At 37.9% G+C, this 72,089-nt stretch overlaps 3 protein-coding genes and 1 pseudogene across 3 annotated transcripts; 2 read left to right on the forward strand and 2 right to left on the reverse strand.

Moving 5' to 3' along the window:
* The first annotated feature begins 4,085 nt into the window (after positions 1-4,085).
* LOC143577397 (uncharacterized) lies at positions 4,086-6,518 on the forward strand. The gene is made up of 5 exons (XM_077061239.1): positions 4,086-4,333; positions 5,074-5,212; positions 5,368-5,399; positions 5,483-5,569; positions 6,227-6,518. Exons 1-5 carry the CDS (start codon positions 4,100-4,102, stop codon positions 6,356-6,358), a joined length of 624 nt encoding a protein of 207 aa, XP_076917354.1. The 5' UTR covers positions 4,086-4,099; the 3' UTR covers positions 6,359-6,518.
* A 262-nt stretch (positions 6,519-6,780) lies between these two features.
* On the reverse strand, positions 6,781-9,981 carry LOC143577398 (BTB/POZ domain-containing protein At4g08455-like). The gene is made up of 2 exons (XM_077061240.1): positions 9,626-9,981; positions 6,781-7,430 (listed from the first exon to the last, which is right to left on the reverse strand). Exons 1-2 carry the CDS (start codon positions 9,911-9,913, stop codon positions 6,906-6,908), a joined length of 813 nt encoding a protein of 270 aa, XP_076917355.1. The 5' UTR covers positions 9,914-9,981; the 3' UTR covers positions 6,781-6,905.
* Positions 9,982-11,735: 1,754 nt separating this feature from the next.
* Positions 11,736-27,419, forward strand: LOC143577405 (cytochrome P450 81Q32-like; annotated as a pseudogene).
* A 39,724-nt stretch (positions 27,420-67,143) lies between these two features.
* On the reverse strand, positions 67,144-70,873 carry LOC143577406 (PLASTID TRANSCRIPTIONALLY ACTIVE protein 6, chloroplastic-like). The gene is made up of 6 exons (XM_077061243.1): positions 70,318-70,873; positions 69,034-69,102; positions 68,819-68,923; positions 68,331-68,450; positions 67,418-67,507; positions 67,144-67,336 (listed from the first exon to the last, which is right to left on the reverse strand). Exons 1-6 carry the CDS (start codon positions 70,807-70,809, stop codon positions 67,220-67,222), a joined length of 993 nt encoding a protein of 330 aa, XP_076917358.1. The 5' UTR covers positions 70,810-70,873; the 3' UTR covers positions 67,144-67,219.
* Between the last annotated feature and the right edge of the window lie 1,216 nt (positions 70,874-72,089).

The following is a 72,089-nucleotide window of genomic DNA, read 5'->3' on the forward strand; positions in this document are numbered from 1 at the left end:
AGCTAATTCGACGCCGTATGATCATACTAATGAGGATGAGGATGAGGATACAAACCAACATAAAGTAAACACATAGTCACAATTGCAAATATCAACTAATCGAGCAATTTTAATTACGCATATAGTGGAATCGTAGTGAAAACAATAATTTAATTGTGAACGCATAACGCCTCCAAAATTGTAAAGCGGTAAAAAGGGGAATGTGAATTTACTTACATTATAGAGTATGATAAACGAGAATGAGATAATAAAAGAAAAAGGCTTGGACGAAACGATCAAGCTCCTCGAGATTCACCGACAAATATTCCTAGTTGTTAAGTGACAACACGAATTAATCATAATGAAATATTAAGATCTAGGACGGGTTGTGAGAGTCGATGCGGTTGTGTGTAACATTAAAATATTGATAGTTACTTTTTTGGTTAATTACAGGGGTTATTATTATAACTATTATTATTATTATTAGTATTTAGATTTGCGTTTGAGTTTGATAAGTAAAATAAATATATTAACGGAAAAGTTTAAACGGAATATTTTGTAATACAATTTGGTTCGTTAACGAGAATCGTAAAATGGGTATATACATCTTATTATTTATGAGTATTTGTATAAGGTATATATATATATATCCTCTATTATAATACTTAAACAACTATATTTACCTAAATATGAAAGGAAAAGAGTTGATTAGGAGTTCGGTTCATTAAAACAATGTTTATTTTGAATTATGTATGTATAATAATTGTAAAAACTTAATAAAATGGAATTATATAAAAATAAACCCAAAAACCGGGCCTCGGGGATTCAAACCCGCGCCTTAGGCCGGTTCAAGCCTTAAGAACAATACAGGTTCGAATCCTGTCCCCGCCTAATTGAGATCTTTTTTTGGGTGGTAAAAGTTGTGTTGCTAGCTAGCTAATGTTCGGCATTTTCGGAGACTAGCCTGCTTTCTATCTTACTATAAGAAATTCCTCATTTACTTGCCGAACCTTGTTATTTGAAATCTAATAACACACTTATCCTATTCTCGCCGATTCGTTTTCCGCCCCCAATGAGATGGGGAATTTATAACTCCCTATTTAGACTTTTGGGCCTTTATCTTTCTGAATCGGTGTTGGCCATCAGGCCAGCGCCTTAACTTGTTACAACAATAGAAGTGATAATATAAATATACAATACACAGTTTATGTTCTTCCCCAATTCAAACCCTATAACTCAAAACCATTTAATTGATTGTTATTGATTCAAATTAGGTTAGGGTTATTGATAATCGGTTAAACACGAACCATATGCATAATCAGGTTACCTTGGATATCAACGAATTGAGGGAGAACGACGAACAGGAGTGTGCGGCCTTTTTTTTGATCTTAAACGGGTATTGGACGGCCTTGTAAACTGTAATTGTCTTAGGGGTTTGTGTCGCAATGTAGAGAGGGTGGTGTGGGCGAGTTTAATTGTAAAATGGTCGAGTATTTATAGTGTTTTAAGGATTTGTTAGCCGCAGTTCGTTTTTTTGGTAAATTGGTTGTCAATAGTTAATCGTTTATCATGATTAAAGTGTCGGTATGACGCGTTTAAGGTAAAGAGTTGATTTGGCGTGATCAATTTCTTTTATTATTCCCGAAAATTGAGGTCCAAGCAATTAGGGGGTGGGTCTTTGGTGTCGGCAATGAGAGGAAGAAGAAGGAAAGAAAAAAATTGAATAACATTTGCTAAAAGGTCCTCGATCTATGGCTTGTGGTTCAAAAATGAATTAAAGTTAGTTAAGGGATAGTATTGTACATGAATTATAGTCGTAATCAATTAAAATAAATAAATAAATAAAGATGTTGAACACCAATGAACTTTATTGATAAAATACCCAAACCCGAACCCAGGTCGGGTAATGGTTACAAAACCGAAAGGGAAACGGAAAACCCGAAATGTTACAATATGTTTATTTAATAAATGACATATGTTATACTTTTATTTTTCTAACCAACATAAATTTCTTCCTCGTTAACTTCCACTACCATTATTTAAAACATTTTATACTACCACAATCTTTAAATTTTACCTGAAAGCATATTTTTCTGAAACTTAATTTTTTCCCCTCACTTAGTTCTTGAAGTGCTTCTTGGTTGATTCATGTCCTCGGATCCCCCTTCCTGACTTTCTGTCGTATCTGCTTCAAACACATTCCATCAAAGCCATATTCCATATTACTAGACTATAAAATATGTTATAATTTAAAGCATTATTCAATCTATATAATACCTGATTCAGACTTGTTTTCCAGCTGCTTATGTCTCTGCACTTTCCATTTTTTTGGTTTAATATCATCTTGATAATCACTACCTTCAGAATTTGTTCATACAAATAAAAATTAAAATTTTTCTCTCTCTATATAATAGATTTAAATTCTTTATAATTTAGTATATCTATAATGATGCCAATGTTTTACATACCTGACTATTTATGAATTCTGATTTTTCCTTTTTTCCTTTCATTTTCTTGTTAAAAGTCTTTTACTTTCCAACATAGCATCTAGCAAATCTTCTTCACTTTCATCTAAATCTGTATTTAATAATAATCAAACCAATATCTTATTCAACATTACTATACTACAACATAATTTTAATCTTATAGCAGTAGACAGTTTAAATTCATACTACCTGCTTCAATATTTTTAAGCTTTGATTTCTTTCAACTTTTTTTTCCTGTCGGTTGATCCAATAAAAATCATATTTTGAATTGTGTTTCTAAACCCCATTTTCAAAAAGCCTACATTATTAAACAAAACAATGATTAACTATGAATTATCAAAACTATAAATTCCAAAAAAGATACTTTCATTTTTGTACCCTTAAAGTTTGGCATACATTTTTTATCCACATCAGCAGTGCCACTTCCTTTCTTTTTTGAGCTTTTCACATAAATTGGATTATTTAATGTGTTTTTAATTTCCTTTTTTTGTTTTCTTCGAAATGCTTCTACTTTTTCGGTCGATTACAAAGTACTTCTTTTTTAATGTGATTTCCTTCATTTTCTACAACTTAGCAAAACAATATTAACGATTATACATAAAAATCAAGAACTTATTTTTTTTAATTAATTCATTCAACACAGTTTATAACAAAAAAAAAAGAGCAAATAAATCCCCAAAAAACAACTGCCTTAGGCTTTTCTAAATATGTTCATTTTTAACGTACAACATATCTTGTTGTTTTTCTGTTTTAAGCATTTTTTTTAACTTTTTTAAGATCCTAATCATGTAACTTTTTTAAGATTCTAATCGACTTTTTTAAAACACAATATATTGTTTTCTTATAATTTTTGAAGACACCTAAATTGTTATTTACCAGACAAATCTATGTGCCCGTTAATCTTCGATTTAGTTAAAAGCCTTCCATTAAAAACTAGCTTTTCTTAAACTTTAAAAAATCCTAAATATTTTTAAACCTAAACTTTAAAATTTTATAACTTTATTTCAATCGATGTCTATTACTGTATTTCTTAGTTTAAGATTTTAGTACTTAAACCTCACAATATATCGTTTCTAATATCGAATCTGTGGTTAACCTTCCATTAAGCTAATCAACCTTTCAAAATCAACTAGGTTTTCTTAATCTTAAAAATAACCCAAATTTTTTAAAACCTAAAAATGAAATCGTTTATTAAATCAACTGCCTGTAAACCCAGAAATAGATTATATAGGAAGCAAACATACCGATTATGTAGATGACGGCTATCGGATGGCCGGATAGTTAAGTTGTTGAACGTATATTGGGGTCTCTCTCTCTAGAACTTGAAGAAGATGAACAGACGCTCTGCTATGGTTGTGAGATTTGTTTCAAAATTTGAACGGTTAATTATCTGATTAGACATAAAGCAAATGTATATAAAATGTCTGTTTTACCCTTTTGTACTTCTATATTGTATTTTTTATTAAAAATCTTGTAGTATTGTGATGGATTAATTTCAACCATCTATTAAAAAAAATCGAAGGTTTAGATAGAGTTTTCGAGTTTTTACAACAGGTTTTTATTTATATTTGGGCCAACCAACAAACCCTCAAAAGAAAAGAAAACTAGTATAACAAAAGTAGTTGCAGTAGTTGATGATGAAACTGGCTTGGAAGAACAAGAACAAGAACAAGAACAATAAGCGTCCAATCGCCACCATCTCTCACCTCCCATTCGATCAAGAAGATGATGAAGAACACACCACCGCCACCGCAAGCATCGCCGATGAAGGACGAGCTGGAGAATCTGGTACCAACAATAAGTCTACAGCCGCTGAGACGATTCAACTTGCCAAATCTTTTGAAGAACAGGGGAACAAGCTTGCAGAGGTAACTAATTAATATTTCACCTTTTTGGTGATTTCTGCTGTTAATTGAGTTATTGTTGGTTCCAATTTTAAACTAATTTTTGGTCAATTTGATCTTGATTTCATGGGATTGGAGTTTTTAAGCATACCCTAATGTTGTTCTTTTCAATTATTGTTTCAAAATTTAAATTTTTTTGTATTTAAGGATTTGAGACATTTAAATTAAAAGTAGTTAATGCCTATTCTGTAAATGAACCGAACGTTTGTTTGGTGGAAAGTTTGTTTGTGTCCGTCTATTTAATAAATGAAAAAAGATGAAACATGTCTCCTTCAATCATTATGTTTGTGAATGTTTGTTTATGTTCGTTTGCATTCCTTTACGCTTGTTTAAGTTGGTTTGTTAATATATTTATTTTAAATTTTTTAAGCCCGTTACAGTTTAGTTCAGTTTTAACAACTTTTTAGACCCAACGCATTGTTTTACACATTTCCTTTTATTTGGTTTTAGCTCGGTGATGTTCGTTTATCTGTTTTCAGTTGCGTCCGCACGTTTACGTTCGTGAACCTAACGAATGCACACGAACGTGATCATTTTCTTAACGAACGGTCACGAACAAGAAAAGCCCTTTCGTTTAGTTGTTCATTTTGAATTGATTGTTTGGTTAAACTTGAACAAGCGAACACGAACATTATCTGTTCGCATTCGTTCGGTTCGTTTATGTTTATATCTTTGGGTATTCAGTTTCTTTTTATTTCTATTAGGCGGGAAAATACCGTGAAGCACTTGGAAAGTGGGAAGCTGCTATTTCTTTAGTTCCCGAGAGAGCAACTTTACACGAACAAAAAGCTCAAGTTTTACTTGAAATTGGGGAAACGTGGAAGTCCCTCACCGCAGCAACTCGTGGGTATCTATTATTAATTTTTTTTTACTTTGATTCAAATAACAAATACTTTTTATTATTATTTATAAAAAGATTGGAACTAAATATGAAATTCTAGAAGAGAAGGCAAAACTGTAAAGGACAAAAATGACCCGCAAATGTTGTTATCATGTAGGTGCAACTCAGTTGGAGCCTTCATGGGCTGAGGTTTGTAGTTTTTTTTATTATAAAAAAAGTAAAACTAGAAATCAATTCAGAAAATAATGATGTGATTGGAAACATTGGTGCAGGCATGGGTTACACTTGGTAGGGCTCAACTTAACTTTGGGGAGCCTGATAGTGCCATAGAGAGCTTTGACACAGCATTAGCTATCATGGTACTTCTTCAATAGTCCAATCAATATTATTGACCAGAAAGAATATATTTTTAAAACTGCATCGGTCTGATGATATTTTGCACTTTTAGAAGTACACTGATAATAAGGAGGTACTAACTTGTGCGTACGTGTTTGTACGTTAATTACGAAAATGGTAACATAAAATTTTTTCATCAAGACGGTCTAGAAGTGGTTCTCATTAAACCCAGTAATGTAGTATGGGTTTTTTTTTTGTTAGGGGACAAGAAATGGGCTGATCAAAACGGGCTAATTTTCTCGGCTACATATGCTTAGAAAATGCCAATCTCGGCCTGTTTTTGGTTGTTTTCATGAAAAATGTAATTGAAAACAAGAAAATTTAAGCTACTTGATACTTTCACCCTAATATGAGAAAATTCCATTTTTTTTAATAATTATTTTCAATTGTTAAAATTGAGTAAATTACACGGACGGTCCGGTGCACTGATTTGGGCCAAAATATAGATTTAGTCCTCAAGCTGTAAATTTTACAGATATTGTCCTCAACTACCTTGTTTGGGTCAAATTTATTTGGTTTAGTTGTTACATATATGTTTGTGATGGATTTTACAGATATTTACAATAAATAACTAGTGTCAGGAAATATGATAAGATAATTTGAAATAACATGTTTTGCAGGCTGATTGTGTAGAGGCAAAAGAGGACAGGCAGACCGCACTACATCTTGTTAAGAAGCGAAAACAGCTTCATACCTCAGGCCTCAGCGTCTCTGAAAACCGCTATGTTGTTGGAGATAAAAACAAAGCGTAATTGAAGAAAGCTTTCACTAACACATCTTTCATTCATCTAATATGTTGTCATCATAGCTTCTTGCTTTTATCTTTTCTCATGTATAAATCAAACGTGCTGCTTACAAATCAATGTCTCTTAGTTATGTTATAAGTGAAGACGCTATATATATCTTCAAAAACTGTTATAATGTCTTGTTAAGTTGGCAGCGATTACCAAGTGCTTCTCTTGTGAGATTGGTTATCTTCTACAATCGGTATAGCTTTCATGTTTTTTGGCGCAAAAATCAAAATCCGTCAAATATAACAAAAAAAAATGTACTTTCTATATGGAAATTAGATCAATTTAATTGTAACATTCATCCTTTACTTCCATTACAAAAACACAAAAAAAAGATATTGTGGTATTCAATAAAGAAAATAAAATACTAGTGAAAGTCAGATATTAATTTAAAAAACCCCTAAATCAACACTAACCCTCTTAAAAAAAACACATCACAAAATAAAAACAAAACATCCACAAAACTAAACCTAAAACAACAAAAAAAACAACCCGAACCGCACCTACGCTATAAATTAAAAGGAATACGAGGACCAGTAGCACCAGCAATATTAACCTTATCATCATGGCTACTAGTAGTAATGGTGGCAGCAGCAGCGGTATTAACCTGTTTTGACAAATAAGCTTCATAAATCTCCACAATAAGCCGAGGATCTTTCTCAACAAGCTCCAAATACTCTTCCCGCTTGCTTAACTTATCCATATTATCCAAAATTAGCGATAATGCAGCATCAAGTAAGTTACTCGCATTATGTTGATGAGCAAACGAGTAGCTTATCAGTGAAGTTTCCCATATGAGCTTTGAAATCAAGAATTTCTCACAATATGTTTTTAGATGCTTCACTTCGTATTTATCGGCCAAAATCAAAAGATTGCATGCCATGTCATCATCAAGATATGCTTCGGCTGTGTAGAGATAGTTGACAAACGCGCGTAGGGCATCGTATGATACATCACTTAGTTTGATTGTGCCACTTAGGCTTTCTTCCATTTCGGTTTCTAGCATGGCTCTGAACACTGGTGATCGGCTCGCCTGTTCATTAAAACAAATATAAATGGGGATTAATTTGTGAGCAGGTCGCTTTTTGTAATCATTTTTAATTATTGAATATTTGCATGTTCTAAAAATCCAAAGAAGTTATATGCAGGGAAATCTGGCCCGGTTTCAAAAGAATTAACAAATCCAACTATCAACAAACGATAATTGATCATTTCAATTCTTCCACTTTCGTTAGGTTTTGATGTAAATGGGTGTTGTGACATAAATGAGATTAAATGGGCAAGATAAGAGCCTAAACAGTGAAAAGTCAAAGATGGTCAACATTTGGCGTAAGCCAACAAATTGGGGATATTCTAAGCATTTGTGCCTTAGTTTAACTATAGAGAAGATTGGTTCAATACACATGTAGTGTAGAGCTTGGATTCTAAGTGGTATGAGTTTGTTTTCAAAGTATACTGTACATAGTACATGTGGCAATTGTAACCCATTTATATGACTACCTGAAGAGGTAGGTCCCAGCAGAGCCCAGTTGGACCCGCAAGACTCACCTTGAAGAGGGACGTCTGTGCGAAGACCAACTGGTTCCGCAGGACCCACCATGCTCAGAGAGATGAAGACCTTACGCGCAGTACGCCAGCTGTTCCCGCAGGAAAAGCCTCCCAATGGTAAAGTACCCCGCCTGTTCCCGCAGCTGCGGATATAAGCCATCAGGGAAGGCTACCCGCACTAATAGTAAGGCTACACGCACAAGGCACTAACTCTCAATAATTCAGTAATGTCACCTGAAGAAGGAATGAGCAAGGCGGGAATACTCCCGCCCAAATGAGCCAGTCCGTACGCTTCTGGAAGATCTTTTGTACTATACCTGCCAAGGTATGGACAAAATAGACAAGATCTGAAGCAGCCCATGAACCAATCACAGGGTGACAGCTCACCGACAACAGTACGAGGAGGAGCACGCTCTGGTACAAAATGTCACTATCAGCCGCTGCCTACCCACCAACCCTCATCGTGGCACGTACATAGCCTGTAGTTGGTGGAAAAGGAATAGTACACAGCCGGCCATGTCACTATCAGCCGCTGCCTACCCACCAACTACCAACATGGCACGTACGTAGCCCACAGTTGGTGGAAAAGGAATATTATACAGCTGGCTGTACCTGCTTGGAAACCTACCTTCGGCTATAAATACTCCAACACCTTGGAACGGTATCATCATCTTATATGATCACATCTTATCACATATCATCTGATATTATCTTATCTAGCTATTTCTCTTAATATACACTTATATTCAGAGCAATCTAGTCTGATTCTCACGCCGGAGGGTGGTCACAAGGAGGTACCCCCCCCTTCTCAGTGACGAGCTCACGGTGTCTGTTTTGCAGGTCATCAGAAGAATAACCATATTTGCCGGACCTAACCCTCGTGGGAAACATCTACTTAACCCTAAGATTATCCTTAATCTGCCGGGGTCACTTAGTGTTTCTTCACTACCGATGAATTTGGGATATATTATATTGATAACGGGTGTCAAACAAATGAAATTTACTATCAAGGAAGCAGGCCAAATAAAGAACTTATTCTATTTAACAACAACAAACTATAATTTCATCAGTATAAACTTTGTAATACATAATCATCTATAAAAAATGGACCAAATGAGTCTCAACCTATTTTGACCCAAACAGCTCACAACACATCATTCCTGATGGTTGAAACTTAAAACACATTCAATTAACCCAAAGAAAACCGCCTGGTGTAATTATCATTTGACAGATATTCAATGGACTAAAAAATGCAACAAAACACATAATTCAAGGTTAAACCCAGTGTTGTACAAATCGCTAGGTGCTAGTCGGGCGGTGGGGTACTGACTAAGGGATTAATCGAATTGGATCTTTATGTCTAAATTCTTCAAGTTATATATACATACATTGAATCCTCGTTTGATCATCTTTTGTTAGCGGATTAAAACGGAAGGACCAGTTTTTACTTTTAGACGACTTTTGACCACCTACTGATTTGTGGGTCCGATTACATGAAATTGAAATCGCATCAGTAGTGTATTACAACACTGATTAAACCTAATACAAATACCCAAGATTTCAGTGCTAATCCTCAAGAATTGAAATAATAATGTTGTTACTAGAAATTAATATTCACCCAACAAACCCTCTATGCAGTCTAATCATATTATTAACAGTTTCAACTAAACAGGTACTTACAAGCACGGCTTTATTAGCCGGAACAGGAGCCGAATTGGCCACCGGGTTGCCGGAATCTGCATCTACGGCGACCAAAACGACGTCGGTGAAGCAGGGAGTGGTAGATCGGTTGTAGTCATGAGGACGTGGGTCAAGTGGGGCCCAGAATCGGAGGAAATTGACTTTAGCTTTGAGTTCTTCGATCTCACGCTTGAGTTCTTCTTCAGTCTCACTGGCCTCCTCGTAACACTCTCTGCACGTTCCGGCGTCTTTGGCGTCGTAGGTTTCCTTGCAAGACACGCATTTCATTGTCTCCGATTGATGATGTTGAGAGATAGTCGGCGATTAAGTACGGCTGCCGGTGGTAGTGGTGGTGACGTGGTATTTGGCTTTCGGAAATCGGATATGTCGACGTAATGGTTGAGACTTTTTACGGCTTTACCCCTCTATTATTGAATCACTATTTGTTTTATTTATGTTATGTGATTGGCCAGTTCTTTTAAACTCACGCTTTGCAATTGGATATAGCGTGAATTCAATCTCGGTTTGATAACCCACTGAGATTGGGTTGTAATAGAGGTCGCAAATGAGTTGAGTTGGGTCGAACATGCCATGAGTTGAAGCGTGTTTAGGTTAGAACGGATCAATGAAAAAAAGGGTTGTTCTAGTTAGGTTCAGAACGGGTTTAGGTTTTTTTTTTTTTTTTTTGTAGAACGAGAATAACGGAGGAAACGTTTTTGGTTTTTTTTAGATTTTTTTGTTTTTTATTTATATTTTTAGTTATATTTTTTTATTTTATTATATTTTTAATATTTATTCTAAGGGGTATTTTATTAAAATCAAAATCCCCTAAACAATATTAAAAAATAATAATAATAAAAAAATTATAACTTAAAATATAAATCAAAAACTAAAAAAGTACCAAAACTAAAAATGTTTCTTCTGGTGACCTTGTTCCATAAAAAAACAAAACAAAAAACAAAAAAAAAACACAGAGAAATCGATTAAAAAGGGAGTTAATGGAGATACTCGTTTAGCAAAAGAGTATCTAATAGTATATTAGTCAAAATGATGCAAGCCAACAAAAGAAGTTAACCTTAATTGGAACAATGTTGTTACAAGTGAATATCTCAATCGAAACGGGAGAATCAAAACTCTCGATGACTTGGCCTATCCTAGATGTTTCGAATCCGAGATGTTCTGAATGGAAATGAGTCAAGGATGATTTGGCCTAAGTCAATTAACAGATTTCCTAACTCGTGTTCAATGAAACAAATATTTTTCCAAATTTCCAAATACCAGTGATGCTAGACTACTAGGAAGGAAAGTAGACCTACACGCGTTGTGATGAATAGCCTAGACGGATTTAAACCAAAGTGTACGTGTTTGACTCTATATATTTTCGCTTTCCACCTCCATTTCGAAAGAAGAGCAAGGTTTGATGCTCGAAGTGAGCCAATACCCAAGCCACCAATTTTTATTTTTTTTTGGAGGCTATATTCAAACTCCAATCTGCCCAATGAAATTTAAAGTTGAAAAAAGTATAATGGGAGACAACTCAAAACGGACTTGATAACACGTACAACTATCAAATGAGGGGACTTTTTCTTTCCAAGGAGATGGTTTAATTTTAAACATTTAAATAACCAGCTTGCGGTACTTAATGAGTTGAGGTGATTCATATTTGCCCCATCCGAAAGATAGATAAATGAGTGAAAATATATCAAGGACCATATATATAATTTAGCTTGGTCCGTGTTCATAGTAGGTTCTTTTTCTTTCACAATAGATCCTAAATTTTTTGTATCACAATAGATCCTAGTTTGTAACTTGAGCTTCAAAATTTGTATCAAACAAATAAAAAACCGACTTACTTCCATTTAAAGTCGGTTTTTTATTTGTTTGATACAAGTTTTAAAGCTTAGGTTACAAACAGTATGATGCATAAATGGAAAAACTTAACTTACCTCATTATCTTACGTTTAAGCCTTAAACTTACAATATGACCATGGAAAGATGTGTTTCAACAGATACACGTGTCCTACTCATAAGATATTTTTTTTGTTTATAATTTTTAAAATATGGTACGTTACAAATTTCTGAATATACAATTGCAACGTGCTTATTTTTATTCGCATTTTGATATAAGTTTCACTCAAAACTAAGTTGTGCGTTATGATGTATAAATCATTTAAGAACTTATATACAAGTCATTAAAACTGTATACATAAATCGGTTTTAAAAGTTAGTTTTAAATGTTGTATCTGGACCTTTAAAAACTTACAACACCTCACCCTCCATTATATGTTTTATAATGATATGTTTGCGTAAAGATTTTGGATTTCTACAAAGTTTTTAGGACATTAATTTCTTCATGCCTTAAAGCGGCGTAACGAGCGCGTTCGGGTTTAATACCCGACTACCATTAACTCGAAATCTTGCAATTAAAATTTGACTTTTATAAAATTCGGCCAACTTTGTGACAAACATATCACGTAATAATAAATGAGGCTTACCAAGCTGACCATTTCCTTTTAAATACAAAGTCAACTTTGCATATGAGAGAACAATAATGATTTAAAGCGGCTGATATTCTCAAAAAACATATAATAACTACTTGTGCAACTTGTAAATTCATTTGACCGGCGTGGGAACATAGAAAAGTTGCACAACTTGAATGCAAGTACGTACTCCTATAAATATGTTGTAATCTTATTAACAAAACTCATACCACAAACCATAATATGGAAATAATATATGTGATCCTCTCTATCATTGCTACTATATGCCTTTGTAAGGAATAGGAATTTACCACCAAGCCCATTCCCATGCTTACCCATACTTGGTCATCTTTACCTAGTGAAAAGCCCTCTCTACCGAGCATTAGGCAAACTATCCAACCGTTATGGTCCAATTCTCATGCTCCAATTTGGCACCCGTAAAGCGTTGTTGGTTTCGTCTCCAGCAGCGGTGGAGGAATGCCTTACTACCAACGATGTTACTTTCGCTAACCGTCCTCATTTGCTTGCTGGAAAACACCTTGGGTATGACTACACCACTCTTTCTTGGTCAAGCTATAGTGATCATTGGCGTAACTTACGTCGTATTGCCTCACTTGAGCTTTTATCGGCTCATAGGCTACAAAGCCTGAATCATATTCGTGTGGAGGAAGTGAGGCTCTTGGCTAAGAAGGTGTATGGTAGAGCGATGGCGGATGGGATGGTGGAAATGAAGTCAATGTTTTTTGAGCTCATGTTGAATGTCATGATGATGATGATCGCGGGGAAGAGATACTATGGTGAGTCGGTGGCGGATGTGGAAGAAGCGGGGCGGTTTAAGGAGATTGTAATGGAGACGTTTGTGTTGATGGAGACGACGAATTTGTCGTATTATTTGCCGTGGTGGAAGTGGGTAGGAGGGAGAGAGTTGGAGAAGAAGATGGTGGTCTTGGGGGAAAAGAGAGATGGGTTCATGCAAGGTTTGTTAGATGAGCATAAACGAAAGTTGGTGGTGGCGGCGGCCAAGGGTGGTGGCGTAGAGGCGGGGATGACAGAGAAGGAAGAGAAGAAGAAGAAGAACTTGATTGAAGTTCTACTCATATTACAAGAAAAAGAACCTGAATATTACAAGGATGAAGTTATCAAAGGTTTAATGCAGGTAAAAGCCTTTTAACATATACTACAATCATACTTTGGTTATTTTAATTGATTAAATTATAAGGAACCGCTTCTCGATATCCTGGGTAGATGTAAGTTTTCCTATCATCGCATCTTATCCAGACCCACTCTTACGATTGGGATATTGTTGGGTACGTTTGTTTGTTTGTTTTATAAAATTATTTGAAACAATAATGAAGAGGTATGTACCCGCCTCAACACCGAGCAAGGCGGGTCAACCCACAAGATAAAGACATTATGAAGGCACAAAGCCAAAACCTATGCGCATGGCGCATACAAAACATGCTCAGGCATCATATGCCCAGGCACACATATGCTCGCGCATCACATATGCGCGCGGCGCATCAGCGCGCGGCGCATATCACATGCTCGTGCATATCACACCTGCCCAGGCACACATATGCTCGCGCATCACATATGCGCGCAGCGCATCAACGCGCGGCGCATATCACATGCTCGTGCATATCACATCTGCGCATGAAATATCTGCGCGTGAGAATAAAGAGAAGACCTCGCGCATCCTCAGGATGGGCGCATATCACACGTGCACATAATCAACCTCGTCCTTATCCAAATCAGGATTAGGGCAACCTTGATTGTGCACGTCAGACAACCTTCCAGAAGGCATCTTTTTAAGGAGTAAGAATATGCTGATGTTGACAGCTGCCAAATTAAAGGTCGACAACTCAGCATGACACATGTGTTACCACGTGATTACAACCAACGAGAAAGCGCCAGGTGTCCCAGAGGACACGTGGCGCAGTGCGATTGGAGGAGGCCAACGAGGTTGAGCCAAATCAATGGAAACCCTAGCACTATAAATACAGCATCAACTCCACTTTGATGACACATTTTCAGACTCAATCATTGACAGTTACAGGCAGTGATATCACATTCAATCATATTGAATTACATTCACTCACAGTCAGTTACATACAATCACACAGTCTCACAACCAGAGGGTATTGAGCAATTAAGCAATACTCTTGAGATTCTCTTACACACATTATCATCTTCTCCACAATATACTGATTCTCACGCCGGAGGGTTACCCCAAAGAGGACCCCTCTGTCCCTTTCTGAGGGGTAAGTAACGGCGCTGTTCATTTTGTAGGTGGAAGAACACTGATCCAGAAGAACCATCGGTGAAATAGTATAAACACACCCGAGGAAAGTAGATCTGCTACCAGTGAGTAGATCCACGTTTCTTCATTGGCGCCATCCGCTGTTACGTTCGGCAATCAGATCTAATCAGATCTACAAAAAAAAAAAAAAAAAATCAATCACCATGGTTTCTGGCATTCGTAACGTTGATCAAGCTCTGGAGGATAATGAACGTGAGGGTGTTAACGACGGACAGCAGGTTCTGAGGGTTCCGCGTGATTCTACGCGTACCACCAGCAACCGTCCCTTCGTCACAACCCCTCACGGCCAGACTGAAACTCCTCCAGACGATCTCGCGTTACAAAATATGGCCGGCGCGAAACTCAAAGGACCAATGGGTCCAGAAGAGGAAACAAATGATCCGAATGAATGGCTCATAAACGAGCAGCGGCGTCTGATAGAAAAGTACAACGAAATGGTCAAACAGAAGAAGCTAGCCGACCAAACACAAAGGCAAGCGTTCGATAAGCAGACTACAAAGAGGCCGCGCGCGCCGGAAGAGGGACATTCTGTTCACACTGCACACACTGAGTTCAGTGATGAAGAAGTGCATAGCATGAGGAAGACGCGGGATACTCATGCAGGAGGCTCACAGCTCCGCGCGCCTGTGAACATGGCGCCTGGAGCCAGAGCAGATCTGGATCTGCACATGCCGTACAGCCCACCGGTCAGAGGGCAAGTGGACGTAACCACACCCTACAGACCAGCCATCTTGGTAAAGCACTCAAAGTTTACTGCGCGCATCGCGCAGGCTCCCATCCAGCACAAGACCAAGATGCCAAGTGGTCTGGGCAAATATGATGGCACAACGGATCCAGATGACTTTTTGCAAGGTTTCTATAACACGGGAAACCTAGAGAGCTGGACGATGCCAACATGGTGTCATATGTTTGCTCGCTGCCTCACAGGCGCAGCGCGGGTATGGTTCGAGAGCTTGCCGACTGGGCAAATTGATGGGTTCGAGGAACTATTAGAAAAGTTCCAAGCCCACTTCGTACAGCAGCGCAGGCACACGCGCGATCCTGATGACATCATGCACTGCGTACGCAGGAATGATGAAACGATTGAAGATTACATCACTCGTTTCAATCAAGAGTCCCTGGCAATCGGGGGTATAACTGAGCAGCTCCTGCGTGTGGCCTTTATACAAGGCGCGCGCAGTGATCAACTCCGCCGAGCTCTCGTAAGCAAAGATGGTATGCCCACCACTTGGGCAAAACTAATGGAAGCCTCGCGAGTCTTCGCGAGAAATGAAAAACAGATTGCCCAAGATAGGGCAAGAGAAAGAGCGCATCAGGCTGAATCACCGCGCAGCAAAGAGAAGAGGGCCAAACAGAACTCTGTATGGTCCAGGTTGCAGCCAACAAGTTTTTCTTCAGCAGAAAAGCAAGCGCAACCAAGCTCACCCAGCCCCAAAAAGATGTTCGTAGTCGTGGGGATGGTGACAAGAGGGAGGGCGGCAGAGATCCTAGCAGACCTCTGCCAAGAATATGGACTCCACTCACTAAAACACCTTCACAGCTGTTAAGTACTGAGAATGTTCAATTCAAGCCCCCCAAGCAACTACACTACAAGGGACCGCAAAACAGTGGCAAATATTGTGAATTTCACAGGTCCCCGGGCCACAACACCGACGCATGCCATCATTTAAAGGATGCGATCGAGAAGGATGTAAAATCAGGCAGGCTGGCTCACTTGGTGAAAAACCAAAGAATAGAAGATGAGCAACCGGAAGGAGCCTCTGCCACCAAGAAATACAAAAGAATCTGTGTGGCTGAGGGGGGACGACAAGGGCAGACGTCAAAAAAGAGAAGCGCGCAAATCCACGGAGATTGGCGCGAACAGCAAGTCATCTTCCCAAGAATCAGGGGAGGCCCTTCAATAAGCAGTCCTCTCGTCATCACCACACACATTGCTCATTACGAAGTGTCAAAGGTCCTGGTGGACACTGGAAGCGAATATGACATTATGTATGAGCAATGTTTCAGAAAGTTAGACCCGGCAGACCAAGCGCGGCTCGAAATTGTGAACGCACCAATCTGTGGTGTCTCAAATGAAATCATCCATCCCCTAGGCCAGATTCAGTTTGAACTAACTATGGGGGATGATGAGCACAAGCGAGCCGAAGTGGTCAACTTCTTGGTCTTGCCCACCACGTCATGCCACAATATGATCCTGGGTAGGGGAACGATTGCCCAATTTAATGCTGTACCGTCGCCAGCGCACGGCGCATTGGGGTTCCCTACACCAACAGGCGTAACATTTGTTTACCGCGATCATTTGTGCGCAATGACAAGCACACCGCGGGAAGGGAGAATAAAACTTCCAATGGCGGACAATGCGCCAGAGAAGTGGATTTTAAACCCAAAATTCCCAGAGCAAACGGTCACAATTGGCGCTACAATTTCAGACGAAACGAGATTGAGAATGAAAAAGTTGCTCACAAAATACACGTCGGTTTTCGCGTGGCAACACTCCGATATGACGGGGGTCCCGCGAGACTTGGCGCAACATTCTCTTAACACGTTCAAGTCGGTGGAGCCAATTGCTCAGAAAAAGAGAATCATGGGGGATGAAAAGGCGAAGGCCATGAATGAACAAGTGGAGGACCTGTTACGCGCAAACATCATCCGCCCGATCCGATACCAGACGTGGGTAGCCAATCCTGTGATGGTAAAGAAAAGCAACGGGTCATGGAGGATGTGTATTGACTTCAAGGACCTCAACAAAGCATGTCCGAAAGACTGTTACCCCCTCCCAAACATCGACGCAAAGGTGGACTCCGTGGCGCCATTCAAGCTCAAATGTTTCCTGGATGCCTACAAAGGCTATCACCAGATTCAAATGGCACCACAGGACGAAGACAAGACTGCCTTCAGAACCGACAAGGGTGTTTTTTGTTACACAAAAATGCCCTTTGGTTTAAAGAATGCGGGCGCAACCTATCAGAGGCTTATGGATTCGGTTTTCAGTGAACAAATCGGAAGAAATCTAGAAGTCTACGTTGATGATTTGGTGATCAAGAGCAGGGAGGAGAGACAAATGCTCAAAGACATCGAGGAAACTCTTCAGCGCCTAACGGAAGTTAACATGAAGCTCAACCCGAGCAAATGTACTTTCGGCGCGGAAGAGGGGAAATTTCTTGGTGTAATGGTTACTAAGGATGGTTTCAAGGTGAACCCTGAAAAGGTGGAAGCCATCCTTGACATGCCTTCACCATCCACCATGAAAGAGGTTCAGAAGCTGAATGGTAGATTGGTGTCAATCAACAGGTTCCTAGCGAACCACGCCAGCAAATCTACTCCATTCGTTAACACTTTGAGGAACTGCTTGAAGAAGAGCCAATTCAAGTGGACGCCTGAGGCTGAGCAAGCTTTCAGTGAGATAAAAGAATGTCTCATAAAGCTCCCCGCGCTCACAGCTCCACTTCCTGGCGAAACCCTTACATTGTACTTGTCAGCTGGAGACCGCGCCATCGGCGCAGTATTATTGGTGGATCGCAAGGGGATCCAAACGCCAATATACTATGTGAGTCGGGTGCTGACAGACCCTGAGACGCGCTATTCCATCATGGAAAAGTTAGTTTTGTCACTAACACACGCGTCGCGCAAGCTTCACAGATACTTCAATGGTCATCCGATTGAAGTTCTGACAGGTTACAACATCCAGCAAGTCTTGCGACGCCCCGCGCTCTCCGGAAGGCTGACAAAGTGGGCGCTGGAATTGGGTGAACACACGATCACTTATAAGCCCCGTCCAGCAATAAAGGGTCAAATTTTGGCGGATTTCATCACGGAAATCCCAGAGGGAAAGATTGAAGAAGCTCAGCGCGAGGTAGACCCTCCGCGAGCAAATGATGAAGAAGATGTTTGGAGGCTATTCACTGATGGAGCCTCCAACAGCGAAGGGTCCGGCGCAGGCCTCAAACTGGTGGACCCTGATAATCATGAATATACTTATGCTATTAGGTTGGACTTCAAAAGTACCAACAATGAGGCTGAGTATGAAGCCCTGCTGGCTGGTCTGCGCATTGCGCGCAAGTTTGGAGTTAAAAGGCTAGAGGCACATGTTGATTCTTACTTGGTAGCTGCGCAGGTCAATGGCCTTTATGATGCCAAGGAGAACACCATGCCTCTATATCTAGAGCAGGCAAAAAAGATCGTTGAGCAGTTTGACTTCTTCAAAATCATACACATCTCGCGCAGCGAAAACAAGTCCGCTGACGCGTTGAGTAAGATGGCATCAACTAATTTTGATCACTTTGCCAAAGATGTCAGGGTGGAAGTGATGAGCAACCCGTCAGTGCAAACGCAATCGGTCCTTGTAATTCATACATCCCCTTCATCCTGGATTACTCCAATAATGGAATTCTTGAAGGAGGGGACGTTACCGGACGATCGCGCACAGGCGAGAAAGATAAGACACAAGGCGCAGAACTATGAACTACTTGATGGTACATTATATCGACGCTCTTATCTTGGACCGCTCATGAAATGCCTGGATGCTGAAGAAGCAAGCTATGTGATTAGGGAGATTCACGAAGGAATCTGCGGCATACACGCTGGCCCGCGCATGGTGGTTGCCAAGGCAATGAGCTCGGGCTACTATTGGCCGGGCATGTACTTGGATGCGCTAAAAGAAATACAAAAATGTAAGGCATGTCAGAGCTACGCGCCAAACACCATGCGGCCAAAGAACAACTTGATTCCGGTGACCTCTGCATGGCCTTTCCACAAATGGGCCATTGATATTGTGGGGCCCCTGCCGCAAGCGCAAGGGCGAGTGAAATTTTTGGTAGTGGCGATAGACTATTTCACAAAATGGGTTGAGGCCAAGCCACTAGCAAAAATCACAGCTGAGGCGATGAAGCAATTTATCTGGAGCCACATCATTTGCCGTTTTGGCCTTCCTATGGAAATTGTGAGCGACAATGGCAAACAATTCACTGACAGGAAGATATCAAGCTGGCTCAAAGAATTGCACATCAACCAAATCTTCACTTCGGTCTACCACCCTCAGGGGAATGGCCAAGTGGAGCGCGCGAATCAAAGTTTGCTAAATGGGCTGAAGAAAAGGTTGGAGGGAGAATCCCATTCTTGGGTCAAAGAGTTACCTAATGTCCTGTGGGCGCACAGGACATTAAGCAAAACTAGCAATGGCGAATCCCCGTTCAGCCTAACCTATGGGACAGAGGCTATGATCCCAGCAGAAATTGGATGCCCATCCCATAGGGTACTCATGATGAGCAAAACTGATAACGAGCGCGAAAGAAGATTGGACCTTAACTTGCTTGAAGGGCGCAGAGAAGCGGCTATCATCAATGAAGCCAGATACAAGAAAAAGCTGGAAAAATATTATAATCAGCGCGTTAAAGAGTGCCACTTCAAGAAAAATGATTTTGTCCTTCGAAACAATGAAGCTAGTCGCGCAATACCCCCAGGAAAAATGTCCCCCAATTGGGAGGGACCTTATCAAATTTCAGAAGATTTGGGGAAAGGCGCGTACACTTTAAAAGATTTGAATGGAAAAAAGATACCGCGCGCGTGGAACGCGGCGCAACTTAGAAAATGCTTCATGTAAAAGTTCAAATATGTAATCAAGGCTTTTAAGCCATCATGAATGATGATTCGCGCTATCTTTCAATATTTGTTCTATTACCTTTGCATACATGTTTCACACTTCCTTTATTAATTTGGAGCAATATGACAACACTATATTGACTTCAAAACGAAATAAAACGAAGTAAAACATACATGCGCGAGCCTTAGCTCAAACGCGTTAACGAGTCTTAACTCTAAAACGTCAGGGCCTTAGCCCAAACCTACGAGCCTTAGCTCAAACACGTTAATGAGTCTTAACTCTAAAAACGTCAGGGCCTTAGCCCAAAACAAAGAGCCTTAGCTCAAAACACTCACAAACATCCATCTTACATCTCGCGCAGCCTGATCATAAAAATCCTTAAACACAACTAAGGCAAAGTACATGCCATATCATAGTTGTTAAGGTCTCAGGTCGAGGTCGCGCGCGGAATCATAGTGGATATCTGAGTAACACATGCTGACATGTAATGGCTAAAACTCATACTTCCATATTAAGACCGCGCGACCTCGACGCGCAAAAAAGGAATTGAGAAAAGTTATCGCGCATGTCAGCATAAACAAGATACTGCGAAACCACTTACAAAATAGGACTATGGTTAAGTGAATAATTTCCTTACAACCTTGTCCTTATTTTAGCGTGCAAGCATATCTTATATCTATACAAGCAAACATGAAGAGATGAATGGAAATGCGCAAGATGTGAAAAAGGGAAAACAAATTTCATTCCATTGCGTTGAAATTTACAAGTATGATGAGTTACAAATTACAAATAAAAATAAAAACATGAAGGGCTTCTCAAGTCTCCACGTTGACATTAGCCTCTTCATCATCCTCATCATCGCCCTCGGCATCTGGCGCAGCCTGCTCCTCTTCATCTCCAAACTGACCATAGTCAAGTTCATCCTCCTCATTGGAGTCTTCTATCACGACGGTGTCAGGAGCAGATTCTTTCGCCGCGCCAGAACCGCTGGTAGGGGCAACATCCCCCGCGCCACCATCATCGCCACCAGCCCTCTCGCATTCATCGAGCAACTTCTTTAGCGCGCCGAGGTCGGGCTGGTCAGCAAGCGCAGCTATCTGTAAAATCAATAGAAAAGTATTGAGTACAAAACACTTGGAAAATTAATCAAGTAAAACTCATTAGGGTCAAGGTACCTGCATAAGGATGGGGATGGGAGTATTCATGTACTTCTCCCCCACCGCGGCCATGTCCGCGCAGGCCGCGTCGCTCTTGTAAGGGTACTCGGATGGGTTCTTCTTCAACATGCCATATTCATACCCATCCGTAAACCCTTCAGCGCGACCCACCAGGCGCGCGGCAGCATTGCAGTCCATCACAAGGGCCTGAAACTCGGCGGAATATTTCATCGCCAAAGCGCAACGAGTCATGCCCTGTGACACCAGCCATTGGCGATCCTGCGCGAGGCCAGCAACAGACGTCTCGAGGGCAGGAACCTGTGAGTTTAATAACTCAACAGTTTCCTTGGTCTTTTTTTAGCTCCTCCTTATCAGACGCTGCTGCCGCCAAAATTTTTTCTTTCTCCGCCTGCGCAGCACCAAGTGCCTCCTGGCTGGACGCTGCCGTCGCCAAGGCCTCATCTCTATCGGCCTGCGCGGCCGCTAACTCCCTCTTCAGGCGCGCAACCTCGCTCTCCAGTGATGATTTCTCAGTGATACTCTGGACAATAGCTTGGTCACGCGCCTCAGCCTGCTGTTCCAAGACACGCACTCTACGCGCGTACTTGGCAACTTCGGCCTCCGCCACCTGCTGCTTCTCCCGCGCAGCTTGGAGCTCATGCCCGCGCTTAATATAGGCGGTGTTGGCACTTGCTCTATTTTCGCTGAGCTCCGCCTGGAGTTTCTCAGCTCGTGCGCGAGCATCAGAAAGGTTCCAGGCAGCCACCTTAGCCTCTTGCTGGGCTGCCACAAGAGCATCGCGTACTTTAATATAATCGCGATGAAGCTCTTGGGAGGCAGCAAAGAAAGCTGACCCAGCGAAAATGTGATCGTTGAGCAAGTCAGCGCGGGTGCGCTCCTCCTGATACCTCCTTTCAGTAGGAGGCACGGCATGAGCCCAGAAGTCCTCGCATACGCCCATGGATTGGAAGGAACTGTCTTCATTAATATTCCATCTTGGGCGATAAACGTGGTCACCTTCCTACAAAACACAAGAAATGTTCTAAGTCATAAACATACTTATATGGAGGTACGCGCAGCGGAGCAACAAATAAAAACATACCTGCGGGGACGAAGCAGAAAAGTCAGCGCCAGCCCCACCAGAAGTATGCGCTGCGAAGACTTGTGGCATCGCAGGGCTGGCGCGGTCTCCCAAGGAGTCCTCAGCTTGAGCCCCCTCATCCTCCTCATCTTCTTGAATAGGCCTCTTCTCCTGCGACCTGGGGGGCTCCAAACCAGCCTCGCGGAGAGGGCTGCGCGTAGGAGGAGGCGAGGGAGGTCTCGACGCCGCCAGTTCGGCGCGCAATACCGCTTCCTGCTCCTTTGTAACCCCAATAAGGGGAGAATCAGCACTAGCAGGAGCAGGACCAGAACCAGCGGCGCCGCCAACGGCGCCAGGAGTGTCACCGGCAACTTGTACGCCAGCTACAACTCCTATGAGCAAATCAACAAGGAAAATTGGTTTATCACTAAATCCAAATGAAAAAATTCAGAAGACAAATGTGCAAAACATACCTTGGCGCAATTCAGTTCGCGCGGCGAACATCGCCATAAAGTCCATTCTACCCTTCTCAGAGGGTAGAACGGGGGACTTCGAAGCAGACCCCGGCGCAGCCTCAGCACCTTGTGGCGCCTGCGGCTGATCTGCAACCGTCGCCGGTCCTGCAAACATTCAAAGGAGCAAAGGTTTAATAATAATTCAATCAGATGAAGATAAGCAAAGCATACCTGTCGCAGGCGCGGCACTGCTTCTCTCTTCAGCCGCGCGAACGGAGGAGGTGACGCCACCATACCTCAAGTGGACAGGAGGTCTGCCCACTTTCACAGGTAGGGAAGCTAAAGAACCCATGGTGGTAAACACCTCGGTTTCCTTAGGTCCCTTCGTTTGAGCATGGGGATGAGCAACAGGGGTGTCATTTTTCTTCTGTTTCTTACTGGCCCCTGCGCCAGATTTCCCCTTAGCTTTGCGCTTTAGTAGGGGCGCCTCCTCTTCCTCTTCCTCCTCCTCCGCGAGCTCCAGCTCGTAGTTCTCCAGCGCATCTACAATACATGTAACACAAGTGTTAATAAACTTGGGTATTCTAAAGGAATGAGCATAAGTGCGAAGGCTTACCAGGCGCGTCACTGTCAAAGTCAAATTCCAGATCCACTGGGATGAACATGTCATCAAAGCGATCTGGGAAACCAACCTCCCCAGCGCCAAGCGCGACGGAGCCACCCTCCACTTGTTCATCATAAGCGGCAAGGACATAATCCTTGGTGACTGCGCAAAAACAAGTCAAGTGATATCAGCAAAAGAATTATGTTCGCGCAGAAAAAGAAATAAAGCAATGAAATAAACTTACACAAACCGTCGACTTGGATAACGGGCTCAAGCGCGCTGTCGGCCCATAGCTTACTCATGCCGACCCCCACCAGCGCCTCCTCGCGAATTTTCTTCGCGGGGGATGGTTCGGCGGTCAGTTTCTTAACCCAGGCGCCAGTTGGGTTCTTGAGGACACCCTCATCCGCAGGCGCAGAAGAGATAGAGCGCATGGTCATGCGGATGGGGATCACACCAGCCCTTATGTAAAAGAACCTCTCAGACCAGTCATGAAGGCTCTTGAATGAAACAGTGGAGCACTTCACCTTCTGACTGCGAGGAATAAAAGAGATCCAATTGTCTTGGATCTTGGGCTTGTAAAAATACTGAAAGCGCCGAGGAGTCGGCTCCTCGCGCTGGGATTTGCACATGAACTCAAAGTGAGTCACGCGCACGAGTCCAAACGGATGGACTTGGGATATATGAATCCCATAAAACTTCAGCAGTGCACCCACAAACCTTGTTATCGGGAGACGAAGGTTGCAGTGGGTGAAAAAGTGGCTATATAGGGATATATAGCCGGCAGGCGGGCCTGCCGCCGTTTGCCCGGCCCCAGGCAACATGCAGCCAAACAGGGGGAGAAAGCCCTGAGAGGCGATGAGGCTGTCGAGATCGGCCTGCTTCAATTTGCAGGGGATTTCATTCCACCTTTTGGTGGCCTTGGTCCTCCCTACTTCCTCCGATGTGGTCTCAACAACCCTCTTCCCTTTCCCCTTTTGCTTCAGTGTCGACATCACCACAGATTTCACACGGCGTCTTCGAGAGGAAATAGAGGTGATTGAGGGGCTAGACGAGTCTGAACTATCAGACATACAACTGCAGCAGCAAATAATAGAAGTTTCGAAACGATGAAAATACTCAATTCAGAATATGAAAGGCAGAAAATTGAAAATTTGCAACAATGAAGATGAAGATAAATATTTCCCAAGGGCCTGCTTTTATAGGCCCAGGAGAGAGAAAAGTGGTAACTAATGGGATTTCACGCGCCCCCACTCGCAGGTGTAAGCCAACGAGGGCGCGACACGTGTCCCTAACACTGTTGAGGGGACATAAAAACGTAACGGACCTGCCACGGAGCAGAAACGCGCCCCCACTCGCAGGTGCTAACCAATGCGAGCGCGACACGTGTTCAAGACAGCTGTGTGAGGGGACGTGAAAGGCAACTGTAGCACCTCGAGCACACGAAACGTCTGACATGTTTACGGCGCACGTCACCACCAACTAACCACGTATTTGGACCCTTCGTTTTCAACCTTTCGTTTTTCAACCAAATGGATAGGACTTCGCGCAATGATGGAAACAACCAAGAAAACGACAAAACCCCTTTTAAAAGACCAAATCAGTAAGTCTAATATCTATCTTACCGCGCTCGCGCGAGATAAGACACACATTAGACTGGGGGGCTTGAAGAGGTATGTACCCGCCTCAACACCGAGCAAGGCGGGTCAACCCACAAGATAAAGACATTATGAAGGCACAAAGCCAAAACCTATGCGCATGGCGCATACAAAACATGCTCAGGCATCATATGCCCAGGCACACATATGCTCGCGCATCACATATGCGCGCGGCGCATCAGCGCGCGGCGCATATCACATGCTCGTGCATATCACACCTGCCCAGGCACACATATGCTCGCGCATCACATATGCGCGCAGCGCATCAACGCGCGGCGCATATCACATGCTCGTACATATCACATCTGCGCATGAAATATCTGCGCGTGAGAATAAAGAGAAGACCTCGCGCATCCTCAGGATGGGCGCATATCACACGTGCACATAATCAACCTCGTCCTTATCCAAATCAGGATTAGGGCAACCTTGATTGTGCACGTCAGACAACCTTCCAGAAGGCATCTTTTTAAGGAGTAAGAATATGCTGATGTTGACAGCTGCCAAATTAAAGGTCGACAACTCAGCATGACACATGTGTTACCACGTGATTACAACCAACGAGAAAGCGCCAGGTGTCCCAGAGGACACGTGGCGCAGTGCGATTGGAGGAGGCCAACGAGGTTGAGCCAAATCAATGGAAACCCTAGCACTATAAATACAGCATCAACTCCACTTTGATGACACATTTTCAGACTCAATCATTGACAGTTACAGGCAGTGATATCACATTCAATCATATTGAATTACATTCACTCACAGTCAGTTACATACAATCACACAGTCTCACAACCAGAGGGTATTGAGCAATTAAGCAATACTCTTGAGATTCTCTTACACACATTATCATCTTCTCCACAATATACTGATTCTCACGCCGGAGGGTTACCCCAAAGAGGACCCCTCTGTCCCTTTCTGAGGGGTAAGTAACGGCGCTGTTCATTTTGTAGGTGGAAGAACACTGATCCAGAAGAACCATCGGTGAAATAGTATAAACACACCCGAGGAAAGTAGATCTGCTACCAGTGAGTAGATCCACGTTTCTTCAAATAACAAACAAACGTACTTAGTCTAATCTCACTTATAGCAGAGCTAGTGGTAAGGTGTGAGAAGAATTTGAATAAGGAAGCCTTACCTCTATCCCAAATTATAAAAATCGGGTTCCTAAGAGAACGTCTTTCTAAGCAAAAGTAGTTTAAAAAAAGGAACAAAAAATTAAAGTTAATTATGAGAATCAAAGGAAACAAGTGTAAACTACTACCACTAACCATGGATTGTATATTCAGGTACTACTATCAGCAGGAACAGATACATCAAGTGGAACTATGGAATGGATGTTATCACTTTTGTTAAACAATCCCCAAGTTCTAAAGCAAGCACAAGCTGAGATCGAGGATTGTGTAGGCAAAGATCGTCTAATTAATGAATCAGACATATCCAATCTTCCATATCTAAGATGCATAGTAAACGAGACGATGAGATTGTACCCTCCTGGTCCACTCGTGTTCCACGAGTCCTCAAAGGATTGTACGGTTGGAGGGTACAATATCCCAAGTGGTACAATGCTTTTGATGAACTTATGGGCAATGCAAAATGACAAGAATTGGGAAGACCCTAAGAAGTTTAAACCAGATAGGTTTAGAGGGTTACAAGGTTCAAGAGATGGGTTTAAGCTAATGCCATTTGGGTCCGGAAGGAGGAGTTGTCCAACAGAAAACTTGGCAATGCGCATGGTCGGGTTGGCGTTAGGTACACTTATTCAATGCTTCCAGTGGCGGATCCAGAAATTTTTTTTAGGTGGTTCCCTCTTAATTTATAAGGTGGTTCCTACGCGTATTCTATATATTCGTACACTATTATTTCGAAACTCGGGTGGTTCCGGGGAACCACCCGTTTGTATGCTGGATCCGCCAATGAATGCTTCGAGTGGGAAAGGGTGGGCGAAGAAATGATCGACATGACCGAAGGAATGGGATTGACCATGCCAAAAGCTAAACCATTGGTAGCAAAGTGTCAACCTCGTGAAAACATTGCCAAATTGCTGTTTTAAATGTGAAAAGAGAATATTGAATGTTATTCAAAGCTAACTCATTGGTAGCTAAGTGTCAACATCGCATAGAATATATATAGTGATTTTCTTAATTATTACTAATTTGACAAATATAATTAGACCAAGTGTACGTCAAAGAGTATGTCAATGATAGTACAGTGTTGTAATTTACTTCATATATTATTTGTTGCAAAACGGTTCTACTATATCAATAATATATATAGTACGTTATAAGTTTATAACTATCGGCATTTGGCACTATACTGTAAAAATGATTTAACAATCCGTAAGAGTGGAGATTCTTGATATTATATATGACATCACCATAACACACAACAATAATCTAACAAGACTTCATCAAAAGTGGATCGAATTGTATACTTGCTGAAATATCAATTCAACTATTTAACTATATTTGTATTATGAATAACTATTATTATGGTTATCAACACCTAAAATAGGTTTAGCTTATTCTCCAAGTTTTCTCATCCCTATATAATATCATATTGTATCTCATTGTATTATACACCAGATTAATAAATCTTTCTCTTTCTCCCTACATCTCTTACTCTTATTGTTTTGCTATTAGGCTAGTTTCATAACACGTTATCAGCACGAGTTGCTTTTGGACTTGAATCACATCATCAAGAGCACATCATAATACAACTTACATGTTCAAGACGGCTTCACGCAATTCCGGTCAGCCCCTTTTAATTACAAAACCAAGTATGTATTTTACTCTCGGTTGTTCATTATATATTTATTTTGTGTTGATGTTATTAAAATAAGAACCCCATGACATGGTAAAATTCTCAAGACCCCACTCATTATTTAAACTAGTATGATTCTATTAATTTATTTTTGAAAGTAAACATTCATTAATATATAATTGTTTTGTTTGTTCAATGAACCGTGTAGATTAACTGATTATTGCATAATATTTAAAAAATAATATAAATGATAAAGATGGTGAGCACCATGTTCTTACCTAGAAAGCTGCTAGTTCCACTTCTAGTTAATTTCATAAGTTTGATTTACATATTGGTGGCACTGGTTCTTCTAATTCACCGTAAGTCGGTTTTACATAATCTAATTTACTTGTTATTGTTCTCCATATTTCTCAAAACGAAATAATTCATATTGTATTTCATACAATTTTAGGCTGCGTTAAAGATTTGTGTTGATCTTCTATGAAATCTCTTATTACAAATCATTAGGATTTAGAGTTAAATCCAAGTTCATATAACAAGTGGCATTTTTGTTTTTCTTATGTGCTTTTAAATAATTTATTGTAGTTTTATTAAATCCTTAAGCCCGGTCAAAATTACTATTTTACACTTAACATATTAGTACCCTTTTTTTAAGGATTGGGTGACATTCACACTTGAAAGGTTTAAAACCGAACTTGTGAAAAGGTCTATAATCATGTTTTGGAATCGTGATTTCGATAATCAAAAATTTTAAATGTTGGTAAATTGTTTTCAAGAAAGTATTCATTCTATATATTTGTTAAATCATAATCGATGTTTTTCTATAAAAGTTTAGATTTACAAGTTTGGAATAAATGTGGAATCTAATTTTGATGTTATTTAATGAAATTATAAAATAAGAACTAATTTACTATTTGATAGTAATAAAGTTCCATAAAGGTTGCTATACATATATAGTTTATAATTGCGTTTCTTATAAGATTTGATTATTATAATTATATATGTTTATATTACTATCAAATGTTATGGCGGTTATAAATAACTAATTAAAGTATCATATGCATGCTTATATAACAGTAACTTAAGATTCAAGATGCAAGATTTTCATACTCCTTTTCATTATATACTAATTTTAATCTTTGTGAAAAGTAATATTTTGAAACTTGTACTTGACGATGAAAGAATAAAGATTGATAGAATATAAAATTTTATCACTATCGCAATTTTTGTAAAAGAGATAAAAAAAATGTCGTATGTTTTACATGATGGCATCTTATAAAGTCGTGTATTGTATATTGATTTTATGTTTATGGTATATTCAGTATGATATTATTTGTTAAATAGATTATCTAAACCAATGTTAATTCTGGTTTATATTCTCATGAAATATTATAAACATATTTAAGTAATTATAGTGAAATCACTTATTTATTTAGAATAATATGGCACCTGAAGTGTCGTTCTTTCTAGATCTTATTATTGAAGGTTATAAAATATTAGCATGATAAATCTTATATGACTCATTCATGTAATTACTTCTCAATACATGTTATATAAACAGAAGATAAATCATGAGGAAAAATCGTAAACGACAATTTTTCATTAGTCAAACCTCAAGTACGCTCATGAAGTAGCATATCATTAAAACGTATGAAATGTTTGAAGTGATTTTATATCAGTAGTTTGATGAATACCAAGAAATTGGTTTTGTTATACTCCATTCCCTGAAGTGAATATATATTGATTGTTGTGATCATTGACATAATTAAAAAGATTGTAAGGATGATTATACTATTAATGAGATCGACCGCCAGAAGTGGCAAATGGATTGATCACGTATGAGAACAAAATGTGGAAATACATATATGAAATCACATGATCGCTTGAAGCGATAATACAATGTTCTCACATATTTATAGTCTTGTATTAAAGAAGTATAGTACATATACGATCATAAACCTAAAGTTTATGAATCATGATTATCTAATGGCATGACCGGTTAGACCACACCGATTCAATGATGTGAAATATATTGAAAAATCATGAGATTCTTAATGATGATTAAACATGCAAAGTTCGCTCTCAATGAAAATTACTTATATATTAACCAGAATAGGGTGTGAATCCCTAAATATTATGGAATTTAACATGATACCATTTAGCATTTTCAAAATCGATGCATCGTCTAAATGGTTATTAAGATCGCGACTTGATGTTTGCATGATCTATAGCTTAGCTAATAAGATAGCAAGCATATTATTCCATATTTGTATATTTACATCTGGTTACATTTGATTCCCGAGTTAATAATGATCATTGGAATAAGTGTTGAACTTCATAACAGATTATGTTCTTGCATAAATTATTTTGTTAAAGACGATTAGTCAACGTCTATAATTGGTTTCAAAGGAAATTATCACGAGAGCAAATGTTTTATGTTTGTATTTGAGTACATATGATTTTACATGTCTTAAAAATAATTCACATCAAGCCAAAAGTTATTATACTTCTCCCCACTGTAATTGGTTTTTGGTCAGTAACCAAGTATTTCTCATCTAATATTTTGTGTGTATTATATACTGAAATTAATCCACCACAAGACACAAATATGAGACAAAGAAAGTTGGGAATTTATGTCGGTATCAAATATTATCTTTGATTATATACGTAGAGCCATTATGGCTCATTAATTTCACTTTAGTGAATCAACATTCTCAACATTAGGGGGGAGATTTAATGCAGTTGAAAAAATAAATGAGCTAGAATGAATTATCATTGATCCTCAAAGTAAACTATGTGAACAAAAAAGAAAAGTTCAAAGGATAATTCATTGAAAAATTAATGAAACAACCAGACGTGTACACTGGCCTATGCGGCTATGCATAGTGACTAAATCACATAAATCAACTGCTTATGCTCTAATTAATATAAGCGTCCTGGAAGTACAACCATACATTGGTAATGACTAGTGAGTCTAAGGCACGCCTGAAGCGTGGTAGACTAGTCGATTCCAAGAATAATGATTCCTCAAAAATTGGAGCAAATAATGAAGATGGTCAAGTCGAGGTGCAGTAAAAGGTCTCTTGAAAGAGATTAGACATGATGGTTCTTGAAGAACCTTAGGTACCTGAAAACAAAGAGCTCTCAATAAATTATATTGTATCATGTCTACAAAGATATATGGAATCGAAATAAAGTCGACGTCAATATACTTTTATATATATGTACAAATTAGCGCTTGAAATGATGATGATGAGGATCAAGATTCTAAATCTGCCTATTAAATGATTGGCTAAAGTGGAAAGATGCAAACATGTCAGAGTTGAATTCTCTAAATAACGGAAAGTTTGTTGGACCAGCAGTCCGTACAACTAAAGTTGTAAAATATGTTAGATACAAACGGGTATTGTATATGAGTTATGAAAATTCATCAAGTGATTTAAGGCAAAATTGATGGCATAAGAATTTTTGCAAAGACACGTGATTAATTATGAGGCGACGCATTCTCAAATGGTGGAAGCAGTGACTTTCCGATAGCTAAACAGTCTGGTAATATAAAGAGAGAATTGATATGCGTCCAATAAATATTGTTATTCAATTGATAATGAGAGTTTACAAGAAAATCTATGAAGGATTTGAATTATCAAATCATGTAAAGTAAGTTCTCGAGAACATAATGATTGTTGTGTATAGATTCATATTTGATATTTTACGATTATTGAATATGTTGAACATAATTGGAACTCCTGAAATGTTTCCTAAGGTAATTGAACACTTGAAAGATTAATTGATTATGTGTATCAATAAGCATACGCATAGAAGATAATGCACGTGATGAGTACAATATCTCAATAAACAAAGAAATTTTACAATATGGATTTTGATATGTGATACAAAGTGATGTGTTAATGAGCAAGTTTATGCAGCAAGTATCCTGATAAAGTGAATACGTATGCATAATTTGTCAAGTTGAAAAGAAGTCCATGATGGATTGGTAAATGCATAGATTTATGCTTATTACGTATGGACTAAACTATTCTAATTGAGCTTAGCACAAATCAAGAGATATTTTGATAACGAGGGAGATAAGTTGGATATAATTAGCCATATTTTTATCAAAATTTCACTCTTAAAAGTTCATTACAATCACAGTTTACAATGATGATATATCACCGAGAGAAACTTATGAGCTTTTAAAGAGAAAATTATTTTTGAAAGACCTTGACAAGGAGTGATTATTACTCGACTTATAGTTCGAGTATATGTGTAATTATATATTTATATGTTTATAAATCCATCAAATATCTATGAAATGTTGAGACATTTTACCATGGACAAATTTAATTCTTTTAGCACGTTAAAATATGTCACACAATGACTCTTTATCATTTCCTATCTAAATATGAAATATTATTGGTTCGAAAATACTATAATTAAATGCATATATGCATTATGTTGTACTGTTAACTATATATGATTATTATTTTCTTTATTTTTGTTTATCGGCATGTGTCTTGCTATGAGACATCGGAAGGGGTTAAAACATGTATTCCAGGTATGAAAGATATGTGTTTATATTTTACTAACTCATCAAAACATGTTTGGTTAGCCTTGTTAATGCAGAGAAACACAACATGATCATAGTGTTTACCAGATGAAGCAATAGAAGTTTTCACGTGAAGATCATAATTCAACTTAAGGATTCAAATGTCAAAGGACAAAGACGCAAATGATTGACTACAAATGTTTTGGGTAACTTTCATAGAAGTTCGACATATACCATTTTAACGGATATATAAATCAGGGGGAGACAATACGCGCTGCACTCTTTTTCCCTTAGCTTTGGTTTTGTTCCATTGGGTTTTCCTAGCAATGTTTTTAATGAGGCAGCATCTCCAAGCGTAGTTGATAACCAAGGGGGAGTATTATGAATAACTATTATTATGGTTATCAACACCTAAAATAGGATTAGCTTATTCTCCAAGTTTTCCATCCCTATATAATATCATATTGTATCTCATTGTATTATACACCATATTAATAAATCTTTCTCTTTCTCCCTACATCTCTTACTCTTATTGTTTTGCTATTAGGTTAGTTTCATAACGATTTGGAATATTTTGAGCAATGCATGTGTCATGTTGAAATGTTATTTTGGTTTTATATTTGTTTGAAAGGCGACACACTACATAAGTTTTCAAACATTGAGGCGGATGCAGTCTAAATTGAAAGAGTGTAGATATCATGGATTGTGTTAGCGTGATGTATTAGAGAAGAAACGAAATAATAAACAAGATGGTAAAGAATATTGTACTAGTTTTGTTGTTTCATTGAAGTTACATGTTTTATATAGGTATACACACACACATATGGGACATAGAACTGATTGAAGCTGCTCTAACACGCCCCTCTTAAGCATAATGTTTGCGACAATGTGAATTCTGAACCGAAGAGTTTCAAACCTAGCAGAAGACAGTGACGGAACCAGAACTTTTCAATCGGAGGATCGTAATAGAAATTTTGTATTTTTATGAAAGTATATCAATAACCTTTTTTTATTTACCGTTGATATAGAAATTTTGTAACCTAACCATAGCTTGAGACAGTTGTAAAAATGCTTCATTTTTAACATTTACAAAAGCATCTTTTGAACATAAAAAAAGAATGAATCTCGTTATTATTTTCATTAGAATCTAATAAATTTAATGAATCCTTGATATCTTGATTGGGTTCTTTACCAAAATATCGTTTTATTAGTGTATTTCTACACCACAAAAATTGTAGGAAGTAACGGCAAAAAGAATTATATAATAATCTAATTCAATTTCCTTTAAAACAACCTTACACAATAATTAATTTTATTTATAACTATTAATTAAATTATAACTATTAGTTGAGTTGATGAATAAAACCTAAAAAATGACAAAAGTTATATAGAAGAAAAAGTTTACTTCATAATAATGGTTGAAAAGATGGGCACTGGTTTTTCTAAGAACCAGAAAAGAGAGATGGAAGCATCATAAGTTTCTTTGAAAATGAAAAATACAGTAAATAAAAACTAGGTTATTAATTGTTGCTCAATTTTTCAAAAAGCCCACAATCCAGTTCAATTATTTTATCCGGTAAGTATACTATCCTAAAGTGCCGTGTCTTCTTTTTCTTGTACTCTGTACTTCACCTTCACCCAAGTTAACAGTACCGGACCTTCGTCGCTCGACCCCGCCGGAAAACCTTTTCTTCATCGTTTTTCTTCTTTCTTCTAATTTTAATGTTTTTTGTAGGACAATCTAGAGGGTCAACTATATAAAAACAATTAGCCAAGCACTCCGACAACCACGGACCCTCCTGTAGTTCCGTCCATGGCAAAAGATATCCCTTTAATCGTAAGATCGACAATTCGAACTTAACTATGATGATATCGAAAACAAAGAGTGTGCTAGCAAGGTCTCCAGAATAATATGTAAGTTAATCTCAAGGTGTTTCGTGTGCCCATGAAATATGCAATTTACTATCAAATACGTAGAGAAAATGTTGTCTCACTATAAAATAGGTGGACCTGATTCCTGAAGGAGACAATCATAACTCAGACAACACAAATATAATCCAACGAATCTTAACAATAACATGATACTTCGCTCTAGTGCCAGATCTCATAACATATGTTGTTTTCTGGAGCTCCAACTGCTAAAGTTGGAGCCAAGTAACACACAATATACTAAGTCAACGTCAAGATAGGCGTGAAGGGAAACACAAAAAGACTGGTGACGAAGAGTCAAGCCTTGAGAAGTTAATAACCTTGAGGTACCAAGGGATATGTTTAATGACGATCAACAAATTTCTGAATAAACTGAGAATCATACTGAACGTTGCCAATCTCAAACAAGTCATGACAAAGTACTAAAGCCCATCAACTATGCTATTGTTTTACAAGGGATCATCCATAGATGCAACACAATACCAAGAGAGCACACAAGGGGTATAATTGTGGACGACAACAACAACAATAACTAATTACGAATAACGAACAAAACATTCACTTCTTGAAATCTAACAATATTTAAGCAAAAAAACTAAAACCAATTTAAAACATAAAATCCCTTAGCTTACTAAGATGTCTTACTGTGACATTCGTCATTTTCCGATTCGATACGTTTTTGCCTTCGTATTGTAAACCAACCTGATTCATATCCCGAACCCTTCAATATTATTAAAATGATAGATTTTGTGTTTCACAATCATCCCACGCTTGTCGGATCGCGAAAACATCTTTTACAGCTCTTAAAATGCTCCTATAATGCTCAAAACACCTCGAAACGAACTGCGGGGACCAAATCTGCCAAACAACCAAAGATGGGAGACCAGCCCACCCCCTGGCACGCCGCGTCGCGCGGCCAGGGAGAAAGACATGGTCGCGCGACGCCTAGCCAAACCTGCAACAACTAGTTCGTTTTGTTGTTATTTATCACATGTTTGACCCTTGTTAACCAATGAGAAAGCTTGGAAATCCTTAAAGCAACCTTATGGATAACCCTAACACCTTATCCTTCATAAAACAAAGCCACACAACTCATTCCAACCTACTCTTTCACATCAAACTCTCTCAAACAAAGTTTTAAGCTTCAACATTCAAGTTCTTTCTTGTTTGACTTCTAAGAGTCAAACAAGAACCATTCTTTGATTCTAACTAATTCCATATAATTAAAAATAGTTATTACAACATATATATAATATATAATATTTACCCCTTGTTTCCTTCGATTTTCATTTCTTCCGATCATTGGTCGGTTGCGGTGTAATACTATAAGGCAAGGCTACATGGAGGACTATTATAGTCCTTGTTTATATATAATTCGTTTAAGCTTACTAATCTTGTTTAGTTTCTGTTTATTTTAGTTTGTAAACTCATTTTTGTAAGTTCCATGGTATTGGGTATTTGGTGGCTATCCTCGGTTTCATTCCGAGTCAAGGACTGAACCAAAACCGAACTCTTGTTTAAACACTTTTTATGTCTTTGTGAACACTTTAAATTATGTTTAAGCTTATTATTATTGTTTAGTTCCTAACCATTTTAGTTTCCAAATTATTTTAAAGTTCAATGGTATTTGGGTATGTGGCAACCATCCTCGGTCTTATACCGAGTCAATGACCGAACCAAGACCGAACTAAATTGGGTTCATCTGCTTAAGACACACTAAATGTGTTTTGGGCCACCAAATCTCATTTTTCTTTAAAACTATATTATGAAACTAATTTTAATTGCCTTCTCAAAATACTTGGTATGTCGGATCCAACTTGATTTTATATGTCACACCCCAACCTACGACGGACATGTCGGGGCATGGGCTGATTGCCACAGCTCACAAGGTACTATCATGCAATTGTAAAGCGACAATATCTAATTAACTTATTAATTGTCAACGAACATTTAAGTACAACAAAAATAGAGAAAATTACAATACAAACCAACTATTCTTGTTTATGTTTAACATCCTAAGGTCATCTCTGCGTGAGCTTCAGTTCGATAAGAAATCCAATCTATAATCTGCAAATGCGTACAAAATATATATATTTGTCAACAACACATGTTGAGTGAGTAGATTCACCAGTTTTGACACGAACAAAATGATAGTATATAATGATATAAATAATAGAGTAAAAATAAGCAAAACTGTTATCTGTGAGTATAAACAATGAAAGTGTTAAGCAAGTAATGAGTGTCGGTGAAACCATTGCCAATGCGATCGGGCTCCGGCCACTACGACGGTCGTATGATCATACTATAATGAGATTATGTTGGACCTCTCCGAATGCGATTCAAGTAAGCAAGTAAGCAAATAGCAAGTAACAAACAGTCATTCAATTGATACACAACACAAAGATCACAGTTTGCGTTTGAGAGATAATAAGATAATTAATTTGATAAATGGTACGCAAGTGTCCCCAAAACATTTGAAAACAAGTAAAATAGGGGAGTGATTACTCACCTGATTAGAGGAACGAAATACAAATGAAGATGATGAGAGAGATAAACCCCTTCGGGATATACCGTCAAGGATTCCTAGTTAAATAGTAATAATAGTGTGAGTCCAATTATAAACGATATAACATGTATAACGGATTTAGGAATTCGATAAGATTTGAGTTAGGTTTTGGAATTAGAAAATTTAATGATTGAACGATTGATCTCTACGGATTATTTGTTATTACGGAAACAATATAATTATTCATTGTTTAATTAAAGAATCGTTTACTTATCATATAAACTGATTTATGAATAATTTGTTTAAATAAATAGGAGTTGTGATATATTATAATAATAAACGTTTAAATAGTTAATTATAATAAAATTCATATTTTAGAATCTTTAACGAAACCCAAAGGTAAAATATAGTTAATTCGCGTAACACGTTTAAGACGCTTCATTGTATTTTCGTTTAAAAAGAATAATATATATATATATATATATATATATATATATATATATATATATATATATATATATATATATAAACAAAAGCTTTTGGCAAGAAACGATGACTTAAAGATGTGGGTTCAAATAAAATAATGTGTATTTGATAATTAATACTAATTTATATTAAATTTATAAAACATTAAAGCCATTAGAACCAATAAAAACCAAGAAAGGAAAATAAACAAAAAGATACGCTGGTTGGGGCTCGAACTCGCGCCCTGGCCGGCTTGCAGGTGATAACACCCACACACACAACCAATTGGGCTCGCTGGTCTGTTGGTCAACGAACAAGAAAAATAATTTAAATACATAAACTGTTAAAAGCCCTAAATCAACAAGAACCCTAAATTTATAAATCGTTCATTCTGTTAATGGTTTGCTAAATTGATGATAGGGCTATTGAAAAGCATGTTAAAACGATTCACAAACATATAAGTATTACCAGAAAACAAGACGAATTGGTGGAGAACGACAAGCTTGCAGCGAACGGCCAAACGTTAATCGGTTCAATGTGTTGTAGACAGTTATACTTCAATTAAATTTGTGGATTTGGTTTCATCCTAAAATTTATAATGTTGAATAAAGGAAGTTATGTTTAGTGTTTTTGCGTAATTAATGTCGGGTAAGGAGCGGATCATTGACTTGGATTAATTGAGATGGGTTAAATGAGAATGGGCCTTAGGTCCACGGGATTTAAGGGATATAAATATCCCCTAAATCCAAAAATATATTTTATTCCATCACACTCCAAAAAGAAAAGCACACACACACCTCACACAACTTCGCCGGTGAACGAACAGAGGGGCGGCAGATCCGAGAGAGAGAGAGAGAGATTAGTTGTGGCTAACAAGTAAACGAGATCCCAACAAGCTCAAAAAGGTATGATTCTTGATCTTTGAAGTTTAAAGATCCAAGTTTTATATTGTAGATACGACCGAAAATGGTTGGGAAACGTAGTGGGTGATGTCGAGCCAGAGCAAGGGTGTTAAAATCGCCCAAAATGCTGGACAGAAATCAAAGCCGTGGCTGATCTGGGCAACTTCGCCTGCAACTGGGCAACTTCGCCTTCAAAGCGATAACTTCGCCTTCAAAGCGATAACTTCGCCTGAGGCCAAGTTCGCCTAACTGGTAACTTCGCCTAAAGCCAAGTTCGCCTAACTGGTAACTTCGCCTAAAGCTAAGTTCGCCTGATGACAACTTCGCCTAAAGCTAAGTTCGCCTGATGACAACTTCGCCTAAAGCTAAGTTCGCCTGATGACAACTTCGCCTAAAGCTAAGTTCGCCTAAGGTTTAACTTCGCCTAAAGTCAAGTTCGATTAGAAAATAAATTAAAAATCTAATGAAAAATGTGCTCGACCCCAGCCAGGGGCTCTGCCCCTTGGACCCTGCTAGGGGCTGCCGCCCCTAGACCCCGCTGCCAGGGGCGCTGCCCCCGGACCCCCGTTCGTTGTGGGTCATATAAAGATAGAAATACATTATGAGAAGTGATAGTTAATTGATACGTATACTTGTTATACAGTCAGCCGTGCACAACCGAAGAAAGGGATTACGATTAACGGTGAACGTAACCGTGTACAGGTGAGTTTCTAGCCCCATTTATGTGTTATGTTTTCGGGGCTGTGTGCATACTCGATATGTTTGTTAATACGCTTATCCTAAGAGATAAGTGTATGCCTTATGTGAATGATGTGATATGTATGAATGATTGCTTGATGGTACGTGAACGATCTTCGGATATTGCACGTACTGTCAGGTTGTAACGCTATGTGTAAGGTAAGTATGTTATGTATGCTTATGTGTATGAACGTGATAAGGTTAATAAAAGAAGGAAATGACGGTTGCATGGTTGTACCGAGCCCTAATAATACTCGAGGTATGACGTATGGTTGTATGGTAACGAAGAGGGAATCGAACCCTATTAATATTCGAGAACTAGGGAACCGAACCCTACTAATATTCGAGGAAAGAGGGAAACCGAGCCCTAATAATACTCGTGGAAAGAGGGAAACCGAGCCCTAATAATACTCGTGGAAGGAGGGTACCGAGCCCTAATAATACTCGAGGAAGGAGGGTACCGAGCCCTAATAATACTCAAGGAAGGAGGGTACCGAGCCCTAATAATACTCGAGGAATGTAGGGCGTAATACTCTTTATAACGTAAGATATGAAGGTAAGTTAATACAAAAGAAAGAATGAAAGTATGAAAGTAAGAAAGAATGAAAGTATGAAAGTATGAATGAAAGAATATAAGTTTTTGTGTATTGTATAGTGTATGATTAACTAGAACTCACTCAGCGTAGCTGGCTTTTAGTATGCACGCAGGTGAGTAGGATGAGGCAGCTCGCTTGAGGAGACACGTGGCACTGAACAAGAGTCTGGCATCTGAAGACTTATGATGTTTTAATTTTAATGCTTTAATGTTGAAAGACAAAGGATGTTTTGAGACAAGTTATGAATTATGTAATGTTTTATGAAGTTTTATATTCCGCGTAAATGTTTTAATTAACTCTGATATTTAGAACTGTGTTTATGAGTAAATCCAACACGAAAGTAGGGCTACCGGTAACGGGGCCTTACACGAGCAAACTTACTTTTCAAAAACTGTTACTTTAATTTCTCAAGTATTTACATTTCAAACCTCAAACTTTGTGTCACACCCCGACTTAGGGCCTAGGCATGTGACCAATAGTATCTAATGACTATAACTTCAATCTTCTATTCCCTCTTGCTTGTCTGTTCTAACCTTTCTTGTTTTCCTGTAAAATGGGTTGGAAAATACGTCAGCACACAGCTGGTGAATGACGCTGACTCTTTGTAAAAATCTTTTCAATACCTTTGTGAAACCAACAATAATACCTTTGTGACTAATCATTAGGCACCCAACTAAATTGAGATCAAATTACCCTAAGTACCTTGTACAATTAATTATATACACAATATCATTTCTCTGGACAGTCCCGTAGACTTTCAGAGTCATGTTGATGATATGCATGGCCTAGGAGAAATGCTGAGTTACCATGTATGAATAGATCCAGACACATGTATACTCTTAATCAGAGTGTCAGTTTATTATTATTGTAACACAAGGTTTTAAGGATTCGTAAATCCTATGCAAACATTCTGACTCTAAAAGAGTTTGTAAAGGTTTAGGGCGTATTCACCTTTTCTGTTTATAATCAGTTTTTTATATTGATTCCTGTTTTCTGATTCTGCTTCTTGTTTTGTTACCTCGAACCTATAGTACGAGAATAACATTTTGTATAAATAACTAGATCATTGATCTAGCTTCAGACCTTTAGTCCGTTTTGTATAGCTTTAACCTTGATAAAAACATTTGTTTATATAAAGCATTTGGACCTTTAGTCCTCTTATTTATTTACCAATTATATGCTACGTTTCTTTTTCAGGAAGAAACGTCTATAATGAGTTTTTTTTTTCAAAAAGAAACATTAATTTAACTATACTCTTTGAATATTATATTTCTTAAAGAAATACTATATTGACTATATCCTTTGTATGTAAATGCTTACGTTTCTTAATTAAGAAGAAACAATAGTTTAACTATAACCTTTGCTTAAGAAAAGTTATGATATGCGTAATCAAGGTTCGGGCTATACCCCCGACTACAGTCTAAGCCATTATAATAATAAAATAATAACTTAGGCAGAACCCCTACCTCGCACGGGTATTCGGAGTTAGATATTCATAAGTTTATACGGGCAACACTTCTACTCTATGTATGTTTATTGAGGCGTTCTTGATCAACCTTTCTTGGCACGCAAATCGAGGCGATATTCGGGATTTGCCGGGTCGTGCACGTACTTCGAGGAAACGTCGGGTATTGGCACGAATTACGATGTGATATTTATCGGGTTGGTGGCACTCAAAACGGTGTTCATCACGTAAAACGAGGTAGAGAGAGTGGAAAGTGTGTGTGTGAAATGAGTCGTACGCCATCAAAGCGTCACATTGCGCCCAACGCCCTTCGCCGTCGCCATCGTCCTCGCCCGAGCCCGTGCACGTGCGCGTTGGGTGCTTCGCACCCTACACTAGGACCACTGGGTGCATGCTAAGCATAAAAGAATATAACTATGGAAACTCTTACTCTTTATAAAGAGCTTCCAATTCTTTACCACTTTCCATGTGGGATGGATTTCATCTTCCTTATTTATACCTAAGTGGAATGTTTTCACTTTCTTACATCTTTTCATGTGGGATGGAGTTTCTTTTTCTTATTTCCTCCATGTGGGATGACTTACCTTATATATTTATTTATATATTTTTCTTATATTTCCTTATTTAAAATTTTCCCATTACAGTAGAAACTCGATAAATTAATACTCGATTATTTAATAAACTATCTAAGATAATATTTTTTGCCGGTCCCGACTCAGGGATAGGGTGCTAAATTAATAATTCGCTAAAATTATAAGATAATACATTTTTGATAATTTCTTTAGACCCCATATAAAATATAAATTATTAATTCCTTATATATAGCATATTACATGAATGATTTATGAATGTTTCTTGAAAAATAACTCAATTGTCTTTTGTTTTTTGTTAAAATCAATATCCCCTTGAATCTCGTCTCTAATTTTCCTTAGCATGGTAAGAACTTCTTGTGTTGTTTTCTCATAGCTCAACAAGAAATTGTTCAATGTGATTGCCGCTTTAATAGCTTTGTTTCGCGAAGGGGGCTCCATTGTAGAACTTTCATCATCTTCTTCATCAATATCATCTTTATTAATTTCAATAACGCTTTCAATAATTTCTTTATCAGTCAACAACTGTGCAACTACATTTTTTTCTGGGTGAGTCAGAACATCTTCGACATAAAGCTTGAAAGGTGTTTGTAAACTAAGTATACTACTATAAATTAATAAAATATTAATTAATATATAAATTAATAAATATTAATTTATCGATTAATTAATAACTCTTTTAATTAATAAATTTTGGTCGTCCCAAGTGTATTATTTTATAGAGTTTCTACTGTACTTGTCTTTGAGATTATTATTGATCCTTTAACTTTATTATTTTGTCAAATTTGAACCGAAATTTTGGGGATGTTACACTTTGATTAATTATTTAACTTTTTATTTTATTTTACTTTAAAGTTGTTCAAGACCATCTTCTAAACCGAAAACCTTTTAACCTTGATCTCACTCGTTGAACTTATTATCTCGGTGTATCACAAACAACCATTCAAGTTATTTATTTCACGTGAGTACTTTTTCATCCCTCGTTTTCCATCTTACGTTTTGGGGGTGACATTGCATACTTATTCAAATTCATATGATTTGTACTTGTGTCTCAAACCACAAACTCTTTAGTATATGTCACTTAAATAAATGCTTGATTTGGTGTTATATGCTTTACATGATTACATGCTATATGTTTATTGCTTTAGGCGGGTTGGCCTCTATGAAACTATTAAATACGCCCCCTAACTATTTTAGCTTAATTGCTAGTAGCATAGGGCAACTATTATCCGAGTATATTTGGTTGTTACCATATAGAAAGGTGTCTCCAGCTATTCACTATTTGCATATATAAATTGTTACTATTATTTATTGTTCCGTATACGAGTTGTGGATTTCATCTATTATATACTTATTGTTCAAAACTATGAAAATTGCTCACCAACATTCGTGTTGACAAAGTTTATTTTATGCAATGTTATAGGTTTATTACTTGGTTGATTTGGAGACTTGAAGAACTATTATCTTGTGACCGTTTAAATTATTAGATATAAATGAACAATTTATTTGTTTGACTATTTATTCGGTTATTGGTAAGAACAAGTTTGTGTTATTTGGTTGATTTAATGAAATGAATGAGTTGTTTAAATATTATCACTTTAATAGTGTCTTGTGTTCATGGACAATCCGTTACACCCCGACATGTTCCGCCACCTTTAATCGGGTGTGACACTTACCATGTCCTTTCTGTCATTTTCCCATTCTTTTCTGTGAACAATTGGGTCATCTCATTCCCTCTACACAAAAGAATTTTGTTAGACAATATCCAATATTCTTGAATTGAAAAAAAAATTATAAAACAAGATCATTACCGAGGGAATTATTTTAAATGATGTTGCATTATCCCAAATAACCAGAAAATTGTTCTTTCGGACCATGTTTCGTCTTTCAGGAACCCTCACCTGTAATACATCATGATAATTCCAATAAGGAAACCAAGGATTTGAATCGCAAGAAAACATGCAAGTTCCAACCCGTTTATGTTTGAACGGGTTAATTTGGCTTATGCTAAAGACTTTACGAGTGTTCATGAACAGTTCGATTCACGATTTGGAACCTGGTAGAAACATTGTAAACCAAACGGGAAATTTACTTTCATTTATGCTTTCTTTCTTTTTGGAAAACGCAGCTAATGTGTGTGTACACAATTCATGAACCATATTTAAAATTTATAAAATTATTTCTATTTTCCTACTACACTGTTAGGACCCAAATTTTATAGTCGGATCTGTGGTCAGCTCAGGATCCTAAATATTCTCGGGATCCCGAATATGTTCAGGATTCTCATATGAGTCTAGTATCCTGAATATTAATACTAATAAATAGATATTTCTCTTGGTGTTGATTTATAATTGCAGGTATTAATTGTTGATTTACTCCATGCGAAATACACGGTTGGTGGTTACATAAAACGTGTGGAATGAGTTATAACAGCTAGGATTAAGGGCCAAGTAATTGTTGATGGTTAAATGTTGACTATTATCCTGAAATCTCGCACTTATATTTAATATTAGCACGTGTGGGACCACGTTTGATGAGTAACTCCCAAAAGAATAGGTCAAAGACTGGGATGAACATTTAAGAACTTGGATAGAATCAAAAGAAGAGTTCCCCAACGGCTATATTGGAAGACTCTTTCAGTTCCGGGATACTCGGAGAGTTAGTTAGGGATTTCAACCTATCCTGCCGATGCAAGTATTCTGAGGATTATACTTTGGGATATCCAACTGTCCTTTATTATTTTTCTTTGAAGATAAGACCACGTGTTTAATGTGCTAATAAGAACGTGGGTTTGTAACGGATATTAATGAGGCTTCGTCAACTCAAACGTGGGCAGCAATGAAGACTTAGTCTAGGGTTTCCGGAATAATCAGAATAATAGTTGTAACCTTCTTATTATAAATATGAGCTCATAGTATTGTTAGGTCACACACAACTCACTTGTTTAGATACTAGTACTCATTGTATCACTTAGCTCACGATCACTTATCAGCTCCAACCTTTGTAATCACCGGTTTTATTATTAATAATATCGACGGTGATAGTTTTCACCGTCCGGGGTTTTTTTGTGCCGGAGATCATAATAATCAAGCGTTAATTCGACCAAAAGTTAAGTTCATAATCTTTAACCGAAGAGATTCGACTAAAGATTATGTCGTAAACTCTTGACCGAAACGAAGATTATCATAATCAAGGGTTTTTTCCCTCGTAATCATATCGTTGTTCAATCTTAGAATCATTAAGCACTTCACCTCACGCATTAATTTGATCAAAAGTTGCTTTGTCAATTTTTGACCGAAACATACACTAATTGATAAAATTATTCTTTTATGAAGGTGCAATTTAGTAATATATGATTCCACAGAAATCTTTTTTTTAAATGAGGGTGAAAGATATAATTCAATGAATAATTTGCACTAACCAAGACGTTGGCCCGAGTTATCGACTTTGTTTTTGAATCAATAACATAAATCATTTCAAGTATGAGCACAAAGTCGGGATTGTCCAGCCGTCAGTTCCGGTATAGTGCTTTGTCAAAAACACCTTCAAGGAGAAAACAAGTTACTATTATATTGCAACATAAGGATAAAAATGAAATATAAGTACATGATGAATACTAATTGCATGAATTGTAACGTGTTAAGTCTGATTAGTTTACTTGAAACTGTTTTTGTCTAAAATATGTAACTTTTACAAACTACTAATGTATATATAATAGTTTCTATAAGACTAAAAAAACTAATTTAGGAAATTTAATATATATGGATTTGTCACCTTCATACCTGTGACGTTATAGGTACCAATCACTCTTTTCACATCTTATATACTGCAACCGAAACTATAATTATCAAACTCAACTAGTATTTTATTCATCCGGTGGGCGGGAATATCAACGCGAGAATGTGACTACAATAATTCAATAACATGAATACCGAAGACTAGGGCTGTCATAACATGTCGGACACGACACGATAAGCCACGATGACATGTTGTACTAAACACGAACACGACACGATAACTAATCGTGTCATTTTTTCTAAACACGAACACGAACCTGTTAGTATAACAGGTTAACCTGTTAAGACCTGTTAAGGGACCTGTTTAAAGACACAATGAATTATACATTTATAACGAAACCAAAATTTTCAAAACAAGTCCAAAAGTCTTAATTAATAGATAATCCATAACATATTTGAAACAAAAAACCGCAAATCCATAACATACTACAACCAAAAGACAAGAAATACTTAACATATTTGAATCAAAACCATAGATGCAAATCATAATATCCATAAAAATTATAATATCAGGTTTTGACGGAATTAGTGAAATATCGTTTGTAAGTATGACTTTAGGTTTAAGACTTTAGGATTGTATATATATTTATATTTTTTAAATAAAAATCAACACAGGTTATTACCAAGTTAATAGGTCTTTAACCTGTTAGGACACACATTTAAATATGTCTTAAACATGTCATCATGTTTAAGACACGAAACGTGTTAAGCTCAAACCCAAACATGTTAAAAACCGTGTCGTGTTAACATGTCTGTGTCAAAAATTGATAGCCCTAACGAAGACATATCTGGATGAGATATTGTCACACCCCGACCAAAGGCGGTGGAACATGTCGGGGGACAGATCGCTCAAGAACACAAGACACTAATAAAGTGACAATATTTAAATAACCCATTCACTTCATTTAATCATCCAAAGTAACACAACATCGTTCATACAAAAAAACACCAAATGCAAGAAATAAATTGTTCATTCTTCTAATAACCTAAACGGCATCAAATTAACATAGCGTCTTCCAAACTCCAATCAATCAATAATCAAACCTATAACAATGCATAAAATATAATTTGTCAACACGTATGTTGGTGAACAATTTCATAGTTTTGATTATATATAATATGGGGCAGTATATGAAATTATAAATAAAAGTAACAATTGCGGTATATAAATCCTAAATAAATGAGGATCTTTTCTAATAGGTAACAACCGACATACTTGGATAATGAGGTCCTATTCTACTATCACAATGCTAAGATAGTTAGGGGTGCGTATGATCATACTTATTGAGGCTCATCAACAAAATCAAAATAAACACTCGTGCATGTTTTGCATTTGAAACATATAACACACAATAGAGCAAGTATTCTATGTATAATACACCCTAGAGTTTGTGGTTTAAGGATGAGTATTATAAATCATTCTTGTTTTGAATAAGTATGCATGTTACCCCCAAAGTATAAAAAGGAAAACGGGGGATGAAATGTACTCACGTGAAATAAGTAATTTGAAGGACTAGTTTGCGATAAAACAGAAAGGTAAGTTCAAAGATCAAGACCTAGATTAAAAGGGGTCTTGAGTTAGTAGATGGATCTTAAAAGCTTTAAAGTAAAATAACATAACAAGTAAGATATATAATTAAAGTTTGAGGGTTAAAGTGTAAATACATAAGAATTAAAGTAATGGTTTTAGAAAAAGTAAGTTTACTCGAAATCGAGTCTCGGTATTCTATTAATTAGTTTTACTTAATCTTTGTTAAGTAAATATTTGGGTATAATTATAATATTGCAAAACCCTTTGTCAAATAGATACTAAGACGAGATTTTACGAGTGTTCGGATTTTTCGGTCCGAGTCTTGATAATTGATGCGTGCGTGCGTGTGGTATAAAATATAAAAGGATGGGATGATTTGCTTTTGCACAAGATCGTGTTTTAAATTTATAAAAGTGATTTCTACAAAGACTAAAGACACACAGAATAGGCAAGTGTACCTATCGTATATGTAGAATAGTATTGGTAAGAACCAAGTATCGATCCGTGGACACAAAGGTTTCTAATAATAAATCGTTGCTTTGATTTAATCAGATGTTTTAATCATTTTGGGGGTTAATTTTTAACTTTTTATAAAATGTAAATACTTATATATAATATATAGGTGACCAAGACAAGAAATTCTAAACGAGTTGTTCAATTATGAGAAGGTTACCATCTAAGATCAAGAACCCACTCCATTTTAACATTGATAATTAATATTTGGACATGTGATAAACTTGCCATAGCAATATATGATAGATAGCTCCTTAAACCTTAAGTGAGCATCTTTGGCACTAAGGAGATAGTATGCGCATTTTAAAGTCCACCCTTTCCTAATGTCATACCATCTCAATGATGTCAATTTAAGTTGGCAAGTAGTTTTGTAAAGTAGAAAGATTAGGATTGACTTCGATTTCTCAAATACCAATTCTAACAACTTCGGGTGGTTATAGTTCATCACACAACCTCCCCTTGGTTGATTTATGCAGGTAATAATTACACATTCCGTTAACATATGGTTTCTTTAACTAATTTGATATCCTATGCAAAGCCATTTTCGGATTACCAAGGTTTAGAAAAATACATCATAACTTATATCTCATCATTTCTAAGTACAATATAAGGATCCATGTTTCGATAATGTATCAAAGTATTTCTATCTTTCAAGAACATGAATCGATCATGAACGATTGCCAATGAAAATTGACAACCACCAACTTTGAATTAGTGATTTAAGATGGTGAAACATTTCTCATCAAAAGATAATTGTAATATAACCATGTACTTTACTAGACTACATCACATGTCTTAATTAATTATCAACTAAAACAAAGCTTCTTCATAGATTTTAGATGGTAAAAGGAGTTTAGCTCATAATGAGCATGATGATAAGCATTAAGATGATTGATAATAACAAATACATGATTAAACTTAGAAAAATCTAACCAAATGTAGATGAATCTTTCTTCTAAATGATGGTAATGATGGTTGATGATGATGATTGATGGTGATGACCTCCAAGCCTTCAAACTCTTCACTAAATCTTCAAAGTGAGTGTTAGTGTGTGTTTTTATAAGTGAAAACCAGAGAGAACTCTTTTCAAGGCACACCAAATGAGTGCAACATGAGCCACTATTTATAGGCAATCTGGATAGTGAGGCACGGCCCCGTGCTTGATGAGCACGCCCCCATGCATTTTTATGACATGTGCCAGATTTGTTTTGTCTTTTCTGTGAGGAGGCAACGGCCCCGTGGTTGGTAGGCATGGACCCGTGTTTTTTAGTGACATGTGCTCAATTCTTCTTTGTCTTTTCTGTATTCTCGTCCACGGCCCCGTGCTTTTGCTTTCAGATTTTGTCTTTTCTTGTGTTAGAAACATGGGGGCGTGTTTCTTTGTTTTCTTGTGTTTTCTTCTGTTTTTCTTCGTCTTTTTGCTTGTTTCTTCGTTTGAGGCTTGGTTTCACCTGAAATTGTGTTTTATTTTGATAAGTAGCCTTTTATGCTTTGTTATTAGATTGAAATTGCAGTTTTTAGAGATTATTTGATGCTGAAAAGATGTATATTTCTATGTACATCAAACATCCCCACACTTGAACATTGCTTGTCCTCAAGCAATCTTCTTATAAATATCCTCTAAAAACATCAAATTTAGATTATAGCTATCCCTTAAGTGAGCTCCAAGAAGATGAAACAAAATAACCAATCTATATGTTAGTGATAAATAAGTGGGAACTTTTGTTTTTATGAGCTTCCGCTTATGCAAAACGTAACGTTCTCACAATGTTCACTCACACTCGGTTTTATATCTGATCATACCTGTGATGTATGTATGTGAACACTCTTAGTCAAAATGCAACCAGTGATAAATAAGCTTGTAACAAGTTCAAATCTCCACATTTTAAAGGGTTGCATAGATCAGAAGGTACAAGGGTTTGGTTTTTTGTGAGTAGGGATTTGGCATTTTGTGGCGGTTTAAGGGTTAATAAGGATGGTAATTACAACTTCCACTAATTGTCGGGAGTCCTGAGATGTCTTCAATGGTTAGCTTTATATATATATACATATATCAAATGACTCTTTTAAGGTCAGATCGTCAAGACCAGTTTTATCAAGGATGTGGATCAATTCTTCCGCAATCCTGTTCTGAATATAATTTCCTACTCTAGTGGATCGTTCGGCTTTGAGCCTAATAGCCCCCACCCTTATTAGTTCGGTATATTCATGCTGAGACTGAGTTTGACTTTTTCTACATCTTCCTTCGTGGGACCAGTTTCCGCAACCTAAACATCGTTCATATATTTTTGCTCTTCTCTTCATTGCGTTTTTGGAATTTCCACAGAATGGTGGCCTTTGTTCGTCTTGGTGCCACTTTTTCCTCACCTCATTGCTAAAGAGAAAGATTCTCTCCATAAGTTCTGCAGGCAACCTAGGTTTTGTGAAGTGTATGCAGCAAAGGAAATTGAAGTCGAAAGAATGCATTTCCAGTTCTTTAGGGTCTGCCGGTAAAATACCAGTGTTGTATTTTACCGGTGAAGATGGATAAAGTGATCGTGTTTTATGGTTTTGTAATTTGGTAATGGGTTTGATGGAATTGTGTAAATATTACCTTCTTCCTTAAACAACGCTTCGTGCGTTCTTGAAATGAATAATTGCGACAAGTTCTAAATCTCACGAAACATATGACTCACTCAAAGCTTCCGAAAAAATATTTATATGGCATGAGGTTTATCTCACAGTAACGGAGGAATTGGGTATTAACGCCATATTTTGCATAAATTTATTCTCAATATTACAAAACTTCTTCTTACTTTTTCACTTTTATGTAATGATTGGTTATTTGCAAAAAAATTTCTTGGTTTTTCTCTTTAGGTTTTAGAGGAATCTTTGTTTGCTGCAAAAATATTTGTTGTTTTAGAGAATTTTTATAATTAATTGGACAATCAATTGGTCAAGTAATTCCCCTTCCCGCACTTGAATCTCACATTGTCCTCAATGTGACAAGATTCATGAAAATATAAAAATTCTAATTATGGGTAAAAATGGAGAGTTACTTCCCTACGGGTTGACGAAATTTCGACAGAGCGTCCTCTGTTTTTCGTCCGTTTTCCAATTTTTTGTACCTGTATAATATAAAACTGCAAACATCCACAAACAACCAAGCATAAACTGCTGAAAATTGGGTATGGAATCATCCATCCCTTGCCCTATAGGGCTAAATTAGTACCTAGCATAATGTCTTTGGCACCCACGGCCATAAAAATATCCAAACCAACATAAAAACAAACAAACAAGTACGACGAAAAGTAAATTGTTTAAACACACATAATAAGTTCATAAAATACTACCAACCCATGCCCGTGCCCGACCTACCAGTGCCGCCAGTCATCAGTTACCCGTGTCCGGGTCAAATGGTCCCACTGCCTGTCCATGCGATAGCCCAAACGATCAATCTCTCGCCTCGTCTCTTCATATTCGGCTGCTCATTGTGCATCTGAGGCAGCCGTCTGCTCTATAATCCTGTTAAACGAGGCGGTAGTGGTAGCTGAGAATTGATCAATAAGTCCATATATACCCTCGAAAGAGTATCGGCTATCAAAGATGAACTGGGGCCGGCCCCTGATGAAGATGGGTCTCCTCTCTGATGGTAAGTTCGGCGGCGGTGTTGTCTGGGTGGTAATTGTCGTCTCTCATGCACATCCTGTATCATCATCTCTGCCGGGTCTTCTGGGTCCCAAACTTGGTTGTTCTTATCACAATACCTCCACACATTCGGGCTGATTTCCTGGACCATCTACATGCTTTCACAGTAATCAAGGTTGGGGGCTATCAGGTCTGGGGTTGGAGTTCCTTCTGTGTCTGCACCATAAGCCCTGTAGAGGTTGTAGATCCAGGGACCACCGAAGATCGGGGTATTTCCTCGGGCAGTAGCATTTGACATGAAAAGTTTGCAAAATAGCATAGTGATATTGCATGGTAGGTCGTTTTTCATGCAGTACAATGCCCAAAGATCCCTCAGGTTGACAACCCCTTCACTATGTCCTCGATCTGTGACGGTGTGGCTCAGCAAACGGTGGATGTACCTCATGAGTGGGTCACGCAGTGCTGTGCTTTTTGAAACGCTCGGTCTATATTCAGTAGTTCCATAACTCAACTGTTCCCAAGCTTTATACCTTATGGCACCTGCTTCAGCTTCATCATCACCTTCATCTGTAAATGTTGTTTTAGCCTCTAACCAGATGTCTGAGTTGGTTTCCTCGGTCGTGTAAATTCCCAAATAAACTCCTAGTTGGGTGACATAAGTTTTATGCCATACACCCCCACATCGGAATTCGATTGCCTCGTTATCCCACATATCAAACATTTTCTTCTTCAAATTGAACGAGGCCAGGAATTCCTTTGTAAGTTCCGACACTGATTCCCCTGTTTGGCTAAAAACTCGTCTCCAAGGTCCCCTCACAATGTTTTGATAACGGCCCCATTGATTCACGTTCCTCAAAGTGTTTTCACAAGCATATAAATTGGCTTCCGGATACCTGTTGTTGAGATAGGTCAATCGTGTGTTTGCTTGCCGGTCTTTTGCTTTGCGGTTTCCGAAAACTAGGAATGCATGAAACTCTTCTCCATACTCGGCCATCTGCAATTTACACTCGAATTAGTCAAAATTCATGAAAAATTTTCAATTTGCTGAAACAGAGATCAAAGCACGGCGGCCTGCTTTCAGAAGTACGGCCCCGTGCTGGTGCCTCTGGTCTAGTTTCCTTTGATGTTTGACTTTTCGTTTGACCACGACTCGTATTGTTTTGGGCACGGCTCGTGTTTCTAATATTGTTTTCTAACTTACACAGACTCGAAACCTCGTTTCCAACCGGGTCTATCAATTAGGTTTAATGGTGCGTAGGGTATTTATGCTAATACCCAAAACCCGAAGTGTTTCTTTAAATTAAACCCTAACCATCAAACATTCAACAATCTATTCATCATATGCAAGCAAAATAACCCATACCCTCTTCGGGTTTTGACCCGATTTGGTTGATTTAAGCGAATTTAGGTTTTAATCTAAACCTAAAATGACGAATTTGAACAATGCCATTGTTAAATTAACATACCTTAGGTTTTGAATCGAAGATTCGATGAAGAAATTAGCGAAATGTTGGATAGTCGACGGTTTTCCGGTTCAGATGGCAGTGAATATTACGGTTGGTGGTTGGAGAAAGTTATTTTATTAAGTTAAAACTCGTAACTGCCTTGTGACAAAAAACACGGCCCCATGCTTTTAGAAGCACGGTACCGTGCTGCTTAGTGCAGACAGTGTTATTTTGAATTTTATTTATTTGTCGAACTGGTTAGCTGGTTTTTTTTTTTTAAACTGGGTTTTTATTTTCTGGTTACTTTAACATGGTAATTAAAAATCCTATATTACATTAAAACATAAAATTAAAGACATAATTAAAGATAGATGAAATGAAAAGTAAAACAACAATTCTCGGATCCTAACACATAGTACTAGCGGGAACAACTTCAACATGAAACAAAGTCAGAACTTCAACGGCCACCATTTCCGAACAAGTCCTGGATGTGTGGTGGTGCTCGGTTGGCTTCAAAAAGTTCGTCAAGCTTTTTGTTAAGCGTAACGATTTCTCGATTGAGAAAGTTAAGTTTTGAAGTCACATCTTTGTGGTGGCCATCCACAACATGGAAGTTCTCGAACTTAAGCAGGTCGACTTTGTTAATTAACTCGACTACTCGAGCCTCGGTTTGCATGTTGCTCTCAACTTGATCTCTTACGATGCATTGGAGTCTCATGACTTCCTCCTCAAGGTAGAAGGATTCATGTTGTTTCCCCTTTTTCACTGGCCTCCATTCAACCCGTTTTCCTTCCATTTAGGCAGTTTGTGTTTAGTGTGAATGGAATAGTGAATTTATGCATGCATTATATAAAGACTGGAGAGTTGAACACGGCCCCGTGCTTTTAGAAGCACGGCAACGTGCTGCTAGAGGAATAAATGTTCCTGATTCAGAGAATTGTACGGAGTCAGCGCGTATCATGCTGAAGATTCTGGGGTGACCACGGCCTTGTGCTTAGGAAAGCACGGCCCGTGCTTTTTGTCACAGTGAATTTCCTTTTAATTTTCAACACGATTCAAGATCCGGAATTTTTAGAATGACGTTTATTGTGATAATTTGGATGTTTGGTTATCTAAAGATTACTTTTCATTAAATATAGGTCCAAGAACAATTACAAGATAAGTCCGGGGTTCCTAAGAAAAGAAAATAATCGGGTTAAGCCCAAAGTCCTAACACATTGTGCTTAATGCACTTGTTTACACATGAAAACAGAAAGTTAAGTTTCCTAGAGTTCCCCAAAAGGCTCTCCTCCTCCGAATGGTCCTGGTGGTGGAAAATACGTGAAACCGAGAACTTGAAACTGGAGTTACTCGTTGATGTATCGGAGTTCCATTTTCATGTTTTCCACTGATTCGGTGAGTTGCACGAGACGCATCTCAGCAAGGAGATTCATTTCGGTGAGTTCTTTCACGAGTTCTTGAAGTTTCAAGAGAAGCTCGGTTTTGGAAACATGGCGGGCATCGTTTCTCGGATGTTGAGAAACGAGTATTGCTTCACTCATCTCAGTTGGCATGCTGAATTTTCAGAGGTTTTTGGTTTTGGTTTTGGTTTTGGATTGTGCAAGAAATGCAATGACACAAGGTTCCTTTTATAACCAAACAGGAAACCGAGCATGGTACCGTGTTTTTGGAAGCACGCCCCCGTGTTTTTGCTCTGAAAATTCTGTTACAAACCAGTCTGACTGAGATTTTTGTAGCGTAGATACCGGCCCGCATTTTTAGGCACGGGACCGTGCTTTTTAAAGCACGCCCCCGTGGTTTTCTAAATATTTTTTTTTGAACATTTATTTACAAGGCCTAGTTTTTTGAAGGTCTTGGCCAGACCTTGTTTCCTTAATTTCTTATTTAAAAAGTTTGGAGGGTTAATACCTCCAAAACTTCTTTAAGTGGACCGTTGATGTATGGTTTTAATCGATGTCCATTTACCTTGAACTTCTGGCCGTTTGAATTTGAAATTTCGATTGTCCCATAGGCAAAAATTGATTCAATTACGTATGGAACTGTCCACCGGGATTTCAGTTTTCCTGGGAAAAGACGTAAACGAGCGTTGTATAACAGTACACGATCGCCAGTTTGAAATTTTTTGTTTCCTTTTAAATGAGCGTCGTGTATGCGTTTAGTCTTTTCCTTGTAGGACCAGGAATTTTTGTAGGTCAGTGTTCTCAGTTCCTCGAGCTCACGAATTTGATCTTCCCGGTTTACTCCGGCGGACGTTAGATCAAAATTCACTGCTCTGAGGGCCCAGTAGGCTTTGTGTTTTAACTCTACTGGCAGATGACATGCCTTCCCGTAAACGAGCTTGAAGGGTGTCGTTCCTATGGGAGTTTTGTAGGCCGTCCTGAGGGCCCCTAATGTGTCATCTAACTTTTCTGCCCAATTTTTACGATTCATCCCCACACTTCTTTCCAAAATTCTCTTAATTCCTCGATTCGAGACCTCTACCTGCCCACTGGTCTGAGGGTGATATGGTGTTGCCAGTCGGTGATGGACCCCATACCGTGCTAAGACCTTGTTCATCAGGGTGTTACAGAAGTGGGTACCTCTATCGCTGATTAGGGCTTTCGGAGTACCGAATCTTGAAAATAACTTTTTCAGAAATCGTTCAACTACTCGAGAATCGTTAGTAGGAAGAGCTTGTGCTTTTACCCATTTAGACACGTAGTCGACTGCTACAAGGATGTATTTATTTCCGAATGAGTTAGGAAACGGGCCCATGTAATCTATGCCCCATACATCAAAGATCTCGCAAATTTGAATGCCCTTTTGAGCCATCTCATTTTTTGATGAGATGTTCCCGGCTCTTTGACAAGCATCGCATGCTTGGATCAAAGTATGTGTATCTTTGTATATAGTGGGCTAGAAAAATCCTGCATCAAACACTTTCCTGACCGTGGTGGCGGTACCATGGTGTCCGCCTGTTGGTCCTTCATGGCAGTGTTTTAGAATATCTAAGGCCTCCTTGCCTGCTACACACCTACGAATGACTTGATCCGCACCTATCCTAAATACGTATGGATCTTCCCAGAAGTAAAATTTATGATCGGAGAAGAATTTCTTCCGCTGTTGATGGGTAAGTCCTTTTCTAAGGATCCTACAAGCTAAGTAATTTGTGAAGTCGGCATACCAAGGACTTTCGTCTTTTTCTTCTATGACTCCTTGAATACGCATGAGAATTTCATGTGGGAAAATATCATTGATAATTTCTTTGTAAAGTTCTTCAAGAGTTTGACTTTCTAAGCGTGAAAGATGGTCTGCAGCTACATTCTTTGTTCCCTTTTTTTCCTTAACCTCGATGTCAAATTCTTGGAGTAGTAGGATCCATCGGATGAGTCTGGGTTTGGCATCCTGTTTGTTGAATAGGTAATGTATTGCGGCATGATCGGTGTAAACTATGGTTTTGGTAAGAACTAGGTATGATCTAAATTTTTCAAAGGCAAATACTACTGCTAGTAACTCTTTTTCTGTTGTGGTGTAATTCTCTTGTGCATCGTTAAAATTTTTACTGGCATAGTAAATTGGGTGAAAGTGCTTTCATTTTGCGTTGTCCGAGTACGGCTCCAACTGCAAAGTCACTTGCATCGCACATGATTTCGAATGGAAGGGTCCAATCGGGTGTGGTCATGATTGGTGCGTTGACAAGTTTGTCTTTTAGTATGTTGAATGACTCAACACACTCCTCAGAGAAGACGAATGGTGTGTCTTTTTCCAGAAGTTTGGTCATAGGTCTTGAGATTTTTGAAAAGTCTTTTATGAAGCGGCGGTAAAAACTTGCGTGACCTAGAAAACTTCTAATGGCTTTGACTGAAGTTGGCGGCGGAAGTTTGGATATGGTTTCTATTTTGGCCCTATCAACTTCTAGTCCGTCCAGAGAAATCTTGTGACTGAGAACAATGCCTTCCTTTACCATAAAGTGACATTTTTCCCAGTTGAGCACTAGATTTACTTCTTCACACTTAGCTAACATTTTGTCTAGGTTTTTCAGACAATGATCGAAGGAGTCTCCAAAGACTGAGAAGTCGTCCATGAAAAATTCCATAGAGTTTTCGATCATTTCATGAAAGATGGCCACCATGCAACGCTGGAAGGTGGCTGGAGCATTACATAATCCAAATGACATTCTTCGGTAGGCGAAGGTTCCGTATGGACACGTAAAAGTAGTTTTCTCTTAATCCTCAGGAGCAATGGGAATCTGAAAGTATCCGGAAAATCCGTCAAGAAAACAGTAGAACATTTTTCCAGATAATCGTTGAGCATTTGGTCGATAAAAGGGAGTGGAAAATGATCTTTTCTTGTGGCGTCACTAAGCTTTCGGTAATCAATGCAAACTCGCCAGCCTGTGATGGTTCTCATTGGTATTAGTTTGTCCTTCTCGTTCATTACTACCATCATTCCTCCCTTCTTGGGTACTACTAGAACTGGACTAACCCAAGGTGAATCTGAGATCGGTTAGATTAATCCGACATCAAGCAGTTTGATAACTTCCTTTTTCATCACATCTTGCATGTTGGGATTGAGACGTCTTTGATGTTGGACCACGGGTTTGTATTCCTCCTCCATGAGGATTTTGTGAGTACAGAAAGAAGGACTGATGCCCTTGATATCCATGATCTTCCATGCGATAGCCTTCTTATGATTTTTAAGAACCTTAAGAAGTTCGTCTTTCTCTTCTTTAGAAAGGTGAGATGAAATAATTACTGGTAGTTGAGAGTCTTTTTCAAGAAAGGCGTATTCGAGATGTTTTGGTAGTTCTTTTAATTCTAAGGCTGGTAGTTCTTCGATTGATGGTTTTGATTTTTCATTATTTTCAATGATTTCGTATATCATTTCTGACTCTTCGTGGTAGTTATTGTTGAGATTTTCGTTTTCTAAAATGGGTTTGTTGAGTGTTTTGTCTAAAAATTGTGTTTCTAAGGGAGTATTGATGGAGAAATCTCGCATATAGAAACTTACGATGGAGTCTATGATGTCAACACAATATAAAGTGTCATCGTGATGTTGTGGATATTGCATAGATTTTCCTATGTCAAAAGCGATTGCCTCGTCATTGACCCTGAGAGTGAGTTTACCGGTGCAAACATCAATAATAGCCTTTGCAGTGGCTAAAAAGGGTCTTCCTAAAATTAGAGGTACACTTTTGTCTTCCTCCATGTCTAGAATTACGAAATCTACTGGGAAAACAAACTTGTCAATTTTGACAAGCATGTTTTCAACAATGCCCCGAGGATATTTAATGGATTGGTCAGCTAACTGAATGCTCATGCGGGTGGGCTTTGGTTCTCCTATCCCTAGTTTTGCAAAAACCGCATAAGGCATTAAATTAATACTAACTCCTTGGTCAGCCAGGGCATTGCTAACAGATAAATACCCTATGAGACAAGGGATAGTAAAGCACCCTGGATCGTTCATCTTTGTCGGTAGCTTGCTTTGGAGGACAGCTGAACATTCTTCACTTAGGGTGACATGCGATCCTTTTGTTTGTCAGCACTTCTTTGAGAAACTTGGCATATTTTGGCATCTGAGCAATAGCCTCGACAAAAGGGATGTTGATATGGAGTTGCATAAAGAGTTCTAGAAACTTCCCATACTGGGTTTCCAATCGATCCTGCTTCAGTCTTCCAGGGTATGGAATAGGTGGAACATAGGTTCGGACTGGCTCCTTAGGCTGTACTGTGCTTGTTGGGGTCAGCCGTTCCTGCGTTTCATCAGGAGATTTTTTCTCCATAACTGGTTCTGAAGTTGGTGAGACAACAGTGGTTGTACCGCTCCTGAGTGTAACGGCGTTAGCTGTTGCATTCGGGTTGGTGATTGTGTTGCTTGGAAGAGTGCCAGGTGGTCTTTCGGATAGTTGTCGGGCAATTTGTCCGATTTGGGTTTCTAGGTTCTGAAGTGATGCTTGTTGACTTTTGAGATCGGCTTCATGTTTTAACAATACTCCACTGATATCAACAACTCTTGAGTCGGCTTTCTTTTCTGCTTCATTTGTTTTGGTCATCAGTTGGATCAGCATTTCTTTGATCTTAGAGTAGCTTGAGTTTTGATGGCTACTAGAACTTTGATCTTGAAATTGAGGTTTAGGTTGGAAGGATTAATTCATCGGTCTCTTTTCGAATCCGGGTAGAGATTGAGTGTTACCTCCGTCTTTCCAGCTGAAATTCGGATGGTTTCTCCATCCTAGATTGTAGTTGTTACTGAAAGCGTTGTTCTGTCGACGATGAAATCGACTTCTTCCATGGCCATGATGACTTGTTTACAGTCACTCGTCTTATGATTTCCTCCACAAGTGTCATAGGTGAGTTTGGTTTTTGTAGTTCGGCATGAAGTTGTTCGAATTTTTTAGAAAGGGCTTCAAGCTGTGCTATGACAAGATTGTTTGAATCAACGTGGTGTATTCCTTTATGGTTAGGTATAGATCTTGGTGGGTTGTAAGCGAAACTTTTCTTTGCGGCCTTCTCCAGGACTTCAAATGCTTCGTTAGGTGATTTGGATCCCAGGTCTCCACCAGTGATCTGGTTGATGGCCTGTTTGTTTTGACTGGATTGTGCGTCAAAGAAAGTTTGTACTTGTAACCATACGCTCAGTCCATGATGTGGGCATCTTCTTAGAAGACTTTTGTATATTTCCCATGCTGCATGTAACGAATCATCATCATCGGTCTAGAATCCGGTAATATTGGCTCGGTATTTGGCAGTTTTATCGGGCGGAAAATATTTGAGGAGAAACTGTTCAACCATCTGGTCCCAAGTGGTGATGGAACTAGAAGAAAGAGATTCTATACATTCTAGGGCTTGGCCCCTTAGAGAGAAAGGAAAGAGCTTGAGTTTGATTTGATCTTCTGAACAGTTTTGGATTTTAAAGGTTCCGCAGATTCGTAAGAATCGAGATATGTGAGAAAGAGGGTCTTCGTCGAGGAGACCATGAAATTGAACTGAATTTTCCACCATATGAATGGTGCTTGATTTGATTTCGAAATTTTCGGTTATTTCGGGTGGAGCCACTCCATTGTCGTAGCCTTCGATAGATGGCTTGGCATATTGGCTCATGTTCGGCTCATCGTTCTGGGCTACCATCATTTCTTCGGTTTGATTTTCTCCTGATGTGGTGGCGTCTACTGATTCGTCTTTGATTGCTTCGACGGTTTCTGTAGTCCGTTTACAAGTTCGTCGACGAAAGAGTCATTCCGGATCAGAAATTGGAGAAACAAGCTCGGGCTCAAAAGTAGAGGACATACATGGGACTAAATCAAAATTAAACACTAAAGTAAAAGTTAGCTAAAGTTAGTCTAAGTTAAGCTATGAGTTAAACTAAGCTATTTTAAACTAAACCAAGGTCGAAGTTAATTAAGCTAAAGTAAGGTAAGGTAAGGTAAATAAAGGTAAAAAGTAGGATAGCCGTAAAATTATGTATTTTAATATTTAGTAAAAAAAATAAAGATAAAATAAAATAGAAGTTAAAAATTTGTACAATTATAGACAATGATTAAATTAAAACTTGGATCGTTCTTTGAAACGTACCGTGTCCCCGGCAACGGCGCCAAAAACTTTGGTGCGTGCATGCGTGTGGTATAAAATATAAAAGGATGGGATGATTTGCTTTTGGACAAGATCGTGTTTTAAATTTAAAAAAGTGATTTCTACAAAGACTAAACACACACAGAATAGGCAAGTGTACCTATCGTATATGTAGAATAGTATTGGTAAGAACCAAGTATCGATCCGTGGACACAAAAGTTTCTAATAATAAATTGTTGTTTTGCTTTAATCAGAGGTTTTAATCATTTTTGGGGTTAATTTTTAACTTTTTATAAAATGTAAATACTTATATATAATATATAGGTGACCAAGAAAAGAAATTCTAAACGAGTTGTTCAATTATGCGAAGGTTACCATCTAAGATCAAGAATCCACTCCATTCTAACATTGATAATTAATATTTGGACATGTGATAAACTTGCCATAGCAATATATGATAGATAGCTCCTTAAACCTTAAGTGAGCATCTTTGGCACTAAGGAGATAGTATGCGCATTTTAAAGTCCACCCTTTCCTAATGTCATACCATCTCAATGATGTCAATTTAAGTTGGCAAGTAGTTTCGTAAAGTAGAAAGATTAGGATTGACTTCGATTTCTCAAATACCAATTCTAACAACTTCGGGTGGTTATAGTTCATCACACAACCTCCCCTTGGTTGATTTATGCAGGTAATAATTACACATTCCGTTAACATATGGTTTCTTTAACTAATTTGATATCCTATGCAAAGCCATTTTCGGATTACCAAGGTTTAGAAAAATACATCATAACTTATATCTCATCATTTCTAAGTACAATATAAGGATCCATGTTTCGATAATGTATCAAAGTATTTCTATCTTTCAAACGATTGCCAATGAAAATTGACAACCACCAACTTTGAATTAGTGATTTAAGATGGTGAAACATTTCTCATCAAAAGATAATTGTAATATAACCATGTACTTTACTAGACTACATCACATGTCTTAATTAATTATCAACTAAAACAAAGCTTCTTCATAGATTTTAGATGGTAAAAAGAGTTTAGCTCATAATGAGCATGATGATAAGCATTAAGATGATTGATAATAACAAATACATGATTAAACTTAGAAAAATCTAACCAAATGTAGATGAATCTTTCTTCTAAATGATGGTAATGATGGTTGATGATGATGATTGATGGTGATGACCTCCAAGCCTTCAAACTCTTCACTAAATCTTCAAAGTGAGTGTTAGTGTGTGTTTTTATAAGTGAAAACCAGAGAGAACTCTTTTCAAGGCACACCAAATGAGTGCAACATGAGCCACTATTTATAGGCAATCTGGATAGTGAGGCACGGCCCCGTGCTTGATGAGCACGCCCCCATGCATTTTTATGACATGTGCCAGATTTGTTTTGTCTTTTCTGTGAGGAGGCAACGGCCCCGTGGTTGGTAGGCACGGACCCGTGTTTTTTAGTGACATGTGCTCAATTCTTCTTTGTCTTTTCTGTATTCTCGTCCACGGCCCCGTGCATGATGAGCACGGCCCCTTGCTTTTGCTTTCAGATTTTGTCTTTTCTTGTGTTAGAAGCATGGGGGCGTGTTTCTTGAGGCATGGGGGCGTGTTTCTTTGTTTTCTTGTGTTTTCTTCTGTTTTTCTTCGTCTTTTTGCTTGCTTCTTCGTTTGAGGCTTGGTTTCACCTGAAATTGTGTTTTATTATGAATTGTAGCCTTTTGTGCTATGTTATTAGATAGAAATTGTAGTTTTTAGAGATTATTTGATGCCAAAAAGATGTATATTTCTATGTACATCAATAATTGGTCAAGCCCGAAGCCGAGATTCTAAAGTGATAAATGTTATGAGATAACTCGACGAAATAAAAAGAAACTTAACCAAGTGTGTAGTTCTATTAAGAAGAACATCAACATCTGTTAAGCGGGTGTTTGGCTTTGTTGGTCCAAACTTGTTATAAGACCAAGTTGGATCCAACATGCCAAGTATTTTGAGAAAATAATTAAAAGTAGTTTATAATATAGTTTTAGAGAAAAATACGATATTCGGTGGCCCGAAACACAACTAGTGTGTCTTAAGCGAGTGAACCCGGTTTAGTTCGGTCTTGGTTTGGTCCTTGACTGGGAATAAGACCGAGGATGGTTACCACATACCTAAAACCATAGAACTTATTAAAATAAACTTAGAAATAATAATACTCAAGTCTACATACAACATGATAATAATAAAGTATTTAAACAAGAGTTCGGTTTTGGTTTTGTCCTTGACTCAGAATGAAACCGATGATGGTTGCCACATACCCAAATACCATTGAACTATTAAAATGATTTGGAAACTAAAATGACTAGAAACTAAACAATAATAATAAGCTTAAACAAATTTAAAGTGTTAACAAGGACTATAATAGTCCTCCATATTGCCTTGCCTAGCAATACATCTAAACCGACCACGTCCGGAGAAAGGAAATCCAAGGAAACAAGGGAAGTATGTTTTAAACAAACTATAATAACAAGATTTAATTAACAAGAGTTAGTTAGAAATAAAGATTAGCATTAGTTTGACCTTGAGGAGTCAAACTATCAAGAGTTTGAAAGATAAATACTTAGATCTAGATTGGAAGAGTTTTGAGGAAGAATGAGCAACAAAAATGGGTGCATTGGACTTGTATTTATAGTGGAAAAATCAAGGGTTGCGGGTTATCCATTAGTTTAAAACACCCCTTTAGCTTTGGTTGTTTGGCGATTTGGGTCAATGAAGTTCGTTTTAAGTCGTTTTTTTAATAATAAAAGGGTGTTTTAAGGCACCGTAAAGGGTGTATTCTTGATCCAAAAATTGTGAAACATAAATGATACATAAAACCCAATATTTATTAATAACGAAGGATCATAAAGACAAAATGGGTCGGGTTTCCGATACAAATACAAATACAAGTTAAACCGAAAATGACGAATGTCACAGATACCGAGGTCGTAGGGAACAATAAGTTAATGCAAGGATGCACTTTGACATGTTAATTGGTATCTTTTGGGTTTGTTTCTCTCTTCACAATGTAATTCATGGTATGTGAATGAGTCGTATGCTTTTGTCTTACCCAATGCTAAATGTAATATAACATGTATGATATCTCAGTTGTATGTATGATTAAAATCATTATAAACTCATGTCTATATTTCAACGGTTTGTTTTATCATCACATGTTTGATAACGATCCCACCTTTTATCATGTTAGTTCCTAACGGTCCTTGACTAACAGAATGCAAACGTTGTTAGATGCAGGTCGCCGGAAAAATACTTTTGGTAGAAAAAGTCACATGTTTTGCCAGGAAACTTAACCTAAACACCACTACCACCACCACATGAGCCCCACCAACCAATTCCAACTATGATTCTAGGGTTCCGGGACTTCAATAATTGGGGCTTTTACTTATTAAAGGTTCCTAAAGGTCCAATCTAAGGTTACAAATAGACGTGCACAAAACCGGTTCCATACCCGAACCGGTGGACCCGACCCGGAACCGGTTCCAGGTCGTACCCGGTGGACCCAATACCCATTTTCGGTATTTATATACTCTAAAGTCTTACCTGGTTCCTCATATTATTTTCGAAACCGGGCCATACCCTGTTCTTACCCGGAAACGATTCCAACCCGGTTTCGTTCCTACCCGGAATAACCGGTTCCGCCGGGTATTGGACATTAAATGGTGCTGCAACTTAAAATAGAGTCGTTGGAACCGATTCCAACGGCAATATAGCTGTTGGAACCGGTTTTTTATGTCCATGAACTATAAAATTGATTTGTTATCCATTGTTTTACCACCAAATTCGAAAACACTAAAAATACTTCTCGGTTTACACTCATTTTACAACCCCGACCAACATACGCCTCCGTTTTTTTCACTTCCACCACGTGTTACTGTGGCAAGCACCAACAAGGCTAACAAGAAGGCTTCTACATCCGTTTTTATTGACCTGATTCATGTTGAAGAAGACCTCCAAGGTGTGCTGGTTCTCACGCATAACTGCAACGATGATGTATGGAAGAATTGGGATTTGGTTGAGTTAATCAATGGTGACGTTAAGGCTCGTTGAAAATTTGTGTCACTTTCTTAAAGCAAGATTCCAACCCTACTTTAAAAAAGCACATTGACAAAAAATTTTGTAAGGCCTTGAAAGAAGTTCCCGCAACGGACCAAGTCAAATTGGGTCGAGATGGTACACTCTTTCGTTACAACATGAACCGGGTTCATGATAGAATGGCGAATTTCGTTATTCAACAAGGTTTGCTTTTTAACCACTTTGACAACCCCGAGTTGACGACCATGATTCGAGAAACTCTACAACCGCGATACACATATGTAAGTCGTACTACCCTTAGACGTCATTATCTCAAATTGTGGGAGTGTGCAAAAAAAGATTTAATCGAGTTTTTTTCAAACTTTAAAAACGAGTGTGAGTTTAACTAGTGATGTTTGGTCGGCACCAGACGGGTTACCGGAATCCTACGTTTGTGTCACTGCTCATTGGGTCGATCCAGTGTCTTGGCAATTGATGAAACACACCATCGCTTTTGAAAACTTCCCGTAGCCACATACCGCCGATAAATTGTTTGAAATTGTAGATGCGGTAATAACGACTCATAACTTGAAAAGAAAATATTTTCTATGTCGTTTGATAACGCAACAAACAATACAAATGCGGTAGAAAATTTTATCATAAAATATTCACCACCTTGTTACGGGAATTTTTTTCATGTTCGAAGTGTTGCACATATTATCAATTTAGTTGTTCAACAAGGTCTCGGCAATGAAAACATTGAAGCCGGTTTGAGTTGCTTTAGATTTATGTTACAAGATGTTTTCAAAAATGATAAAAGAAGGCATACTGAATATAAAAACTATTTCAAATCGGTTAAAAGGAAAATATATGGGGCCGAATTGGGACGTTCCAACCCGTTGGAACTCAACTTGTCATATGCTCAAGTGTGCTTTTGCCCAACGAGAAACATTACAAAGTTTTCATAACACTCTTGTTGATCGGTGCGAAGCCGATTTGCTTCCCGACCGTGTTTGGATCAATGTCGGTTATTTCTTGGAGTATCTTGATGTTTTCAAAACTGCAACAACTAAGTTATCGGGGGTTTATTATCCTACTAGTTGTTGGGTATTGCAAGAATTGTACAACATCTCCTTGAATTTTAAAGAGTTTGAAGAGAAGAATGATCTTTTCCGTGATATTGTTAAGGCAATGATGGACAAGTTCCAAAAATGTTATGAAAACATACCGCCGATATTTACTTGTGTCGCCGCTTTAAACCCTTATTGGAATTTTGCCGAGGTTGAGGCATTGATCGAGGAAATATATGACAACATGGGTATGCATGCGATCGACCTGGGTTGTCGACGGAAGCGAATGAATATTTCAGCAAATCCCTTCAAGAACTTTACGATCATTATTTTCAACTTTATGGTCCAGCTCAAGGTCGTCTTTTGGGAGGAAAACAACAAAAAGTAAGCCGTGCAAGGATAAGCTTATAAATTTGATGAATATTGTTCGTGAGTCGGCGGCTAAGCGACAAATGGAAAACACACCAACAAGTGAATTTGGTCGATATAGTGGAGCAAACTATGTTGAGGGTACAACGGTTGATGAAATTCGCAACATTGATATTTTGGCTTGGTGGAAAGGAAAGCAAAACGAATTTCCTATTCTATCTGCCATGGATCGTGACTTTCTTAGTATCCAAGCTTCAACGGTAGCTTCGGAATCGGTTTTTTCTCTTAGTGGGAGTGTATTATCGATGCGAAGAACAAAACTAACGCCGGAGTCTTTATAGGTGTGCATTTGCCTAAAGGATCATTTGGATGCGGTTGATCGTATACAACACAGCGCAAACTTTGAAGACGAAATACCACTAAAGCGTTCAATTCATGATGAGGAGATGGAAGAAGGGCTTTCTTCCGGACTTTCGGGTGATGAAGAAGACGAAGACTAAGAAGAAGAGTTTGAAGACTTGTAATTTTTATTTGTTTTAGTAACTTAATTTGTAACACGAACCAATTGATCAACTTTCAAGTAATTTTTAGTTTTACTTTGTTTATTAACTAGTTTTGCTTTGTTTATTATTAGTCATGTTTTATTTCTTGTTAGTCATGTTTTATTTTTTATTATTCTTTCACTTGATTACAATAACGACGAATATTTTATTATAAAAAACACAACATATTACAAACATTATTAAACATAATAATATTAAACATAACAACTTAAAATAACAAACAAGGTTCGTTGTTTTAATCCCATGCTCTAACAACGATTAAGCGTTGTTATCGACAGCAGTAGGTGCTTGAGTTGTAAAGTCGGACGACTCTCCCGCTTCCGCTTTCTTAGCATCCAAACTTTTTTCTCACGACAATACTTATTGGTATACTTTCGGAGTGTGGAGTTCGACCCCGCTTTTAGAAACTTGGCACAATACTTGCACCGCGCCATCTCTTGTGAGTCGGTCATGACATAGAAATCATAATGAACCCAAACCTCGGGGCATCGTGGTGTGTCGATGACCATAACAACATTCTCATTACTTGCCATTGATTGCCGGTTTAAGTTTAATTGAGATTTAAAGTGTGTTTTAGAGTTTTAAAAGTGGTTTATCAAGTTTTACACCCAACCTAGCTATTTATAGCATGTGTGTACTTGGTATATAGTTAAAAACCGATTCCAACGGTTCAAAAACAGCTGTATAGCTGTTGGAACCGGTTCCTAACAACTAGTTTTATTTAAAAATCAAAATACCCGGTGTACCCGGTTTTTGGGTATAAACCGGACCCAGTTCCTACCCTACCCGGTTCCACTGGGTTCCCATATTCCCCTACCGGGTGGGTCCGGTTCCTACCCGGTTCTTGACTGGAACCGGTTTCATTTTGTACCCGATCAGAAAAACCCGGTTCCGGGTTTTAAAAATACCCGATTTGTGCACGTCTAGTTACATAAGTGTTTAGGACAAAAATGTTGAGTTCTCTGTTAGTTGCAGACTTATGTGAACAACCAATTTGCAATTTGTGAGCCGAAACCGATAACAATCAAAAGATTATAATTGAGATTAATAAAAAAACAATAAATCTTTTGGGTTGTAGACTTGGACCATGAATGCGGCTTCCCAGGATTTAAAAAATAAAAAAAATGGCTAAAATATTACTTTTGAGTTTTGACATAATAATAAACTAATATAAATACTAGCAAAACATTCATACTCGCTGACAACTAACAAAGTTTAAGTAACAAAAACTAGAACCAATTTGAAACATTAAAGTCCCTTAGCTTGCTGAGATGTCTTTCCATATCCTTTCTGCCTTTGTCCCATTCTTCGCGATGAACAACAGTAGTTGGATCGTCTCTCTCTCCCTACAAAAAAGTATTGTGTTAAGAGTATTAGACAACATCCAATATTCTTGAACTAAAAAAAAATTATAAAAAGATCATCACCGAGGGAATTATTTTGAATGATGTTGCATTATCCCGAATAACCAGAAAATCGTTCATTCTATCCCTGTTTCTTCCTTCAGGAACCGTCACCTGTAATGCATGGTAATACTCCCGTTAAACCTTGAATTTCAATCAAAAGAAAATGTGCATGTTCCAACTCATTTATCTATGAATTGGTTGACTTGGGTTATTCTTAGGGGTGTTCATGAACTGTTCAAACTGACCGAAGTGGCCAGTTTGAAAAACTGAGTATAAACCAAAATGGCCGTTTTACTTTTATTTCTATTTTCGTTTTTGGTTTTTTGGAAAATGAAGTTAATGCATATGTACACTGTCTCGTGAACCATCGATATAGACGATTTTGAAAAGAAAAGTTTAGAAAATGGTTTTAACCGCCCAAGCCGAATGAATTTAGCCAGTCCGGCCAACCCAGCCGCCAGCCGGTTTAATTTTTTGTTTCTCAAAGCCGTAACTAGTGGTTCAACGTATATTTTTCATAAAAAACAGCCAAACTGGACCATGAACACCCCTACACTTACACTAAGAGTAATATCAATATATCTAGTTGAAAAGAAAAGAGATTGAAAGTACTCTAAAATGTATATAATTTCTTAAATTTGCTGCATACAAAAGAACTATTAATATTATAACAAAATTATCTCTTAATCCTAACTAAAATCATTATTACTCAAAAAAAGATAATGGACCAAAGGGTCAGGTCAGCGTACCCCAACCCATACAAAAAGCTACTCGTTTTAACCAGTTACTCGACTTGTACAAATCTTGCAACACTAGTTGGTGAAATTATTCTTTTCTTGAAGTGCAGAAAATTAATAATTGATGATTCTATAGAAACTTTCGTTAAACGGGAGTGAAGATATAATTCAAAAAAATATTTGTACTAACTACTAACCAAGACTTTAGCCCGCGTTATCGACTTTGTCTTTGAATCAATAACATAAATCTCTTCGAAGTCGAGCACAAAGTCAGGGTCATCCAACCTTCGGTTCCGGTAGTGCTTTGTCAAAAAGACCTTCATCAAGAAAACAGAGTTAAATATATACTGCGGCATTGTGATGAAAATGAAATAAAAGTACTAATAACCATATCTAATGTATTAATTATCTTTATATAAAATTTAATTGAAAAATTATCCTACATTCCTACCAAGCTAGCAAATAAGTTGACTTTTTGTATCAGGTCAGAGAAAAAGTCAAAATGGTTGACTATTTGTATCGGGCCGCAACATATTAGGTCAGATATTTTTGACCTGAAACAGTTTTTGTCCAAAATATGTATCTTTTACAAACTACTAATGTATCAAATCTGATTACAAAAATATATTATTCCTATAAAATTAGTTCAGGAGGTTTAATATATTAAGAATCATGAATTTCTCACCTTCATAACCTCCCACTCGGATTTATACATGGGGTCCCGAAGTGCATCAATTGGTGGTTCTGTGACGTTATAGGTACCCCAATCACTCTTTGCACATCTAATATACTGCAATGAGAATTATTATTATTATCATCCACTCGATTATTTAAAAATTGGTGAATTTGTAATTCAATGAATCTATATATGCATAAGAACTGAAAAGTATGAAAACTAACCTTCTCGGGCATGGGCGCAAGAACTCGTGGAATCGCATAGATATCCGTATCTGGTTCCGTCACATACATCTGCAACACCAAACCAAAATATTTAGTTTAAGTCTTCCATAAACACACAACAATAATAATATTTTCAATTTTCATGACCAATGTGAGACCAACCCTTATCTATGATTACCAATCTATTTTAACTTGTATCAACTTCAAAGTCAACATGTTGGCCCAACCAGACCTCAAAACTCAAATTACATCCAAATTATTAATCCAGCTATCCAACAACTAGGTTTTTTAAGCCTTACGGTATGAAAGCCCATTTCCCAAAAACTCATCAATTGTTCTTAAATGAGCAAATATCATTAAAAAAAATATACTCTGTTTTTACGCATTAAACTCCCTCAACAACTTTTCTGCATGGTACATCTGAACAAAATTGTAAACTTTTTTCTTAGTACCAACTTGAAATCGACACATCTAAATTGTCTTAAAAAACACGAGACTTAAAAACATAAACCACGTAAGAAAAAAGATAAAAATGTAAGCAAAAGAATCGTATGTATCGGTTCCAAGTTGTTTAAAAAAATAACAACTTCGTTAACTTAACACACATAGGAGTCTAATATCTAAGAAGATTGATATTTAAAACAAATGCATAGACAAAAGACACAAAGGGAGCTTAAAATGCATAAACGGGACCTAAAAGGCTCAAATGGAGCTTAAAAGGCACAAACGGAGCCAAAAAGGCACAAAGGGAGCTTAAAAGAAACCAAGGGTACCCAAAATGCACAACATAGCCAAAAGGCACAAACAGAGCTTAAAAGGCACAAAGGGAGGGAGCCCAAAAGGCACAACGGAGCCAAAAGGCACAAACAGAGCTTAAAATGCACAAAGGGAGCCCAAAAGGCACAACGGAGCCAAAAGGCACAAACAGAGCTTAAAATGCACAAAGGGAGCCCAAAATGCACAAATGGACAAACACATATGCAGAATTGCAATCATATAACTAATTCATTTGTGTAATAATACCTCTGGAAATCATAGCATGTAATTTGTTCAAATTCAACACACTTTAAAATAGACAAGATATTTATTTATTTTTTTATGATATTTATTTATCCTTCCTAAATTAATCAAAATTTGTATCCAACAAAATCATCTCCAAACACCCCAAATTCTTAGTTTAATAAGTCAAAATCGGTCAAATTTAGTCAAAATTAGAGTCTAACATCCAAATTTAGTCAAACTAATTCAAAACTGAAACATAAAACCAACTAAACTCATACATACCTCTCTAAAATCATAAACATCATTATCGGGGTCGGGCGGCTTCCTTATAAAGAAATCACAATCCATCAAACTAATCTTATGAAACTCGTCTTCATTAATCCGATAATCCACCACCTCCTCCGAGTTCCACCCCTGAGTCGACACAAAGCTCTTACTACTCACCGCCGTAATCCCATCCTCACCCTCCACAACCTCGTACTCCACATCGTAGTCTCTCTTATTATCCCCCTCGTCCACTTCCTCCTCGTCCATGTCGTCGTGATCGCCTTCTCCGCCGCCGTCTGGGTCGCCGTCTCCGCCGTCAGCGTCGCCGCCGGCGTCTCCGTCGTCGGAGAAGATTTTGAAGTCCCGTTTTAGGGGTTTTGGAAATGGGTTGAGGGTTATAGAGGTGAAGGATAGAGTACTGCGGGTGGTTGGGAGTGATGGGATTTGGGTTTTAATTGGGAAGGTGCGGAGTGGTGGTGGTGAGAGGAAGAAGACGGTGGTGCTCATGGTCCGTTGGAGTGGACTCAGGGTTTAAGATAAGGTTTTTGGGCGGAGGGAAACAGTAAACTGTTTGCTACACTTGTCTTTATTTCACTCCTATTACTCAACTTTTTATTAAAATTTTTAACTGTCTACGAGTGTTTAAAATCGGCTCTGGCTAAATTTATTATATCGGATACACTTACATAAAGCCAACACTTGTAAACACTCGCTCAAAGGCACAATATTGCGGTGAGATAAACATATTCACTTTAAGAATTCAACCAGCGAATGTCACGTAATCGTTTAGTCTCTTATCATCACCTGATGCCACCAAAAATAAATAATATGAACTGAAATCGAACTTAAGTCATAAAAACCAAGTCTCTTTCTTACTCTTTTTCTTATGTGCTACTTTCCTTTTTTTTTCTTTTCTTTATAAAGATTTAAGTGTGAATAAAGGATGGAAAAATTTTAAATAATCCTTTTCTATAGAGATATGTTAACGGGACACCTGTTCCCTCACTCATATTTCAAGTTGTCATGACTCATGACATATATGATATACTAGCTTATATGTCCGTGTCAGTGTGACACACAAATCGAAAACATTATTTCATATTTATGAAAATTTAAAAATATAATTACATGTAACTGAGTACATTTACTTATAGTTTTGACAAAACTTAGAGAGAATGATCAAACCATATAAGATAAATAAGTAATGACTTGTAGATATTATTAATATATCACCGTACCACCATCCAAGGATTTTAACTTTATTATCCTACTCTTACACGCTATCTGAGCTTCGAACTCAGATAGCCAGCCCATTCCCAAAACCACATCGAACCCTTCTAAGGTCATAACATACAGGGTAACAGGGAATTCACGTCCTTCTAGCTCTATCTTACAATCCTTATCCATCCTCATTATTCTGACCGAAGTTTCACTAGCAGTTTCTACTGTAAAGGTTTCAGGAACATGACAACACTTCATTTTTGTTAACTTACTAAATGTCGTAACTACAAAACTTCTATTTGCACCTGAATCAAACAACACAGAAGCGGAAATACCGTTTACTAGAAACGTACATGTGATCACAACATCAGGGATTTGCTTGGCCTGCTCCTGAGTCAGCATGTAGGCCCTGGTCTTTGGCCTTGTCTGATCAGCATCTTTCCTTCCACTTTCTCCAGCTTCACCCTCAGTGCACTCCCTTGCTATATGGCCCCGACTTACCATACTTATAGCACGCAGGCTTTGCGTCACATTCGTTGTCATAGTGTCCCACCTTCCCACACTTG

The sequence above is a fragment of the Bidens hawaiensis genome, unplaced genomic scaffold, assembly GCF_021521415.1.
Source record: "Bidens hawaiensis isolate Kalapana, Puna unplaced genomic scaffold, B.hawaiensis_p1.1 tig00028552_1, whole genome shotgun sequence".
NCBI lineage: Eukaryota > Viridiplantae > Streptophyta > Magnoliopsida > Asterales > Asteraceae > Bidens > Bidens hawaiensis.

What these genes read in the sequence shown, in the direction of transcription:
- LOC143577397 (XM_077061239.1), top strand. Translation starts at nt 4,100, where the DNA reads ATGATGAAACTGGCTTGGAAGAACAAGAACAAGAACAAGAACAATAAG. An exon ending in AGGGGAACAAGCTTGCAGAG is followed by an intron (nt 4,334 to 5,073) that starts GTAACTAATTAA and finishes TATTTCTATTAG; the next exon opens with GCGGGAAAATACCGTGAAGC. An exon ending in TGGAGCCTTCATGGGCTGAG is followed by an intron (nt 5,400 to 5,482) that starts GTTTGTAGTTTT and finishes ACATTGGTGCAG; the next exon opens with GCATGGGTTACACTTGGTAG.
- LOC143577398 (XM_077061240.1), bottom strand. Translation starts at nt 9,913, where the DNA reads ATGAAATGCGTGTCTTGCAAGGAAACCTACGACGCCAAAGACGCCGGA. An exon ending in CGGCTAATAAAGCCGTGCTT is followed by an intron (nt 7,431 to 9,625) that starts GTAAGTACCTGT and finishes TTTAATGAACAG; the next exon opens with GCGAGCCGATCACCAGTGTT.
- LOC143577406 (XM_077061243.1), bottom strand. Translation starts at nt 70,809, where the DNA reads ATGAGCACCACCGTCTTCTTCCTCTCACCACCACCACTCCGCACCTTC. An exon ending in ATGTTTATGATTTTAGAGAG is followed by an intron (nt 69,103 to 70,317) that starts GTATGTATGAGT and finishes TTGGTGTTGCAG; the next exon opens with ATGTATGTGACGGAACCAGA. An exon ending in CATTCAAAATAATTCCCTCG is followed by an intron (nt 67,337 to 67,417) that starts GTGATGATCTTT and finishes ACTTTTTTGTAG; the next exon opens with GGAGAGAGAGACGATCCAAC.